The 59069-nt window shown below is 44.6% G+C and overlaps 1 protein-coding gene across 3 annotated transcripts; it reads left to right on the top strand.

The window, feature by feature from the left end:
* The first annotated feature begins 16107 nt into the window (after positions 1-16107).
* On the top strand, positions 16108-28979 carry Arl14ep (ADP ribosylation factor like GTPase 14 effector protein). 3 transcript variants are annotated; one of them, XM_052724330.1, is made up of 5 exons: positions 16108-16198; positions 22022-22503; positions 24111-24238; positions 25819-26043; positions 26560-28979. In XM_052724330.1, exons 2-5 carry the CDS (start codon positions 22078-22080, stop codon positions 26612-26614), a joined length of 834 nt encoding a protein of 277 aa, XP_052580290.1. In that variant the 5' UTR covers positions 16108-16198; positions 22022-22077; the 3' UTR covers positions 26615-28979. The 3 variants fall into 3 exon arrangements, with proteins under 3 accessions (XP_052580290.1, XP_052580288.1, XP_052580289.1); XM_052724328.1 differs by lacking the exon at positions 16108-16198 and adding an exon at positions 16299-16642; XM_052724329.1 differs by lacking the exon at positions 16108-16198 and adding an exon at positions 16300-16626.
* The last annotated feature ends 30090 nt before the right edge of the window (positions 28980-59069 follow it).

Genomic DNA, 59069 nt, shown 5'->3' with positions numbered 1-59069 from the left:
GGTCTACATAAGTAAGTTACTGACCAGCCAGGGCTCATAGTGAGACCTTATCTCAAAAAAAAGAAAAAAGATTCCTTTGCCAGGAGATTCTAGATTATGTAAAGTTGACAAAACTAAACTAATTATCACAATGCTTTGTGGTTCTATCTAAGAAATGTTTGTCTAGTTCAACACAAAGACCATCTCACATACTTCCTTACATAATTTTTATAGTTTAAATCTTAGGTCACAGTTGACTTTTGCAAATGGACATTTAACTGTTTTGATACCGTTTTGTCAAGGTCTATAATCCATCTTAATGACCAATTCACCTTCATAAGGCCCCAACTCCTAGAGAAAAAATGTGAAGCCTGTGTTTCAATATGTGAATCTGGGGAAGGTTTATTCAGTCTATAGCATTTTGACTCATTAACAATGCTAGAGAGTTATTAAATGACAGTTTCATGATCCAGCCCAGCACTTAACCTTTCAAAGCTTCTCTTCGACCTCTGAAAAATGGGGAAAGATATAACGCATACTCTTACACAAAACAGTATTCAGAAGAAACTTGAAAAGGTCAGTGAAGGTGATACATGCAAAGTACGCATGCTCCTGTATCACGCAAAAGAATTCTCGGAAAACACACCTACTTTACAAAACCCTTCCTTGACTTGAATTTATCTACTGTTTAATCACCACCATGCATTGCTCATTTATTTACTTCACAAATTTCCACTGAGTAACCATGTACTAAGATGGGCGGTGGGAGTTCACTGGTGAAAGTAAATATGGTCCTACTCCAGTGTTCCGTTAAGGTCAGGGAAGGGAAAACTGCTAAGCAGCAATTAAAATGAAAGTAGCTAAAATTCACCACCTTAAACTTTGATCTGGTTAGTGGGAGAATAAATTTTCCATGTCCCATCTGCTTTCTCAGGGTCCACATGATAAACCCAGAGATATGGAAGAGCTGTTAAGGAAATAAATGAGTGTGTCACTGGCTGCGTGAAGGCCCTAGGGATCTGCATTTACTCATGTAAATGGCATCCCCCACTCATCCCTCCACACTCCTTTTTCTCTCTCCATTCACGTTTCAACAGAATTGAACAGGTTGGATTTGTCTATGCATGCCATGTTTTTCCTGTCTAGGTGCCTTTTCTCATGCAGCCCATGAAATGTCCTCTGCACTCCCTGTGTTTGAAGCTCTTCCCATCAGCTACAATTCTTATGCCTGAGAAGGAAAGAAAGCCATTTCAAGCTAGCCTGAGAAAACAAAACAGAAACATTTATTAAAAGAATATCTGTATGTCTCACAAAATAGGACAGAAAAAATGGCTGTGCTTGAATCCGAGATAACAATGGAACTCATTCTCGGGGAAATGGCAGGGGATACATTTTTTTCACAGCTCCCCTCCTCCCTGTGCACATACTCACATTGTTTTTATTTTTGGTTTTCCTCCACCAAATGGCCAAAAACCAAAGCAGCAGGGCAGACTTGTGCTGGAAATTTTCAGAGGGAGAGAGATCTGCCCGGCATATTTCAGGTGCCTAGGTATGGAACAAACGGTTGTAGCCCAGAAATGCAGTGCGTTAGTGTGCTGGAGGGCTGCTCTCCCCATGTTTACAGACCCCCCGGAAGGAAAGACACAAAAAAGCAGAAAGGGCAGAGAGAGCAAAGGAGCACACTGCATAGAAGGTGTTTCTCCTTCCCAACGAGTCCTGCATGTGCTCCGCCTCCTCTTCACTCTGTTGGGTGCCTCTGGAGAAAGCACTTTCACTGCCACGAATTTGGCTAGGCCGGGTAAAAATGTGTAATACTCTGTTTCTGTGCCTGTCCCTTATGAACTCACTGAGGACCAGTGTGAAGCAGGCTCAGTGTTTTTCCTCAACTTCTGGAGATACAAACAGCAGAACAAGCAAAAAAATAACATGAGAATGTATTGAAGACCTGGGAAGAAATGAGTAGGTGATTTGTCAAGAAACTGACGACTGATGGATTGATTTCTATGTGTGTGTGTGAGAGAGAGTGTGTTACGTATGTGCTAGTGTGAAAGTAAGTGTATATATGGGTACATTTGCATATGGAGGTCAAATGTCAATACCCAGTATCTGTCTTGATCACTCTCCACCTTAGTTTTTGAAGCAGGGTCTGGTACTGAACCTGAGGCTCTTTGATTCAGCCAGGCTAGCTGGCCAGTAAGCTCTTTGCCATTGTGCATAGCACGTGGGTGCTGGGGATCCAGACTCAGGTCCTCATGCTTTTGTGGGAGACACTTTACCTACAGAGTCATCTCCACAGCCCCTGCCCTTGAAAACTGTGACAAGAAAAATCTACTCTTTCATACTTTAAATTTTCTTTAGAGTCAGTAAACAAATGACAAAAAAATAAGTAGCAGAAAAAAAAATCAAGAAATCATGTGACTCTAAATCTTATTGCTAGTGTCACATTTTCTTAGAAGTAGTTATTAGAGGTGAGATGATCCACCGAAAAATTTGATCTAATTGTATGTGAGATGCATAGTATTCAGACTCTTTTAACTACTTTTTAAGAGATGCTAGGGATCCAACTTAGGCCGTATCTAGGAAAGGCGAGTGCTGTACCACTCAACTACATCCCCAGGCCTCAAATAATTTAGTTAGCATGACACTTTGGAGAAAAGTGTGTGAAAGCATACAAACTCCCACCATGCAAAAGAGCATTCAAGCCAGCTGATTTAACAGCCTATTGATTAGGAAGTTAAATAAAACTTCTGTGGTAGAAGCATTCCCTGGCTCCCTAAAAGTGCAGGAAAGGATGTTTTCTTCACCATTATCAAGGACTCTATCAAAACCTGGGGAGAAAAGTATGGTGCGACCAGGAGAAACTTGCAGAAAATGAAAAGCAATGTTCTGCTCTCCCTCTGCTGGTTTCCTCACGCTATAGCTCTCCAACATCCTGCAGAGAGGCCCAAATGAAGCTTCTCCTCAGAAGTCCAGCAATGTTCAGAATTCTTCAGTCTTTCAGCCAAACAAGCCAGAGCGCCCCACCAATGCCTCTTGTATCCTCACTCACTATTACTGATTTAATGACTAATGTCATTATCATTGCGTGACTACAGGAGAGAGAACAAGCAGCCACTCGTGGCTCAACTAATTGTCCAAGAAAACCATCCACAGGAATATAAAATGCTGTATACACTATATATATAATGTATAACACGCTATGCTTTCCTAAGAATGCGATCTTATGGTTGAAATGCAATGTGGCAAAGGGGACACAATGCTTTTGGAATTGGATGACTTGAGTACGAGCCTTAACGTTCCCTATTAACTACCAGGTGTGCAACCTTGGCATACCTTGGTTGTCACGTACGTATTGGTTGTATTATGCTGGTGTTCCTAGAATGGAGTTTTATCAACCTCAAGATAAACACTACACAACAGAATTGTTGGATCCATTTCCGTGTCTAATATTTTATAATTCTGAGTGCTGTTGGACGATAACATTTTAATGATTTATTTCTGCTGTTCCCTTACAGCATTTGGGTCACTCTCAGACAGAAGCAAAATGGCTGAAGCCATCACTATAATCGTCCACTTCCTCATTTGATGTAATGCCAGACACATTGTGGATAACCAAATGAATCATAATTGATACAGTAATGATTATGGAGTCATGAAGAGCCTTGGGATTTTAATTTGAGACAAATCCATTTGGTTATAGGGCTAATATTTTGATCAGCAGATGTGAGGAGATACGTATTTCCTTCCCCAGGCCACCCCCACAACAGTCTGAAGTCTTCAAATGAGAAAAATCAAATGCTAAAATGCAGTTCCAGTTTGTCCTACTGTCCAGCCACAGTTAAGTCCCCTTATGTCACAGTGCTTTAAAATCAAGTGACTCTTGCCCATTTTTATTCTCTTCTATGATATTGGGGGTGGAGCCCATGGCCTTGTGCATGCTAAGCAAAGTACTCCAATGAGCTAACGCTGAAAGACTGTGGTTAGAAAGGAAGGAGCAAGGGGCAAGGTCGAGTCAACCTGTTCAAACATCTCTTCCTTTCAGCTTAATGAAATAGCTATGATTGAAAGGTAGCAGGCCACAATTCAAAGAACATGTGTGAGCTGGCTGTCCAGTGTTTCTAGAACCAACCGTAGGCTCACAGTAGAAATAATTACAGCTACCAGTCACTGAGGACTTACTGAGGGCCAGATACTAAGCCAAACCATTCATAAAACCCTTTGTAAAGGGGTCACACATGCATAGATGAAACACATGCACTCATTTATTCCCCACAACTATCTTATAAGTATTCTCATTTTTACAGGAAAGTATTTGGAACTTAAAGAATGACATTAAATTCCTTTGGTTATCCACCTACCTCATAGCCAAGTCAGGAATGGAATCAGGCTATCTCATTCTAGTTTTGTTTTGTGTCATAATTTGGACATTGTAGCAACTTCCCCTTAGAAAACAATTGCTTGCACACCTTTAAGAATAACTACATTTGGGTCAACAAAATGGCTCAGTGGTTTACACCACTTGCTACCGAGTCCGATGACCTGAGTTTCGATTCCTGGTGCACATATCACAGAAGGAGATAACTGACTCCCAAAAGTTGTGCTCTGGTCTCCACACATAAATACACATGCTAACTAAGTATAATAATAGATGAAATTTAATTTCCCAAAGAATACCTATGATAGGGCTAGCAAGATGGCTCAGTGGTTTAAGGAGCTTTGCCATGCAATCCTGATGACCTGAGATCAATCCCTTGAATGCGTGTAAAGCTATATATATATACAAAGTTGACCTCTGTTCCCCATATACATGCCATGGTACACATGTTCACACACATCATGCACAGGCTCACGTGCATACACACACACACACAGGCGGGGTACTGAGAGACTGAGGACTGAGACAAAAAGATTAATAATAAAATAATACAATTTGAAAAATTAAAATACCTACAGTGTAAATAAACAATAACTGATAACGTTAGGTTCATCATTAACACTTGAGTGTTGGTGAACATGTTTCAGAGAACAAATTCATTTTGGAAAGCGTGTGAATTGATTTAACCACTTTGGAAAACTCTGCCAGAATTTACTCCAGTTGAACACACACATTGTCTATAACCCAACAATCCCACTCCCCACTACATCTCTGAGCAAAGGGTGAATGGATGTGAACTAGAAAGACACTGTATGAATGGGCTATGGACACACCCTTACAGTCAGGAGGCTGAAGCAGGAGGATTGCGAGCTTGAGGCCAACCTGGCTGGGCTACATAGTGACTTTAAGGTTAGTCTGGGCTACACAGCAAAATCCTGTCTCCAAAGAAAATGGCTGGGGACAGGGTGGGGTGGGGGTGAGGGTGCGGGTGCGGTAGAATTTCACAGCAGCTGTACTTATAAGAGCTGCAAATAGAATGAACCAAATTTTGTATCATTAGTGAAATCTTTAGAATACAATTTTAGCAAGAAATACTTTGGCAGTGACAAGGACCTGTCAGCACATATAACATGAATGAATTTCAGAGATAAGGGTTGTTGCTTGAGTTTTCCTGCCTGGCCCAGAGTCTGGGCAAATCTCTCTCACCCGCCAGTCCCAAGCCGCTCAAACCCGATCAAGTAAACACAGAGACTTATATTGGTTACAAACTGTATGGCCATGGCAGGCTTCTTGCTAACTGTTCTTACAGCTTAAATTAATCCATTTCTATTAATCTATACCTTGCCACATGGCTCGTGGCTTACCGGTACTTTACATCTTCCTTGTCCTGATGGCGGCTGGCAGTGCCTCTCTGACTCAGCCTTCCACTTCCCAGTTCTATTCTCCTCCTTGTCCCGCCTACACTTCCTGCCTGGCCACGGGCCAATCAGTGATTTATTCATTGACCAATCAGCAACACATTTGACATACAGACCATCCCACAGCACCTCCCCTTTTCTTTTCTTAAAAAAGAAGGTTTTAACCTTTACATATCTCCAAAGTCAGCTTGGTATATTTGGGAATTTGGGCGTAGCTTCTTACTACTTCCTGCTGGAGGGGGGCGCTGTATCTTCTGGGGAAACAAAGAAAATTTTAGGATCATGGAGTAGTCCGTGAGGCTGTATCATCTGAGCCAGTTGCCTTGAAACGGTTCTGGATGTTGGATCATCTGGGCCATGGTGTCATCGGAGACCTTTCAGGTGGTCTTGGCTGGTCAAACCTGATGTATCTTACTCTGGAACAAATCCATAGCCTCTTGCTTTCTGTGGAAACAAAAGAGACTCTTTTCCAAAGCAACATATCCTTACATCCAAATTTTGAAGTCAAAGTATCTTTAAAATATACGTACTGGTTTAACTCAGCTTCTTTTACAATCAAACATCTCTCTGTAGTTAAGAATCCCAAAGACAACACAATCCAGACTCTCTGTGTAATAGTCATCTCTACGTGGCTTATTTTTTATATTAATTTTACTGTCTCTTTAAAGACTTTATTTTTTAAAGCCATGTATTTGTTTCTATACTGTATATATCACCTTTTTTTGTCTCTTTCAAGCCTACATATATTTTATACACATTTTAAACTATTACATCTGAATCTGTCTTATTATGAATCTGTTGCTTTAAGCTGCAGCAGCTGTGGCTGCTGGCTCCGCCCACCTCAGCTTCCCAACATGGCGGCGGTATGCTTACCACCAGCTCTGGGAGCCATTGTGGGTCTATGCTTTTAGCCAAGCAGCGTGTAGCCCAGAAACCTCTTTTTTTGTTTTGTACTAGCAAAGGCTAAATCCACAATGCAGCTTAATGTGCCACTTGCAGAGGCCTCATTCCCGCCATATGGCGGCAGGTCGAGCGCACACGCTAGGAACCCGCCAGTAGCTCAAACTGGCAGCTGCCGCTCATTTGAGAGAGACAATTAGGAACTGTTTTTAGCTCCGTTTTAGAATCCTTTTTCTCAGTTTTTAGGTGGAAACTCTTGCCACCACGTTGGACGCCAAAGGGTAATCACAAGAAGCCAAATCTGAAGGACTACATCTGATCTAGTTGCAAAGTTTAAACAACTGCCAAATTAGTCTATGGCAAATGACTTTAGAATGGTGGTTACCTGGGCAACAAGGGATCATAACTGGGGTGCAGAACAATGTAGGCTTCGGGGACACTGATGATTTCCGAACCTGGGAAATATAGAACCAAAAATTCATAAAGCCATAGATGGGCAGGTCTCAAACACTTTTCTTCGATGAATTAAAATTCAAAAGGAAAGTTTATAAAATGAAAACCAGGCTGGGCAGTAGTGGCGCACGCCTTTAATCCCAGCACTCGGGAGACAGAGACAGGCGGATCTCTGTGGGTTTGAGGCCAGCCTGGTCTACAGAACGAGTTCCAGGACAGGCTTCAAAGGTACACAGAGAAACCCTGTCTCAAAAATAAATAAATAAATAAAATGAAAACCAATTACCTGAGAATTTACCATCTTCAATTGTCCATGGTGCCTGCCAAATGTCATGCCATCTCTCTGTAAGCCACTGCATATGTCCACATCCTTCCTGAGCCTCAATTCCTTTCCACATCCTTAAGTGTCTATGAACTGCTCTACCAGCCAACATCTTAAACCCTGGCTGTGCTCTGAACACAGGTACATGCCCCTACAGCGCGATCCTGAAGTTTACCTTCTTACTTTCCATTTTGATTTTGAGAACCCTGATCTTCCCATTCTCACAATCGTAGGCTTTTCCCATCTAGCTGTTTGTTTTTGTTTGTAAAATGTATCTCTTCAGCCATCCTACTCAATCAACGAATAGAGCTTAGGCTCTGGGAATGGCATTATAAAGCCTAGCATCTGCATTCATGATTCTTACCATCTAGACACTTGTAGGACAAAACTGTCCCATGTCCTTCTTATGCATCTACCAATCCCTCTATGTTGATTTAACCTAGGTGTCTATCTTCACTGGTCCCACACATCCTGTGACAAAATGCTTCCTGGGAGAAGCAACACACATGTCTACTCAGCCCAGATAGGGATCCCAGAACAGACAGAAGTGTGGACATCACCGAAGTCCAATTTGGTGAACCAATGAGTTTTATTGGCGTTACTTATAAGAATATGGGTGAGAGGTTACTTACAGGAGCAGAAATGATTCAAAGACAGCTGCATCACCAAAGCCACCCCAGCATGGGTGACAGCTCACCATGCTAGAAAATCTGGAGCACGATGCACAGCCTGCAGGCAGCTCAGCAGGTTGGAGAGTGCTCTTTCCAAGTGACTGTGGTCTAAACTTCTTACAGGCAGCTCTGCTGGTTTCTGCTTCTTCCAGGCAGCTGGCCTGGTCTCAGAGTCTTTGCAGCTTAGCTTCTCTGAAACTATCCTTTGTAGCTTGGCTTTGTTCCCCTGAGAAGGAATTCAGACTTTTTTTTTTTTTTTTTTTTTTCTTACTTTGACAAGAAGGGGCCCAGAGAATCTGATAAGTTTCAGGGACTTCCTGAGGCTGTTTTGAGTTGTTTATCATCCTATTGAAAGAACTGTCCTACAGGATAGATATTTCAATCCTAGAGGAAACTTACACAACACCACCCAGGGATGCCGATTTACTAGAAGAGAAACTGAAATTTTCACATCTGGGTTTATGTCTTCACACATGTGTAGTCTCTAAATTCAAAGAGGCCCTAAAGGTTAATCTCACACTATGATAGTTGGCCAGTTCTTTATTTCTCCTAATCTTAGGCTGAAATTTTGCATTTCATTGGCTCATAACACAATCAAAATATTCAGGACTGGGAATGTAGCCCAGTGATGTGGCACTTGCCTGTGCAAGGTAGTAGGTTCAATGCCCAACACCTCTAAATATGTAAGTTAAACAATAAGTAAATAAATAAGGTATCGAGCAATGTCTGTTAATAGTACTATGGAAAACTTTGTTCTTTAGTGCCTTTAACTTTGTCACCAATAAAAATTACAAATTTTTGTAACATATGGCATTTGCTCCTTGAATCTCTAAAAATCATTTATAGCCACTACTATTTTGAAAATACTGTATTTATTAGATTTGCTATAGACCATGCTGTTTTGTGCATCAATACAAGAACAAAGCAATTTTTAAAACAATCTATGAATTTTCCTGATAGTCCCTCATTATACCCGTCTGATACAGGACAAGCAGAATGGTTCTCACATACAACCAACAGAATGAAAAGCAACATGACATGACAAAGGTTGGGTCAGAGCAGCTTTTACATGGCTTGATAAACACCAGCCCTGAGAGTGTGGGGCCACTGCATAAGGCTTCCCAGAAACTTCCCTGCTGTGATAACTAGCTAGTCTAGACAGACAGACCACGGAGAGACACAGGCAGCCATCACACCAGGCCACAACAGTCGTTTTGATGGGTAGGAATTCGTTAAATGCTTATTTGAAGATCTCCTCTCTCTCTCTCTCTCTCTCTCTCTCTAAGATTCATTATGCATACAGTATTCTGCTTGCACGTACGCCTGCAGGCCAGAAGAGGGCATCAGATCTCATTACAGATGGTTGTGAGCCACCACGTGGTTGCTAGGAATTGAACTCAGGACCTCTGGAAGAGCAGTCAATGCTCTTATCCTCTGAGCCTTCTCTCCAGCCCAAAGATCTCCCTTCTCTAGGGCTCTTAACCTCTGAGCTTTCTCTCCAGCCCGAAGATCTTCTTTCTCTAGCTGATGAGAACACTATTTCCAGCCATGTGTACATGCAGGGACCTGCTTGGTCAAACTGCGTTCACCGCCATGTAACACAGTGTGTACCCACAGCCTCATTTTGTTTCAGCTTTCTGTTGCACGGAACAGTAGTACCCAACCAGCCCAAGGTACAAAGGAACACTTCTGCACATGCTAAGATGTTCTCAGGGCAGCTCCCTCCTTCATAATATGATTCCCACCTGCCCCCATTACTTCTGTTGTACCCAGAGTCCCCCAAACACCACCATGAGACTGAATCCGATGCAAAAGCAAAGAGTCTTTGTATTGTTACGAGTTAAAGCAGGGCTCTGTCAGTCTGATGCAGCAGCAGAGCAGGAGAGACCCCGAGTAGCAAAGGGGCAGGGTTTTTAAAGAGGGCTTGGGGTCTATAGACTTCATAGGAACAGACTCAGGATTGGTTTACGTGAGTGGTAATCTTGTTAGTAACTTTTAATTGGCTAGGGTTAGTTGGGGGTTACAGTTATCCAATTTTGGGCAGGCCTGGACAAGTCCCACGTCTGTCCTTGAGCTGCCATGGAGGCTGGCTGGCCTAGCACATTCACTTTGACCCATGCACGTAGCTCTAAGTCATGTCCTGTGTGTTTTCCAACAATTATTTCATCTATCTTGCTCAGTTTTCTAGCTAATATCTAGCACCTACATAAGCAAAGTCCAAACATTATTCTAATAATCTAAGTTAAAAAGCTGAACTGGATGGTCTGGTTTTAAATCATACTTAATGATAACTGACAAATGCTTAATACTTAACATGGCAACGGGCCTGAAAGTGTTCTGTGTGGTTGTCATCTCTGTGTTGTTGGTTTTTTCTTGTCTTCCATTCCCATCACTTCCCTGAAAAGGGTCTTGTCACACCCGCTATGAGCACCTTATCACTACAGTCAAGGTGGTTACTTTGTCCTTTGAATTTTTTACTTTCTTTGTCGTTTTCTTTCATTCTTTCTCAGATATACTTCTGCAGCTGTGCTAATATGTGTGGCTACTGAATATCTGAAATGTGTCTAGTGAAAACTGAGAAGATATAAAAGATTCGATTTCCACGTCTCAATACTAAAAAAAAAAGTGTAGCACATCTCACACACTTTTATGCTAATTATATCTCAAAATGTTTCAGAAAGATTGGGTTAAACAACATATTTCTTTTTCTTTGAGCTTTTTGTTTGGTTTGGCTTGGTTTGTTTTGGGGGTGTTTTGCTTTTCACATATAGTCTCTCATATTGTAGCATAGGCTATCCTAAAATATGCAACAATCTTTCTTCTGCCTCTGCCTCCCAGTTGCTGGGATCACAGATGAGACCCCACCATGGCTGGAAACAATGAAGTTCTAAAATTAACTTTTGCCAGCTTCCTTTCATCCTTTTCATATCCCTAATAGAAAACTTACAACTTTACATTGATTCTCATTATACTTGTGAGTCTAAGGAACTGGCCAGTTCTGCCCCCAGCAGCCATTTCTACCCAGAGCCTTGATTTCAGCGCTCTTTTCCTGGATTGTGGGATTCTGCTTTCCTAGCTTTCCCGATGCCTTATTGCCTGCTCCTTCTCAGACAGCTCTTCTGAAACCTACAGCTATCATTCTCAAACTTCATTATGCTTCAAAAATGCCTAAAATAGTTTGCAGCACCTCACATTCCTGGTCCTTCTGTGTAGAGGTTCCGGTCTGGTTGATAGGCTTGGGGACAGAGATTCTGATGGAGGAAACAGAATGAGGAACCAGAATTCTGAACACATTTTCAGCCCCATTTCTCATTTCACCCCGGGCATTCATTGGCTAGCTCATTGTTCTCTTTACTTACGTTGTCTCCAAGGATGTAGCTGTCATTATAGACTGACATTTCCCAATCCTCTCCCGGCTTAGATTCCTCTCATCCCAACCCTTTCTTTCACCTGCACATCCTCACTTGCTCTGTGAAACACAGCTCCTGCAACACCCAAGGCCTTGTCTCCTTCTCCCGGCCTCATGCTTCCCTCTGTGTTCCAGCTCTGCAAGCCCACACCCTCCTCTCTTTCCTATGTCGAATCAGCCCAACAGCCCAATGCTTCTTCCTCATGAACCCTTATCCTCACTGTGGCTTCCTCAGTCCTTCAGTTCAGGGTTTCTCAGGCTTGGAAGACTTGAAATATTGAGCCAGCTAGCATTTGCAGGGACCGTCCTGTACATTTTAGGATGCTCAGCTATTTCCCACCCCTACTCCGTTAAGGACCAGTTGGCACCCCCTAGTGGATAGAACCCAAAATGCCTCATGATGTTGCGGTTGGGGAACCGAAGAGGGAGGGAATGCTCTCTTGCATTATCACCATAGAGACAAAACCTTATTTGAGGCATTTCACCAGCATAAGAGATTCCGGGTCACGGCTTCTCCCTTTATTCCACACTCTTTTTAAAATAGTTTTACAGTTTTCATCAGGATAAAACACAGCCTCTAATGCAGCATAAAAGGGACACCATTTGTCTTCTACTTGCCTCCTCCAGCTTTCCACTGCAACGATGCTGAGTGCCTTTGCAGCCTAATTAAGGATGGATGAAATTCATAAGAAGTGGTAACTGTAGCCAGTAAGTATGCGCGTAGCTGAGGAGATAAATGCAAAGCTCGTAGGGTGTTTTAAATTTAGGGTATGAGTAAGCGTGCACTTTGTGAAACATAGGCAGACTTGTGTTAAATATATGTAGTAAGTTAGTAAACTATACGGCATGCCAAAGTTAAAATAAATAGAAAATATGATGGAACAGAGGGTCACTTGCAGTCAAAAAACGGGATAGAAAAACTGTTAGGAAAAAATCATGGTGTGTCTAAACCGACAATTTTGTCAGACCCAATTCAGTCACATTTAGGTGGAGACACCCAAAATAGTCTCATATGTTGTCTACCCACTGCCAGGTGTGGGTTACCCCTTTCAAGTTGTTGGCAGAGAGTCTCATAGACTTCCAAAACAACACAGCCATTTGGAATGGAGGGTTCACTGAGACCACCGAATTGGACCACTCCGTGGATAGAAGGGTTAATTGATGATCAAATTGTCAAGGCTATGTGTGAGCAGGGGAGGGGGATAAGAAAAACAGAAATAGCAGAAAAGCAGTCAGAGCTTTTCTTTGAGCTGATACACGCTGATTGGCTGGGAACAAGACACCCTTGCCCAAGGTAGTTGACCTTTAGGACAGGGCTAAGGGAGGCTCCCGAAGGATTAGGGAGGTTCCTTGTTAAACAGAAACCTGCCATTAGGCTTCTGTTTACCTGGCCAGATCCTTTCTGTTTAGGGCACCAGCACTGCCTTTGGGGGGTCGCTTTGGACTGAACAGGGAGGATCCCATGAAGTCCCACTGTCAGCTGAGGCCTCTTGGCAGTTGATGGGTATTGGGGAAGAGTCAGTTTTCTTTGGGGCTGCAACTCCTGATATTCTTCCATAAATGGCCCTACACAGAAAATACTGGGCATTGAATGAACTCTCTTTGTCTCACTTTGGGAGTGAGAAATGGTGGGAGGATTTGGGAGGAGTTGGAGGAAAGGGAATGGAATCACGTCTAGATGTAGGCATGCCCTTGTCTCTTCCCTTGGGGGCTAATCCAATGGGGCAGGGAACCCGCTAGGTGACCTCTACAGTTTAAGATAATGTACTTTCCCTTCCCGGAATTCCAAGCCCTTTGTACAACCCCTAAGAGCAGGGCCTTGGTTAGGTTTGGCTGATCTGGCTGGGTCTGCCTTACTTTCTGAGGCTTGACTCAAAACTGTGTAACTGTATTTTTCTTTGCTTCCAAGTTTTTGCTTCAGATGCTGGTGAGAGTTTAAGCATGCTTTGTAAACTTAGCTTGGACTTCCTCTTTTTCTGAAGCTCTACCCTTCTGCCCTGAGGCGGCCTGCTCATGGCCTGTATCTGCCCTGCAAGATTATCTTCTCCATATTCATCGTTGGGGCAATTTAGAGATTAACAACTTGCCTGCCCTGGGTTTTTCTATTTAAACTCTAATAAATTATCCTTGAGTTTCTGTTTGAGTCTATTCTTGACTCTTTTATTAATAAAACAAAGACCCCCAGGAAGGGACCTAACTTCCCAGGTATCCTATGTTGAGTCTGCAGGGACGCCCCAAGATTTCTGGTAATGCTTTCCTCCTTTTTAATTCTTTAACTGGCAGAGAATGAACCCATTCCTGCACCTCTAGGTGGCATCAGTGGGGGTGTTGATCCAAACAAGTCATATGCATGTATGAAATTCTCAAAATAAATCACTGTATTCACAGACGCATGGAAACAGAGTTCTGGGCTCCAGCTTCAATAACGTGTCTGAAATCCTGTCTCAAAAGCAAAACAAAAACCACACCTCAAAACTTCAATAACGTGTCTGAAATCCTGTCTCAAAAGCAAAACAAAAACCACACCTCAAAACAGCAACCATAGTTTTAGTCTCTTCCCTCGGCCCCAAAATGTAAAGGTACCTTTTACTCAATGCAATACCTATTTTCACAGTGTATAATAAAAGAGAGGGCCAGGCGGTGGTGGCGCATGCCTTTAATCCCAGCACTCGGGAGGCAGAGCCAGGCGGATCTCTGTGAGTTCGAGGCCAGCCTGGGCTACCAAGTGAGTTCCAGGAGAGGCGCAAAGCTACACAGAGAAACCCTGTCTCGAAAAACCAAAAAAAAAAAAAATAAAATAAAATAAAAATAAAAGAGAGGATTTCAGAATGTATTTCAGTTGGAAGGAAGCAACATTAAAATGTGAGACTTTAAAGTGTCCGTACCTGAGTTGCTTTTAACTCACTCTGCCCAGAATAGATTTGCAAACGAAGTTAAGGAAGCTCCTAAAACCTAAGGGCCTCCCAACACCCGAACCTCGGGGGAGGTGCAAGCACCCCAGGGCGAGCATCTGAAGCAACTCTTTGCTGTGGGATGTTCTGTATGTCAAATGTGTTGCTGATTAGTCAATAATTAAAACACTGATTGGCCATTGGCTAGGCAGGAAGTGTAGGCGGGACAAGGAGGAGAATAAAGCTGGGAAGTGGAAGGCTGAGTCAGAGAGACACTGCCAGCCGCCACGATGAGAAACAGCATGTGAAGATGCCGGAAAGCCACGAGCCATGTGGCAAGGTATAGATTTATAAAAATGGATTAATTTAAGCTGAAAGAACAGTTAGCAAGAAGCCTGCCATGGCCATACAGTTTGAAACCAATACAAGTCTCTGTGTTTACTTGGTCGGGTCTGACGGCTGTGGGACTGGCAGGTGAGAGAGATTTGCCCTGACTGTGGGCCAGGCAGGAAAACTCAAGCAACAAATGGCGTCCAACGTGGTGGCAAGAGTTTCCACCTAAAAACCTGAGAAAAGATTCTAAAACGGAGCTAAAAACAGTTCCGAATTGTCTCTCTCAAATGAGCGGCAACTGCTGGTTTGAGCTACTGGTGGGTTCCTAGCGTGCGTGCTCGACCTGCCTATGGCGGGAATGAGGCCTTTGCAAGTGGCACTTTGAGCTGCATAGTAGATTTAGCCTTTGCTGGTGCAGAGCAAAAGGGGAGGTTTCTGGGCTACACGCTGCTTGGCTAAAAGCATAGACCCCCGATAGCTCCCAGAGCTGGCGGTAAACCATGGCCATGTTGGGAAGCTGAGGTGGGTGGATCCAGCAGCCACAGCTGCTGCAGTTTAAGGCAATAGATTCACAATAAGACAGATTCAGATGTAATAGTTTACAATGTGTGTAAAAGATACGTAGGCTTGAAAGAGACAGAAAAGATGATATATAGAGTTATAGAAATAAATACATAGTTTTAAAAAATAAAGTCTTTAAAGAGACAGTAAAGGTAGTATAAAAAATAAGCCACGTAAAAATGGATATTACACAGAGAATCTGCATTGTCTTGTCTTTGGGACTTTTAACTGCAGAAAAACATTTCATTATAAAAGCTGTTGAGTTACGCCAAAATGTATATTTTAAAGGTATCTTGACTTCAAAATTTGAATATAAGGATATGTTACTTTGGAAAGGAGACTCTGCTTTTGTTCCCACAGAAAGCCAGAGGCTATGGATTTGTTCCAGATTAAGATACATCAGGTTTGACCAGCCAAGACCCCCTGAAAGGTCTCCGATGACACCATGGCCCAGATGATCCAACATCCAGAATGGTTTGAAGGCAACTGACTCAGACGATACACCCTCATGGACTTTTCCATGATCCTAAAATTTTCTTTGTATCCCCATAAGATACAGCGCCCCCCTCCAGCAGGAAGTAGTAAGAGAAACTACGCCCAAATTCCCAAATTATATGTAATTTTACTTTGTTAAGGTTAAAACCTTCCTTTTTTTTTTTTTTAAAAAAAAGGGGGGAAGTGCTGTGGGATGTTCTGTATGTCAAATGTGTTGCTGATTAGTCAATAATTAAAACACTGATTGGCCATTGGCTAGGCAGGAAGTGTAGGCGGGACAAGGAGGAGAATAAAGCTGGGAAGTGGAAGGCTGAGTCAGAGAGACACTGCCAGCCGCCACGATGAGAAACAGCATGTGAAGATGCCGGAAAGCCACGAGCCATGTGGCAAGGTATAGATTTATAAAAATGGATTAATTTAAGCTGAAAGAACAGTTAGCAAGAAGCCTGCCATGGCCATACAGTTTGAAACCAATACAAGTCTCTGTGTTTACTTGGTCGGGTCTGACGGCTGTGGGACTGGCAGGTGAGAGAGATTTGCCCTGACTGTGGGCCAGGCAGGAAAACTCAAGCAACAACTCTTGCTTTGGATTGAATCATCCCCCTCCTCCCTGAACCCAACCCTTCCGCCTCCGGAGGAGGCCGAATTGGCTTCCGCTCTAGGCAGCTCCCGGCTCGTTTTCATGGTGCACGCGGCCTCTCTAGCCGCACTCGCCGTCCTCTCGGTGTCAGCGCGGGGAAGGCGGGAGTGTGGCGCGCCGAGTCTGGCCTGTGCAGATACGGTGCTTCCGGAGATCGGCCGAGACCCGTGGCAGCTCAGGTAGACCCGGCCGCACGTGAGTGGAACGTAGGGGGCCGCGGGGTACACGGAGGAGGGTTGGGAGGGGAGGCCTGCAGGGCGGAGGGGGCTTGCGGCTTGCAGCTGCAGCCTGGCACCCTGCGGTGCCCGGACTACAGTCGGTCCGCCACCGCTTCTGGGCCACAGCCTGCAGTTTTGTAGTTTGCACTTGGAGTTGAATCCGGGGCCTCGCTCAAGCTGTAGGGCTCCGGGGCAGAGCTGCACCCCCTGCCTCATCAGTTTGGGGATTCGCTCTTGCTGAACTGCCTCCAACCCGACCAGCCACCTGAGTAGTTCAGATTACAGATGAGAGTAACCAGGCCTGGCTCTTTAAAGTTTTGTTGGTTTGGTTTGTTTTTCCAGACAGTTTATCTGTGTAGCCTTGGCTATCCCGGAAGTCTCAATGTAGACCAGGCTGGCCTGGAACTCACAGAAATCCGCCTGCCTCTACCTCCCAAGGGCTGATTAAAGGCGTGCACCACCTCGCCCGACTTTAAAAAACAATTTTTAAAACTACTTGATATGTGTGGGTGTTTTGCCTGCATGTGGGTCTGTGCTCCAGCGCATGCCTGGTACCCAGGGAGGTCAAACAGAGAGCCTGATTCCCTTGGAACTGGAGTTACAGAGGTTGTGAGCCACCGTGTGGGTGCTGAGAATTGAACCCAGGTTTTCTAGAAGAGCAGCCGGTGCTCTTAACTGCTGACTCATCTCTCCAGCCCCCTCTTTTAAGTTTTTAATTCACAGTCTTCTCAGCCCTAGCCATGTGATTTGGTTAAGCATTTTAGTGGGTTGGGTTTTTGTTGTTTTTAAATTCCTACCCTAGTATCGTGTACATGATAGATGTTTGTTGGACCTGTTTGATGGTTTGAACCATTTTGATGTGGTTATGAGATAGAGGCATTAATGCGTGCATCCCATACAGGGTTGGGGTGGAACTTACAAGTAACGAGGTGTGATGTTTCTAGAAAGCAGAAAGACTTGAAATATTCTTTTACATGGGTTGGTGGAAAGCACACTGTGTAGTGCGTGCCTTCACGCTATGAGGTGATAGTGGGAAGATCTGCTTTGAGCAAGTGGGACCATACAGGCAGCCTGATGTGGTGGTAGTAGTTGGAGAATATGAAACCCCAGAGCCAGCATATGAGGAGGTTTTGGCCAGTGAGTGATTGGCCGAACTTGATGAACCTAGAGACAGTGCAACCTGAAGTTGGGTTAAGAAGTATTTTTTCGGCCGGGCGGTGGTGCCGCAAGCATTTAATCCCAGCACTTGGGAGGCAGAGGCAGGTGGATCTCTGTGAGTTTGGGGCCAGCCTGGACTACAGAGTGAGTTCCAGGAAAAGGCGCAAAGCTCCACAGAGAAACCCTGTCTCAAAAAACCAAAAAAAAAAAAGAAAAAAAAAAAAAAGTATTTTTTCCAGTGGGGATAAGCAGTTCATTAAATTATTCATAAATGAATAAACAAAGCAGATGCTGGAAATCCCGAGGTTCCTGTTATATAAAATCCCCAGGAATTCAGTTAATGCTATTAAAAAAAAAAATAATAAGGTTGAGCTGTGGTGGTGCACATCCTTAATCCCAGGACTCAGCAAGCAGAGGCAGGCAGATCTCTGTGAGTTCCAGGCCAGCCTGGTCTACAGAGTGAGATCCAGAACAGGCTCCAAAGCTACACGGGAGGCAGAGCCAGGCGGACCTCTGTGAGTTCAAGGCCAGCCTGGGCTACCAAGTGAATTCCAGGAGAGGCGCAAAACTACACAGAGAAACCCTGTCTCAAAAAATCAAAAAAAAAAAAAATTCATAGTAACAAGTCCATAACAAACACTACCCCCACTAAAACATTTTGCTAATTTGGATCTCATGAATTTGAACTATCACTCCCTAAAGTTAAGGAAGTTTTCCAATAGTTCTAATAAAACCCAAGTGTTCAAATACTTTCAAAATTATACCTAGACATTCTTACGGACAAATGCTAACATCGACTAAATGGATCAGTGTTTCTGCAGGCCCTTCTTGGATACATGTGGTACTGTGTATGTATCTATTTTGTTTAAATGAAAAGATGTTTTATTGGTAAGATGTTCGTGGTGAACTAAAGGTATAGACTGACATAGTCCACAGTGAGTTAGGAAGTCCATGGACCCTCACTACCTGTTTACGGCGGATTTCATCAGAGGGTGTGATTCTGGTTTCTGCTGGGTCTGAGAGTAATTCACAAGCAGTAAACAATAGTATTTCTGAGCTGACATAGTGACACTCACCTGTAATCAAGAAGCAGTTGCTGGGAAAACAGATCCAAAGGGCTATGTGGCAGAACTATAACCTGTAAGAGCATAGAAAGAGCTGGAATGAGGGATGGAGGGGTGGAGCAGAGAAGAAACAACCCATGTGTGAGCTTTAGAAGGCCGAATGTGACGGCTCAAGATGGATGGCTGCCTAAAGGTCCATGCTAACCTGACTCTTGACCAGGTTAATCAGGACTGCTTAATCAGGAAGCTAATGACACTTCCCAGGGCCAACTGCCTTGACTCAAGCGTGTGCACTTTTACGCTGATGGTTCACCCAAGTAAATGGTATTTACTATTTACAGTAGGCCACTGTAACTTTCATTTTTATTGCATCAGTTTGCGTGTGATCAGGTTATATGTGTGATGGGGGAAGAGGGCGCTGGTGTACGTGAAGACCAGAGGTTGATGGTGAGTGTCCTCCTCAATCGATCTCTACTGTGTGTTTCGAGACTGGGTCTCTTTGCTCTGCCTGGAGTGCCCTCATTCAGTGAAATTCCCTAGCAACAAGCCCCAGGGATCCTCCTGTCTCCAGGATTACAGATGTGCGCCAAAGCACTGAACTTCTCTGCTTTTGTGGGCCCTAGGGCTAATGCCTGGGTCCCTAGGCTTACATGACTAACACTGGGCCATCTGTCTGTTACCAACAGCCTTGTCTGAGAAAGAAACACCAACCCTCAGATACGGCATTTAAACTGTGCAGTTCCTGTAAATGATTCTTCAGGAAATCAATTTTAGCAAAGCTCTGTGCTTACTAGAAGGTTCTGAAAATGGGGTTGCCAAATTTAGCAGATAAAGGTACAGGATTGCCCCATTAGATATTTATTCAGACAGATGGGATTAACTTGTTAGCAATATGTGGGACATAATTAAAATAAATCTTTTAATCCGTTATCAGAAGCTCAGATTGACAAACTTGGCTGATAATTCTGAATCTGCTAATAGCTATAGACACTGCTTAAACAGTGACACCAGAGAGATCCTTACTTTAAAACAATACAGTGGCAGGGACTGGAGAGATGGCTTAGCAGTTAGAGCACCGGCAGCTCTTCCAGAAGATTTCCAGCACCCAACAGCAGCTCACAACTATAACTCCAGTTCACTTTCTTTTTTTCTTTTTTGGTTTTTCAAGACAGGGTTTTTCTGTGTAGCTTTGCACCTTTCCTGGAACTTGCTTTGGAGACCAGGCTGGCCTCGAACTCACAGAGATCCGCCTGCCTCTGCCTCCCGAGTGCTGGGATTAAAGGCATGCGCCACCACAGCCCGGCTCCCAGTTCACTTTCTAGCATTGCATTCATGTAGTACACAGACATCCATGCAGGCAAACACCTATATACATTAAAAATGCAGTAATTCGACAGGCAGTTTTACAGTTGACCCATCAAAAATTATAGTTCTCTAGAAGCTGGGATTTCTAAAACTGAACTTCCTGAGTTCCGAGATAACATTTTTCCTCTATCTTCAGTGTAAGAGTGTGCCATCACTCCTGTTGATACAGTGCTGGGAATTGAACCCAGGGCCTTATGTCTAATTCAAGGAGTTCAGGGCAGAATACTCTTGAGTTTCCTGTTCCGGGCCATTGTTAAGGATTCCATCTACACACTGAATTGTGAATTTTCCTTCTTCTGTATCTAAGATCATTTCTACCTTGTTCTCCCCTTCACTACTCTCTCCTTGGGTTCCAAGTTTTTGGGTCCCTGTAAGAAGTGGCAGCCAGCACTTCCATCTCGTTCTCTCTTTCATCCAGATCACTCCCCAAGATGGGTGTCTTATTGTACATAGCAACAGCCATGCAACTGCCATTGTGAATCACTGGCAGTCTCAGCCCACACATGCATGTAGTACTTTCTCAAGGACTACAGTGCATTCTCTGCTCGTTCAGCTGACTTCAGGCCATCGTAATACTTGCACAGCAGATCCCGCAGTTTGTTTCATTAACTTTCTTTCCCTGGGGAGACCTGATCAAACATCTGCTTAGCACAGGTGGGACACCACCCACAAACCTCTAACGATCCACCAAAGTACCGGCTGGTGAGCCAGGGAGTTTGTTTGGCTTATGTTATAGAGTATTGATGAGAGTAACCCTGAAACAGCTACAGGGGCTCACCCCATAATGCATGACAACAGCTTGGAGGCTAGATCCTTGAGTCCTTCCTTCAGTTAACCTATCTTCCTGTAAAGGGTTTCCCTCATCATTGTAGTGTCACTGTGTCAGTTCGTTGCTGCTATGGGTACCAGACCAAAGACATCACCACTCCAAGATGGTCGTGGGGGATTATGCTGTGCCCAGAGAGAAGCCATCGTGCAATGAACTCACGGCCCTCTATATTTTCTTGTAAAGATTTTAATGTTTAAGCTTTGTGTGTGTGGTTCTTCATCTATAGTTGGTGTTTGTTCATCCAGAAGAAATCTAGTTTTGTTTTTTTTTTTCCACGTTAGCCAATAATCCTTTTCATTTGGATTTTTTAATGCCCATCTATTTTTAGTACCACGTCATACACCAACCCCAATCTGTTCTCGTGTGTTTGTCTATACTACAGCCATACCATACTGTCTTTAATCATCTTTCTAGTAAATCAGCTGTTTCTTTCTTTCACGTTTTCTTGGACCTTTACTCTTTCATGCAAACCAGCTTTCAAACTCCAACAAGATGGAATAGAATTCCCGATTGCCTTTTGATTGAAACGGTATTGAATTTGTAAAATTCCATAAGGTCTCCTGTGTCTTTTGCAACATTTGTGTATTGTGTAAACCAAACAGTGTTTTGGTTCCTGGCATCCTCATTAAATCCCCTATTAGTTCTGAGCAGTTTGTCTGTTGAACCTCTTTTCTCACATGGATATGTCGTGTTTCTTCTTTCTCTCCTTAAATCGTGGAGCTGTGATAGGAAGTATTCTGGTGTAGTTCTGACCTGGCAAGGACTCTTTCTCACATTCCATGATTAAATGCATTCTTACTTGCTGTAGGCTTTGCTCTTTCCTACTCCTTATTTGCTCTGTTTTGCTTTTGTTTTCTAAAGAAGTGCTGCATTTGACTGCTTTTTGCAGTTTTCCAAATCAGAGTGTTCAGCGTAAATCTGTCTTTAATGTTTTCTCTAGGTTGACCTGCCAAAGAGATTTCTAGACAAAACAGGGGAAACGTGCTAGACTCAAGGATGATGGATCCGTGTTCAGTTGGAGTCCAGCTTCGGACCACACATGACTGCCATAAAACCTTCTACACTCGGCACACAGGTTTCAAGACTTTGCAAGAATTGTCATCAAATGACATGCTTTTGCTTCAGCTTAGGACTGGAATGACACTTTCTGGGAATAATACAATTTGTTTGCATCATGTGAAAATTTATATTGACAGATTTGAGGAGTTACAGAAGTCCTGTTGTGACCCATTTAACATACACAAAAAGCTAGCCAAAAAGAACCTGCATGTAATTGACTTAGATGATGCCACGTTTCTCAGTGCAAAGTTTGGAAGACAGCTGGTACCTGGTTGGAAGCTTTGCCCCAAGTGTACCCAGATCATCAATGGGAGTGTGGACGTTGATTCAGATGACCGCCAGAGAAGGAAACCCGAATCAGATGTATGTATACATGCAATTGTAAATGCTTTCTACAGTTTGGGACTTAAGCTAGACAGAGTAACTGTGAGGAATCATGTTTACATTCTTACCACATTCATTAGCATACAACAGATTTAGAGTTGAGGTGAAAGAAAATTATGTGTCAAATGTTTCCATACACTCAAGGTCCAGAATGAGCAGTAAACAAGGGCTTAGAAAGAGCATAATGTGCCCAAGACTCCATGGCTGCAGCTTCTGTTCTTAGACCTTAGGAAGAAGCCGTTAGGAATGGCCTTCAGAACGCTGGCGCAGACCGACTTGGGGAACTTAGATCCTTTTCTGGTACTAAGTAGCTAATGGATGTGTCACCTGCTGGACACTACACACCAGGAGGAATGTCCCTTTTTGTGCAGGACTGCTTTAAAAAAAAAAGTGTCAAAGACCTGGCTTAGAATTGATTTTTGTTTTGTTTGATATAGTGGCTTACTCTAGCTGACTGGAACTCTCCATGTAGTCAAGACAGCCTCAGTCTTGGGGCAGGGATCTTCTGTCAACCTCCCCAGAACTAGGATTCCCAGGCATGAGTCACAGTGCCCAGGAGTCATTGAGTTTAATGTCGGTTTTTCTCCTTTGAAATTATCCTGTTCGTCTTTAAGAGTTTGAAATATTTCTGACTTTTCATAATGCTTCTGCCTCTAAATTCTGGGTATAGCTAAGGTTAAACTTAGGGTTCCCTGTGCTCAAAGAGCACACAGTTTTACATTGTAAATTGTGAAGCACTGTATGCCTCTTCCCTAGTCACGTGCCCATATGGGGGTCATTTCCCTCTCCTGTTAAGAAGCTGAGACTCCTGCAGCTGGCTGTACTGTCAGGAGCACTTGTCAGTTTCTCTGTAAGCATTGTACAATTCTTGCTGCTAGCCTGTTTCCTCACTTTTCTCCTGTTTGCTGTATTACTAAGCCAAATTAAAATGTTCAGTTGTGTGTACTGTGTTCTTCTCAGGCCTGTCTCCAGGACCCCGCACTACTGGAATGTCGTCATAGATACCTGCTGATTCTATCATATCAGCATCCTCGCCCCGTGTCCATTGTTCTTACATGACCGATTTCCCATCATCTCGTCTTGGCTTGGGGTGTACGAAAGCCTGTCGAAAAACCACTTACTTTTACATCCTCAGACAGCAAACTTAAACCCTGAAGCCCCAGGGTTTTGTTTTGCCAAAGCCTTAAAAAAACGTTGCAGTGCAGTCCAAAACATGCAGCCTCGTTGCTTCTCTCCTCTTAACGTCCGAGGTTCTGAAGGACCAGGGAATTGTTATTTGGAACCTTGGTTCTGTGCTGTTGGGATGGTTTGGGCTGTCTTCCCTCTGGTGGCAGCAGCCATGTCTGTCTTTAGTGTGCCAGTCTCCGGCACCTGCTGTCCAAGAGACTGAAGGGACAGGAACAGTGCCGATAATTGACTACTACAGTAAAGGTGGAATAGAGACTGCCAGGGTGGATTTACCCACCGTCCTTTTCCTGTGTGTCCCAAACCGCCTTCCCGAGTCGGGATGCACCGGCTAATGCTGAGTAAAGTACTACTGTGTGGTGTCGAGATTGAAATGTACAGTTTTCCTTACTTTCTTTCAGGGAAGAACTGCTAAGGCGCTGAGGTCGCTGCAGTTCACAAACCCGGGAAAGCAAACTGAATTTGCTCCAGAAAGCGGAAAACGGGAGAAAAGGAAGCTGACCAAGAACTCGAGCGCTGGCTCTGACAGGTAGGCTGCTGGCCCCGTCTGCAGATTGTCTGGTAGCTTGCTGGTTCCCGTCGGCTTTGCCTCCACGGTTTTCCGTAACCTTCAATTTCCTGACCAGTCATTTTAAATTGCATTCTGAGTTTGTGAAACCTTCCGAAAGCCTTGGCTATTACTCATAGGAAAGTAAGGTGTCCCTTGGAATTCTAGAAGCTTCTTTCTGAGACGGTAGCTTGAGGTGAACGAGGTAATGTTTTGGAATGAGAATTAAAATGGTGTTTGGCCAAGTTACTGTTTGCAAAATGTGATACTGATGATCTCTTCTTCATATGTTAGCTTCCTGGGAGACAGCTGACCCAAAAGTCATTGCATTTATGAGTACCCTAGTACTTTGGATTTTGTACAGGTCTGAAGTAGACACACGGTTCTAGGGCAGTCAACAGAATGAACAAGAACTAAGTCATTTAAAATACGTCCTTAAATTGAGAGTCAAAAAATACTGACATTTATTATAACAGGTCAGGCTATTTCCTAACTGGAATCGACATTTTTACCTTTATTCCATCTGTTAAGTTTTTCCGTTGAGTGATTTAAAATATTTTCAGACCATATTTGCCAGAAGTCATTAAGAAACATGAAACAGATTGATTAGAGTGTAAGACCTCTCGGGGAGGCTGTGTCCTGTATCATTTGGTAACTAGAGAAACAAGTCTCTACCAACTACTCATTCCTGTGTCGGCTTGTGTAAAGCCGCTTGAGGGGACATTTCCTTACAGAGTTCTTTTTCTTCTTCTGATTATACTGTGTACACATCCGAGTGTGTATGCGTGCGAATGCATGCATGTACCATGGTGTGTGTGTGAAAGTCTGATATGGGATGTCGTTCTGTATGCTGTGAATATGTGTTGCTCTGATTGGTTGATAAATAAAACACTGATTGGCCAGTAGCCAGGCAGGAAGTATAGGCAGGGTAGGCAGACAAGGAGGATTCTGGGAAGAGGAAGGCTGAGTCAGGAGTCACCAGCCAAACACAGAGGAAGCAAGATGACGAGGCAGAACTGAGAAAAGGTACCAAGCCATGTGGCTAAACATAGATAAGAATTATGGGTTAATTTAAGTATAAGAGTTAATCAGTAATAAGCCTGAGCTAATGGCTGAGCAGTTATAAATAATATTAAGCCACTGTGTGATTATTTTATAAAAGGCTATGGGACTGTGGTTGAGAGATTTGTCCCGACTGCGGGGACCTGGCGGGACCAGAGGAGAAACTTTCAGGCTACAGAAGTCAGAGGAAAGCTGGCATATGTTTCTGCCTCCTGTCTTGGGTTCAGGGGTCACCCTAGTTATCAAGCTGGCATGCCCGCCGAGCATGTTTGCCATCTGAGCCTCTTTCAGCACGGAGAGTCTGGTCCCCTCTGCCCGTCTGAAATTTCTTCTGCGGAGTATAGATTAGGCCCTGAGCCTGGTAGATGATGCGCTGGCTTAGAGGGCTTCGTTCCTCCAGAAAAATATTGTATCTCCTTAATTGTTTCAGTATCTTATTTCAAGTCAATATTTAAAAATAGTATCATGTATGAAGTGCAGCTCACTGTTTTGTTTTGCAGACAAATTATTCCAGCAAAGAGTAAAGTCTACGACAGCCAGGGTCTGCTGATTTTCAGTGGCATGGACCTCTGTGACTGCCTTGACGAGGACTGCTTGGGGTGCTTCTACGCCTGCCCCACCTGTGGGTCTACCAAATGCGGGGCTGAGTGCCGCTGTGACCGCAAGTGGCTCTATGAGCAGATAGAGATTGAAGGAGGAGAGATAATCCATAACAAACATGCTGGGTAATTTATAGTGTCAAACTCGGGGCTCTTTAAAACTCCTCTCTCTCCCCCTCTCTCTCCCCCTCCCTCCCCCCCCCCCAAATTCTGTCGCTTTGAAATGCAGTTATAGCCTAGTTGTTGGAAAATAAATCTGAAACACTCCAGTATGAACTTGGTTGCATTTGGGGTGCTTTACAGTTGTTTATTTGATGGAAATTTAGATGGGGTCTTTCTCCAGAGCCAGCTTGAAGCCTGTCTTGGCCAGTCTAACAAATGTAGGTAGTTTGCCCCGTTTAGGGTTCCCATATGCATATATTTCAGTAGTAATGATTTAGTTGCATCCCGCCCATCTCAGAGCAGCCTATGCAGATTTGAGTTTACCTCAGTATGCTGTTAGCTGCATGGAGTCCTAACTGAGCAGTGCAGAAGTCAGGATGTGCTTAGCAGCTGTGCTTCGTGCTCTGTGCCAATCGTGAGCTTCTTTTCCGTTCTGCCAGTGGTTGCTGTCTGTACAACTGTTATTTAATTCACTTACAGCAAAGCATGTGGTCTCTTATCTCCCTGTCACCCATATGATATTTTACAAAAGTGATCACCCAAATAACTGGCCAGCAAAGACGAAAGTGCAGCGAAGAAGTGAGCAGTCACCGTTCTGGAAGTAAATTCGGATCAGTCGTAAATGGAATTGTCGTAAATAGAAGGCGTCGCTGGTAACAGGAGTATTGATACCATTGCTGTTCTGGGGACAGATGTGCATCAGAGGAACCTGGTGATGGAAAGTTACCCACTCCTCTGGGGAAAGTGGCTCTGATGAGCAGGAAGATTGTGCCAGGAAAGCGATGGTGAAAACTTCACATTCAAGGCTGTTTATTGTAAATAGATATTTCACAACATTGAATGATCAGAAAGGTTTCTATTTAATGTTAACAAAACAGGCAATCACTGTTCAGACTAATTTTGGGCAATAAAATAAAACTCCAGTTCTTAATACGTAAACTTTACTTTTCTTGTCCATTTATAGCTACAAATTTTTAATATTTTGATGGATATTTAAAGGGTCGTATAGGAATCCTCATTCCCCTTGGTTATTAGCATTTCTTTGGTGGTGTGACCCCACACTGTTGTGCAGATAGGTCCAGCACTTAGCTGGGAACAGGACCTATGACACAAAATTGTTCCATGCAACAGAGTAGTTGAATGTTAGGCTGTTTTGAAAATAACCTAGATACCTAAGTGCTAAAATACAGTTCTTTTTCTTCCAACTAGAGATGAACACAAATGGTTATTACACTCTCTGTTTTTCACTTTTTAATCTATGCATTCTTGATGAAAATCTGTTCCTGGGGAAAAATTCTTTCCTCTTTTTCCATGTAAAGCATGCGTACAGTCCATAAATGACTGCACATTTGTCATGGTAGCTGTCCCATTACTGTGAAGAGACACCATGACCAAGACAACTCCTGTAACAGAAAGCAGTTTCAGAGGCTTTTAGCCCGTTATCATTATGGCAGAGTGTGGTGGTATGCAGACAGATACTGGAGCAGCAGCTGAGACTTTTATATCCTTATCCACAGGCAGAGAAAGAGTGGGCCTGGCCTACTCTTACAAGAAAGCAGTTTCAGAGGCTTAATCCATTATCATGGCAGAGAGTGGAGGTATGCAGACAGATGTTGGAACAGCATCTCAGACCTTTGCATCCTTATCCACAGGCAGAGAAAGAGATAGACTAGGCCTGGCCTGGGCTTTTGAAATCTCAAAGTTCATCCCCAGTGACACACTTACCTCCAACAAGACCACACCTCCTAATCCTTAGCAAATAGTGCCACTCCCTGGTGATTAAGCGTTCAAAGGGGCTGTGGGGGGTGTTTTTTTATTCAGAACATCACTTTATATAAAATGGCTCTATTTCAGCATTCCTGAACAGATCTTTTTGTAAATAGTAATAACTTTTTCCAAGGGGAAACTTGAACAGTTTTGCTGTTTCTGTGCTGTTAGAACTGATACCCATACAGTGAGGTTTGAGAGTTCTAAAAATGTCCCTTCAGGGGGTAATGAAAAAAATGGAGAAACGAGAACTCGTGGGATAGAAAGAAATAAAGTTTTTGGATATTGATTAAATCTCGGGGAGAAATCTGTATGGGTGTTTGTGGGGCAAAGGGAGTGTCTCCAGACTTCTTAATAACTAAAGCCTTTTGTAAGCTCCTGTCACTTAGGACATGGCCACTAAACCAAGGGTCTGTTGTTTCTGAATACAGTATCTTAATCAGACTTTTAGTAGTTTGGAATAGTGTGCAGCTTTGAAGCTAAATTTATGTAGTCAGTTTGAGTTGACCATTAGAATACTGTTTTTGTTCATTTTGTTATCTCTACACTCACTGGTTTTCCTTTGATTTTAACGTTAAAAGGCAGAATTGTTTATTTTTTCTGGATTAAGGAAATATTTTGTAGGGATATAGGGAGACTCCAGTTTTATCTGAATCCTTAAGATCATTTGGTTTTAGTGATTTTTTTTTCTTGTTCCTGCTTTGACTCCTAAATGTGAGTTAGGACTGTACATTGCTTATACTCTTCAGAGAGAGTCTAGTGTGTGTTTATTTCCCTTTCCTTACTACATCGCACAGGCTGGCCTTGGAGTTCTGCAGTCTTATTACCTCAGCCCTCGTGGGGTGACATGCATGTGTCACCCACATATCATGCGAGGTTGTTGTAGGGGTTTATTTTTGCTTACAGGGGGACTCTATTTCTGATGGAGAAAAGACTTTATATAAAATGGCTCTATTTCAGCATTCCTGAACAGATCTTTTTGTAAACAGTAATAACTTTTTCCAAGGGGAAACTTGAACAGTTTTGCTGTTTGTTCTTTGTCCGTTTGGGGACCAATGAGCATATTGCAGTGTTTATAGGCAAATGTATATCTGCTCTTGAGTAAACTAATAAAGACTGTATTTTAGAAATAACACGGGCTTGCTGTTCATTATTTTTAGGTATGTGTGTGAGCAGTGTGCATGTGTATGTGTGCTCATGGATGTTCAGGCCCAACATTGACTTGGATGTCTCCTCAGTCACTTGCCACGTTCTTTACTGAGGCTGGGTGACTCACTGGCCCTGGAACTTGCTGATTGGACTGTTCTAGCTAGTCAGTTTACACAGGGGGTGTCACCCCAGCTCTGTGATTACAGGTGGGCCACTGCACCCACAAACTTGTAGTGGGTACTGGGGATCCAGACCCATCCTCACTTGAGCACAAACACTTTGTCCACTGAGCTATCTGCCACTGAAAAGAATCCCTTTCTGTTATTTGGTGTAGATTCTTGTTGGTTGGTTGTTTAACAAGAGTATTTGAGTCTTTGGGAAAGTGTTACTGCCCAGAAATCCATAGTCCTGTCTTTCTGCTCACACTCCTCTAAAAGGTAATGAAAAGTTGGTTGACAGTGCAGAACAAGGGAGTGTGTCCCAGCTGGAGTGACCTTCCATGTTAAACTTCCCACTAAATCATGGTCACCGGGTGAAAAAGCTTACAGTGCTTACTGAAAACTCTTGTGACACCTTAGTTTTTGCTGACATCTGCTGGTATCTCTTTGAAATAAGCATCATAGACCCAAGAGCTTATGAACCCAGGAGCCAAATGACCCTTTGGCTTTGTAAGTTGATTGTATTAAGTGTTGTCAAAGGTGGAAAGCACACTAGTTTTTAGAAATTAAAGAACATATTTAGTGTGTGAGTGCCATGGAATGGGGGGAGTCGGCTGACACCTGGATTCATTTCTCTCCTTCCACCTTTCCATGGATCCTGGGGATCCAACTTAGTTCACCAGGCTTTTGCCAGATCCTCTGCCCCCTGGTTTTCTGGTTGGTAAATGTTGCAGAAATCTTTCTGGAATAAGCACTCTGATACCAATGGGAGGGGAAGAGGGGCGATGTCACGGTGGCTGGAAGCCAGAATTGCTTGCTCCTCAAAGGCCTTGGGATTGGTCCCGTTCCAATTCCTCCAAAACCGCAGCTAGAGCAGGCAAGCAAGCAAGATGAAGTGTCGCAGCAGTCAGCAGGTGACTAAGGACGACAGCCTTGGGGTCAGCTCTTTCTCCGGGTGGTTCTGTTTTAGGTCGCAAGTGAAGTCATGCTCAGCAAATAGGCAGTAGAAACAATGCTCTACATTACTAAGTAGATCAGTAAATCAGCGTCTAATAATTGGTCTTTGCTGCCATATTCTACTTCGGTAAGTGTTCTGACATTTACATGGAGATACCTAGTTGAGTGGATTCTATAACACATACCGGACTGAGTCCGTTTCTCTGGAGAACAGTAACTGATAGAGTAACCCAGTTAACTTCTGTTCCAGAATACTTCCCAGAAAGACCCTGCCTTTAAATCTGAGAAAAATCCATCACTAGATTTTCTCTTACACAACTACGTAGGGAGGGCAGCCTAGAGTAAGCATTGGAGGAACCGGAACTGTTAGGCACACGGGCCTGCTTGCTTCCACGGAAGGAGAGTGACAGAAGGGGAGTGGTGCCTGGTCCCCGGGAACGCTGCAGTGAGATCGGCCAGCCAGCCGGCTGGTCTGACCTGCATCTGAATTTCCCACAAATCCTGGCCGTGTTTCTCAGTAAACAGAACTTCTTCATGAGAGAAGCCCCATGTGCTCTGCATCCTCCATTAACAGAATCCATCCTTAATACAAATCCTTCCCCTAGGCCCTAGACCTGAGCAGTTTCCCAGTCAATAGAGCTCATTCTTACGATAAAGGCCTCTCAGGTACTGTGCTGTAGAGGGTATTTTGCAAGGGAGTTTCCATGAAGCCACCCTTGAAGCTTTGTTATGAGAATTGTCACGGCGACTCTCTTCCCCCCAACCTCCACACCTCCACCCCACCCCCACCCCCTGCAAAATTTTACTGTGTAAGAAAATAAAGCCACAGGATCAGACTCTAGAGCCGTGGTTCTCAGCCTTCGTGACTCGGCAACCTTTCTATACAGTTCCTCATGTTGTGGTGACCCCTAGCCAGAAAATTATTTTGTTGCTACTTCACAACTGTAATTCTGCTACTGTTGTGAATTGTAATTATCTGCTATCCAGGATACCTGATGTGACCCCCAAATGGGTCACGACCCACAGGTTGAGAATCACTGCCTTAGACATTTTGATCCAGTTGGACTGACCAAGTGTGGCTGTTCACATTCTCACCTCCTTGAGATTCATTTATACCTAAGGGCTGTTATACCTGCAGGGACACCACCACCACCACCTGTGGTGGTATTGTGTTCCCCAAAATATTGTGCACCCTAATAAACTTATCTGGGGTCAGAGAACAGAAAAGCCACTAAATACTTAGGCTAGAAAATAGTGGCACTCACACTTCGGACCTGGGTTACTTCAGACCTGGGTTGTGTTTTCAGCACTCACATGGCAGCTTGTAACTGTCTGTAACTCAGGTTTCAGGGGTCCGAAAGAGAGCATCAGATCCCCCAGGAACTGGAGTTACAGGTAGTGAGCTGCCAGGTGGGTGTTAGAAACCGAACCCCAGTCCCCTGGAAGAGCAGCAAACGATCTTAACCACTGATCCATCTCTCCAGCCGAGCAGCAAATGATCTTAACCACTGATCCATCTCTCCAGCCCACCCCCACCCCCACCCCCCTTTTTTTTTCTTTTTAACTTGGGTTCTAGGGATTGAATGCGGGTCTCCCTGGCCCCTTTTTTGTTTATTTTGGGCATATCAGCTGAAGGTCAGTGGTCGTTTCCAGGCCCAGTGTCGATGCCCTCTTCTCGAGTTAGCACTCTTCCTTCTGTCCTTGAGAAGCCACGGTTCCACTCTCAGCCCGCAAGGTTCAGATAGGTTCACTAGGATGCATTGCAGGGCCTGGCCTCGGAGAGTTCAACGCCGCCGCGGCCGCCACCACCATCAACACCGCCACCGCCATTGCCACAACCGCTGCCATCGCCATTGCTGTCACCACCATCACCACCCTTGAAGCCATCGTGAACTTTCTAAATGTGAACACATGACTAGCCAGATCACTCGGCCAGTGACTTAGCAATCTTTTGGCTGAGGCCAGAGTAAGACAGGTGCTCTTTTTCCGGGGGTGGGGGTTGGGGGTTGGGGTGGGGTGGGTGTCTAGCACTGGCTAAGACTCAGTTCTACGTTTGATGAGCAGAAATGTTTTAACAGCTCAGGCTGCATAATTAACCCCTCAGGCAATTCAAACTGTATCATTTACTCCAGTTGGTGAGTTACAACCCAGTGCTAGAGAATTACATCTAAGCATCAACAGCTCCTGTTTGTGGTGGTATTGTGTTCCCCAAAATATTGTGCACCCTAATAAACTTATCTGGGGTCAGAGAACAGGACAGTCACAATATTAAACATAGAGGATAGGCAGTGGTAGCACATACTTTTAGTGGTAGCATTCCAGAGGCAGAGATCCATCTGGATCTCTGTGAGTTCAAGGACACATTGGAAACAGCCAGGCATGGTGACACGCCTTTAATCCCAGAAAGTGAGCCTTTAATACCAGGGAGTGATGACAGAAAGCAAAAAGGTATAAAAGGCGTGAAGACCAGAAACTAGAAGCTTTTGGCTGGTTAAGCATTCAGGCTTTGGAGCAGTAGTTCAGCTGAGATTCATTCTGGATGAGGACTCAGAGGCTTCCAGGCTGAGGAAACAGGATCAGCTGAGGAACTGGCGAGGTGAGGTAGCTGTGGCTTGTTCTGCTTCTCTGATTTTCCAGCATTCACCCCAATAACTGGCCTCAGGTTTGATTTTATTAATAAGTACCTTTAAGATTCATGCTACACCCGTTCTTTGCTCTGTCCTTGCTGTGTCTCCTTGAAATACAGACGAAAGCAGTGGACACAGACCACGATAGACAGAGGTTGAGTGTCTGGATCCAGTTGTCTGACGTAAAACCTGGCATTGTTGTGTGGCTCGTTCATTGACCCCTCTTGTCCATTCAGCATTTTGAAGAATGCAAGGTACTAATGGAAAGTCAATTCTGAGAATTCCAACAGAGCTCCAGTGTGGAGTGAGTGGCCTGTTTAGAACCCACGCCCTTGGGAGTGTTCATATATTTTAGGAATGGGAAGCAAGCAGCTGTGACCCACACCCAAGCCTTCAGTCCTCCCCTGAATCTTAGCCAAATCTCTAGTTGATGTGAATCTTAGTTGGATGTAGCATGGCCTGGAGTCATTTGCCCTGAATGACTAAAATGCTACAACAATATCCAGACACCTGCAGTAAAGCTATCCATTTTCAGTATTTTTGTTGGCTTTGCTTCTAAAGCACTGGGCATACTTGACATTGTTCGAATGCATTCTCTACGTCACCCTGTGCTTCCCAGCTAAAGCTCGGTCCAAAGCCAAATGAGCAGGAACACTTAATGGCTCAGTCTGAATTCATTAACTCCTCAGGGAATTAGATGTCTATCATTGACTCAAGTTCGTGATTTGTAATCCAAGGGGAGCAAAATTAATCTCAGCACCATCCGCTCACACTCTTCTTGCCTCCGTCCCTACAGGTGCTTAGGTCTGTGACATTGACAAAGGGGATGTGAAGATGTGGGTGCCACCAAACAAAAGGAACCCTGCGAAGCACAATGTTTTGTATGTCATTTCCGGTAACAATGGTGCCCAAGTGTCAACTGCATAGTTGATGATGTCTTATAAAGCAGCCCATGCTTAACATGGTAGAGATGTTTATATGTTTTAAACCCCTTTTTCTGTTTCGAAATTAAATCATCACCTTAAAAAACACAATTCTCGTCTCAAAGGGAGTAAGAGATGGTTTATTCTAGAGCCAAGAATGATCATGACCCAGGAACTCAGATTACCTCAAATATCAGGTTCAAATGTAACAGTTTGCATGAAGTTTTTACAGGTACAAAGACACTCATAAATCAAGCTGCTTTTCAAATACATTGGTAGAAACATCAGTCAGTTACAACGAGGTAGGGGGGCCTCTCCAGGGTTCGGATGCTAGTCGATGACATTCCTAGCCTCTAGGTTGGGTTGATGGTAGTGAGGGACCTGTTTGTACATTCCAGCAGGACTTACCTCATATTTACAAGGATGTTAGGTCACACACACATAGGTAGGCAATCAATCACTAAGGGGCTAAGAGAGCCCAAGACAGTTGGGCTCTGGTCCAGCAGCATTCCAGCCTTCCCCACCCCCAGGCGGTCCCGGAAGCTCTGGTCAGTCAGTCTGCCTTGTAGAATATTTAAGGTGAGCAAGGCTCTTCAGGAACTTCAGTTAACAGGGTAGGTTACCTTCAGCATGAACCTCACAACTGTTTCTGTTCCAAAATACCTTTGCAGAGTCACACTGATTTCCTTCAAAACAAAAACAAAACACATTGCTTTAAAATCTGGATGAACTTAAAGAATCTTCCCATTTGTTATAACTTTGCAATCATGGAAAACTTAGGGGAAAATGAAGGGGGGTTGAGAAAAACAGTGTCTTAGCCTATCCAGGCTGCTGTAACAAAGTGTCTTGGACCAAGAAGCATATAAACAGGATAATAAGTTCATTTCCCAAAGTTCTGGAGTCTGGTGAAGCCAAGACTAAGGTGCTGGCGGGGTCCGTGAAGACACTCCCCTGAGGTCTGCGCAGCTAGCTCGATTTTTGCTATAGTATTGCAGAATAGAAGGGGTGGGAAATCCCTAGAAAGATATTTTAAAAGGTCACTAATCCCATTGGAGAGGGCACCACCTTCTGATGCCATGATAGGAGATGAGGCTTCACCACGTGAGTTATGGGGGGACATAAGCATTCCACCCATGGTACTTCAAGATTTGATTAGTTTTGGCAGACCCAATAGTGAAGTACCATTCCATATAGAGAGTCTATTTTAGCCATATACTACCTTTAATAAACCTCCTCTTAATTTACTCAGATTGCTATAGGAAAATACCATAGGCTGAGCTGCTTGTAAAGAACTGAAATTATTTCTCACTGCTCTGGAGACTGGGATGTCCAAGATCAAGATGCCAGCAGATGCTGGGTCTGAAGGAGGACCACTTTCCTGTGTCAGTTATTTTCTTCTTACTGCATATAGGAGTGGAGGTGAGGGGTCCCTCTGTGGCCTCGTGTACAAAGAGACGATTCCATTCATGAGTGAGGGTTTCCTCAGTAATATCCAAGGAAGGCACAGAGACATAAACCACAACAGCAGACTCTCTCCCTCATTCCCCCACCCGCCTACTTGGTGCCTACTTTCACAGTGGCCCGTCTCTTATAGAATTTAGAGAGGGTCGCAGAGTGGATAAAAGTGCTTGCTATGTGAACATGAGGACCTGAATTTGATTGAGGACCTGAATTTGATACCCAGAACCCACGTTTAAAAAAAAAAAAAAAAAAAGCCCAGTGTCGTATTGTCCTCCAGCCTGTTTGGTGAGTCTCCATGTGTGAAAAACCAAAACGGATGACATCTGAGGAACAAGAGCTGAGGTTGGTCTCTGGCCCCATGTTCACTTACACACACACACACACACACACACACACACACACACACACACACACACGGGGGCGGGGATTAGATCACTCGCCAAGGGCCACCTGACTTACAATAGAAAGAAAAAGCAATCCAATAAGGTTTACTTTACTCCAGAGCACATTGTTCAGAAGCACAGGCTGTGTCCTTTCTTCATTTTGCTCCTCTACGTGTGAAGCTTCTTCATATTTGTTGGAGCTATTTCATCCTGATAGACTTAGGTATTCCCACGATACGATTACTTCCGGAGTGCCCTGTAGTTAACACGGTGCTTATTCCATCCTCTTCATTCAGGATGGAATGTCATCAGCTTCTCTGCTACTCTTCCAAGGAGTCACGCTGGAGGATGCATGATGGCAGTTATTCACGATGGGACGGGACAGCTAATAGAATTTACTTTTGCTCTGCTTTGAATCTATCACCGTTGCAGAATGCCAGTCTGGCCGCTAGAGGGCGACGTTTCGCTACAAACCTACACTGCTTTGGCAAAGAAGAGATTTAGATGATTTGTTTCTTACTGTGAATTGGAGTGTCATTTCCTTGAAATGCTTCAGAGGAAAAGGTGTTCCTTCTAAATATTATGTGGAAAAGGAGACGAGGCCTCTTTCTCACCTACATCATTTCTACATGCATTGTTCTTTCAACTGGAAAAGCCAAATATTCAATTGATGCCAGAACCAATCCATTGTTTAAATACTGACCATCTAGACCAGCAGTTCTCAACCTGTGGGTCTCGACCCCTTTGGCAACCCTCTATCTCCAAAGGTATTTACATTACAATTCATAACAGTAGCAAAATTACAGTTATGAAGCAGCAATGAAAATAATTTTATGCTTGGGGGCGGGGTCACCACAATGTGAGGACTGTATTAAAAGGTCGTGACATTAGGAAGGTTGAGAACCACTGCTCTAGAGGGCAAAGCCTCAGCATCGGGGATGAGCCAGAATTTGAATACTGCATCTACAACTCCGGCTTTGACTTCAGACAAGTTGCTTGGTCTCCAGAGGTCTCAAACTACTCTGCTGGCAAATGTAACTAGCAACAACTTCACTGCAGAAAGTGCATGGGGAAACTGTGTCCCATTAGGGAACAAAAGCAGATACTTGTAAACTGGTAATTTTTGTTAGGTAAAAATAGAATTGCCAGGTAAACTTCAGGACACTCAGTTAAATGTGAATTTCAGCTAAATAACCAAGAATTTCTTAGTATGTCTCAAGCAATATTTAGATTCACATACAATAACAAAAAGGTATGTTTATCTGAAATGCAAAGTTAAATGGATGTGGTGTTTTCTAAATTGACAACCATATGCAGAGAACTTAGGCACAAAGGGGGAAAATCATCTAACATCTTTTACACCTAGAGACTTCACTCTGAGCATTTTAGAATGCCATTAGCTGAGGATTTGGTGTTTCTATTATCTAGGAAAATTAGTACAAGCGATATTCTAAAGTTTTGAAAATGCAGCCATCATCCTAGGCAAAGTTAAATAAAATTGCCCTTTAAAGCGAGTCTTGGTCATTTTCACTGCCCAGTACAGTGAACATAATGTTGGCCATGTACTTATGTATTTAATACATTTTGTTGAGTGAAAATTTTCTACAGTGCTAAGCTAAACTAAGTCAGATTTAGGAGAGAGAGAAAAAACATGACGCCAGGGATGAAACTAGACAGACACGCTCCTATACTTCCCTCTGTCCTTTCTCCCTCACCCTCGTAAAAAGAAGCCGGCCCCTTCCTTTGAGTAGGAAAAGTGGGTTTGACCAAACGTGAATGAGGTTTGAGGAAACAAAGAAAATAAAAGGAAGTGTCTCCGGCGCTCCTTTTGTTTCCCCAGCGGGTGGGAAGTCTGCGGCTGTAGCGAGCTGCAGCCCGCAAGGGTTGCGTCCCCGCGCCCGGGCCCGGCGGGGGTGCTCGGAGAAGGGGGAGCGGGTGCACCTGTGCGGCCAAGGCGGGTCTCTTAGAAGTGGGGTGCAGCGTACGCCTGCTTCCTGCTGCCCTGCTGCCTGAAAGGCAGAGGAGACCCAGCTGTGTAGGGGGGCCAGTCCTCTCTGAAGGCGGACAGCCGCCGCTCCACCTCTCACTTCCTCTGGCTTTTACCTTCCTTCTGACACCCAAAAGGCCAGGCCCAGCTGACACGGCCCGAGGAACCAGATGCTATTTATCAGATTTGTTGGGTACCCTCAAGAATTGTGTGAGAAACATTTTCGGCAACAGGCAAAATATGAACAAATGAATAAGTCTAGGGTTTACCTTAAATCTAAAATTGAGAGTACAAACACACATTTCCGACAGTAACTATGTGTGAAATAGTCATCTCTGCGTTGCGGGGGAGTCATCCGCCTCTTTGCTGACAGAATCTCCATGAATTAGTCCGGTTCGGTTCCCTCCTTTGTCTTCAGTATTTGCCACACTCTTGCTGGCAATTAGTGGGGCTTGGTAACTATCTGTTGAGTTGAGGGGATGACGTTGGGCAGTATGCACAGACACACCCGGGCTTTCGCACACGCACACACATGTGCCCAGACTTAGACAGGAATATGCAGGCGCCATCCAGGCCAGCTTGTTTCCTCTGCCTGAGTTCTCTACCTCCAGTCACCCGCTTGCCACGTGCTGGTAGAGGTGCTGCCCTGTGTGACACTCGGATGGCATGTCCTTGGAAATAATGACAGGGAATGATGTCCCAGGGCCAACGTTAAACAGCATCCACACTCCAAAGATCCGCTGGTGTAGGAACCGGGTTACTTAGCTGTTAAAGCTGAAGATGTCTCCGTAATTCCCTGGGTTTCTGTCCTATAGAGAGAGAAACTGGCGTCTGCTTCCCCCAAATTCCTAGATACAGGTGAGTGTATTCCTAGCAGTGGTCCAAGGACAGCAACAGTCTCTGAAAGAGAGGAACCTGAAGAGGCTCCCTCTAAGAAACTATCAAGATTACGTCTTGAGAAGTTAAATGCAGTGTCTGCCTGTCTCGCTCGGTCTTGAAGGAAAACAGGTGCCGCCGATTCTCTGTGTGATTGACAGCAAGCGCACTGGGTTTTGGGGGGAAGGCTCACCAGCTGGAGGACTTGGAAGGCATGATGGACACCTTCGGCGTGGGCAGCTGCAGGGTGTGCTGGAGATTCTGCTCTCCCCGTAGCGGTCTGCGTGGGGGGAGGGGACAGAAGGAGTGGGAGGCTCTCAGAGCATGGGAGTTAAACTCTGAGTGGGGTCCTGATCCTGTCACTCAATGGGCAGGCGACCCACAGCAAAGGGCAAGCACTCAGTCAGTCTGAGTTTGTCATCTGCAAGACGACAGGAGTCATGCCTGACTTTCCGAAGGTTGTCGGAACGATCCCGGGAGGCAGAGAACATTATCTGGTTATGGCCTCCACCACGCAAGGGTTCGACTGAGTAGCAGCAATGGCCCTGTGACCATCAGTACTGAACAAGCATGAAGACTCGTGGGTGAGCAAGGACTACCGGAAGTTACCATGCTTTATCGAAGCCTCTTGAAGAATAAAATGGACAAGTCGGTAAAGTGTTGTTTTAAAAAGAGCTTCGCGATAAATGTCCCTCTGCTTCCGTGACAAGAAGTCTAACCAAAGTTGAGAGCATGGACTACCTTCAGAGAGACCCTAACTCCCTGTGGTAACTTTGGCTAAGGGACTGCATCTATGCTCTGGCTTGTCGTTTGTGAAAAGTATTTCTGTGCACATCCTGCGGCAATGTTGGGCATAGTCGGGCACACAGGTTTGCCATCCCCGCCATGCACATCCTGGGCAGTGCAGGCAGTCGGGCACACGGGTTTGTCATCCCCGCCATGCACATCCTGGGCAGTGCAGGCAGTTGGGCACACGGGTTTGCCATGCCACCTCTGCACATCCTGGGCAGTGCAGACAGTCAGACACACGGGTTTGCCATGCCCGCCCATGCACATCCTGGGCAGTGCAGGCAGTCGGGCACACGGGTTTGCCATCCCCGCCATGCACATCCTGGGCAGTGCAAGCAGTTGGGCACACGGGTTTGCCATGCCTGCCCATGCACATCCTGGGCAGTGCAGACAGTCGGGCACACGGGTTTGCCATCCCCGCCATGCACATCCTGGGCAGTGCAGGCAGTCGGGCACACAGGTTTGCCATCTCCGACTTTCCCCGATTCTCAAGGACCTTTTTGTCTGGAAGGGATGGAATACAACAATTAGGAACAGAACTCAGGACAGGATGTAGTTGAGTGTTACAGGAAATGAAGAGTTTGTTCTGGGGATCAAAGGGGAGGCTAGTCGTGTTTTCTTGGGTCACTAGGAAAGCTTCACAATAGACAGGCAGCACGGTGTTCAAAAGACAACACATTCTAGGTAGAAAAAAAAGATTATGAGGAATAAGTTTGGAAGTGAGACTTGGTTGGAATTATGCAACAAAAATCTGCACTTACAGACTGAAGGGAGAACAGATGCATCCAGAAAGGCAGGTGGGGGTCACGATGTGATCGGCCTGGGATGCCCAGATGAGGACTTGACAGGCCACGGGCAGAAGACACAGAAGGATTTAGGAAGTTCCGAGGCCGGAGGATAACATGAGGCTGGAGGAAACACAACCAGACGCACTAAGGAAGTGGGTGGGTTTGGTCCCACTTGGTCCTCCTGATCCCCTGCACCTCACTGGCCCACACTGTTCAGATGCTGCTGCCAGCAACATTGGGATGGGCATAACTTTTCCGAGTCTGAAGAGGGAATTGTTAGCTTGTAGCATCCCTTTCTTTTTTTAAATTTACTCTTCTTTCATATATTACATCCTGACTGCAGTTTCCTCCCTCCTCTCTGCCCAACCTCTCCCCTCCCTCCCAGATGCATTCTTCCTCCATTTCCCTTCAGAAAAGGGCAGGCCTCCCAGGGATATCAACCAAACACGGCATAACAAGTCACAGTAAGACTAGGGATAAGGCCCTCATATCAAGGATGGGCGAGGCAACCCAGCAGGAGGGAAAGGGTCCCAAAAGCAGGCGAACGAGTCAGAGACAGACCCTGCTCCCACTGTGAGAAGTTCCACAAGAGGACCAAGCTACACAACCATAACATGTATGCAGAGGACCTTGGTCAGTCCCACACAGGCTCCCCGATTGTCAGCTCAGTCTCCGTGAGCCCCTATGAGCCCAGGTTAGTTGATTCTGTGGATTTTCTTGTGGTGTTCTTGACCCCTCTGGCTCCTGCAATCCTTCCTCCCCCTCTTCTGCAGGAGTCCCCTAGCTCCATCTAATGTTTGACTGTGGGTCTCTGCACCTGTTCCCATCAGTTGCTGGGTGAAGCCTCTCTGATGATGATTATGTTGGGCTCCTGTCTACTATAGCAAAGTATCATTAGCACACACACACCCCCACCCCACCCCACCCCACCCCCACCCCCCGTCCATGTCAGCGGCTGATGGCACTTCCACTCCATTCTGTCATACAGCACTAGCTCCCCTCCCTGGTCCCTCCTCTGATCTCCTATCTCAGCAAAGGGAGGAGAAGGGCCTTGCTAGCACATCCTTTTTCCCCGGATCTTCTCATGGGAACTGATAGGCTATAAGACTTCCCTTTTGGCCACCTTCTGAGGTGTGCTTTTTTCAAGGCACACTGTGTTTTCATACTTAATCTGGCACTGTAGTTTTATCCCCAGTCAGGGAAAAACTACCTTGGTAACAAGGAAATTGCACAACCTAGTTAGGGCGTGACTACAGATGTTGTTGGGAACAGGCAAAAAGCACCTTGTCTTAAGTACTGGCATTTTGACTTCAGACTCCATTTTACCTGTAGGGTAAAACAAAGTTCAGGTTTCCAGGCCCTAGGGGAGGTGGGAACCTTCCAATAACTGACCCACCTCCTCCTTAAATCATAGAAATAGTTGTTACGTATTTTTGGTTCTCTAGAAACAATATGACTGTTCCCAACAACAGAAAGAACAAATGAATCTGATTGGCTGAACTGAAAAGCTTGCATTGTATATCGGTTGACAATGATGGAACACACAAGGAAACCCCTAATCTCTAAATCTTGATTGGTGAAAATTGTAACTGTAACTTGGCAACAAACGTCTATGATTGTTCTGCTTAAGTACTTGCTTCAACTGGCATTCAGGGTTACAATTCAGCTCCTGAGTCTGCTCTACGGCCCTGATCGATCATCCCCACATCCCCTCTTCTTTTGTGCGGCCCTGCATTAAATCTTGCCATGTGGTAACCTCATGTCTGCTTGGGTTGCCTATCGTAACAAGAGAACAATTTTGAGGGCTCTCTGGAAAGGCAGTTGCCATGTCCCCAGAGGGATCCTGGCTTCAGCTGTTCTATGAACTAGCATCTAAGCTAAGCTAGACCACTTAGCATTCTCCTTGGAACATTCATATCTGAAACTGAGCTGAGGACCAAGCTCTACTGGTTGGTAGGAGTGACAAATCCCCACACTGGGATCACACAGAAGCCAGGTCCCCTGCATGAAGAGGAAGGCGATCTCCAGGTGAAGAAACATGTGTTAGTTACTTTCCTCATTGTGGTGATAAAACAGTGGACACAGACAACTTAATGGAGTCAGTCTTCCTTGGGCTCAGTGTCAGAGGGAAGAGTCCTACGGCAGGGTTTCTATTGCTGTGAAGAGACACCATGACCACAGCAACTCTTATAATGGAAAACATTTAATTGGGGTGGCTTGCTTACAGTTTCAGAGGTTTAGTTCGTTATTTCAATGGCAGGAAGCAAGGCAGCATGCAGGCAGACATGGTGCTGGAGAAGGAGCTGAGAGTTCTTACATCTTGACTCACAGGCAGCAGGAAGTGGTCTGTCTCACTGGGTGTGGCTTGAGCATAGGAGACCTCAAAGCCTGCCCCTACAATGACAGACTTCCTCCAACAAGGCCACACCTTCCATTAGTGCCACTCCCTTTCGAACCACCACAGAAGACATAAAGATGGGGGTTGTAAGGCAAGAACTTGGCAGAAGTGTGTGGCAGAGCTCTTGCCATCATGGGGCATCAGGAAGCAGACCCCCGGAGTCAGAAACAGAAGATAACAGCTTTAAACCCTGCTTCCATGTTCCACCGCTACTGGTATGCCACAGTTCCAAGGTTTACACAATCTCCGAAAATATGGCCACTAGCTGGGGACTAAGTGTTCAGACACATGAGCCCCTGTGGACGTTGTGCACCCCAGCTATGACAGAAGTCGTGGTTTCCTCTGACTCCCTGCTCTTTCTCTGAAAACTGGCACCACAGATGCTCCGGTTGAGGTCGTGTGACACACTCTCGTATTCCCTTTGCTTTCTCCCTGAGCCATTTCATGCTGAATTTCTGTCCATGTGCTGCCTTGGACTCACCAATTAAACTTCTTCAATCTGCCCCGCTTCTCCTCAATGTCTTGGGTTTGAACAGTTAACCTCATCCCTGCTCACTGCTGCTGCCAGCACGTACAGAGTCTGCTGATCCGTTTTCAACATGTTTCTTGATCACCATTTTGAAGGATTCATGTCAAAAGGCAGATAGTCAGGCACATATAACCTTTCTATTTAAAGAATAGAAAACTTGATCCAGATAACTAACTTGACCAAATACCTCCAGCTATTTTCTGCCAAAGTCTGGATTTCATCTGACACCATTTTTTTTCTGAATTCTGTGTTCTTTTTTTCAGATGCCTTCTCACATTGGGGAGAAACCCAATGTTTACCTTTGGGTTACTGAAAAAGACCGTAAGGAAGATGATGTAGTCAAGGGTCCTTCACAGGGTTCTCAGAACTCTGGTCAAGCAGTTGCCTCCCTCCTGGGCTGAGGATAGCATGGGCCAAAGCTAGAGGGAGCAGTTGAGGTGCTAAGGGTTGAACAAGTCAAGGAGACACTTCCGTTCAAGACAGGATAAGGCTAGTATAAAGCCCTGTAATCTGGTCGTAGCTGGAAGATTCACCCTCCAGGAGTGTGAGGCACATCAGGAAGTTTAGACACCTCTTCTGGGCTATGTTGGGTAAGAAGTCTGAGGTAAACAGGTCCACATAGTCCATTCTGTAGGACCTGGCATCTAGTCCTCATTGCTCCCACACCTCTGCTCAGTGTCTTCATGTATAATTGATTTCATTGACTAACCACGCTTTCAAGAAATTTTTTTTCTTTCATTCAGACACAAAAATCTCCTTAAAAGTAGACTCAGGTGAAAGAAAATTTCTGTTGGAAACCTAATCAAAGCTTATCTCATATAAATAATAAATAAATAAATGAAAACCAATGTTTTGAAACTAAAAGCAGCCCCTAGAGATGATCCATTTCACGTTGGATTTCTGTCACTTTTGACCAAAGGTCCCAATTCCTGTACCTTCGCTCCTAGGCTGCTCTCATCAATCAAAACATATTCACCCCATTTCCGTTCCCTTTGGTGGCAAAGGCTTATTGGATCAGAAAATAGAAACTGATAGAAAAATAGAAACTCAAGGAGCTTTCTCAAGGTCATACAGCTCACAGATAAAGATCCCAGGTCAGAACGCAGGTTTTACAGATGATCATTGTATCATTGTCTATTCCTCCTCACACACAGACCTACACCAAAATGAAAATGTTTCTGTCCAAGCTGTGAAGAATTCTTTTTTTTTCTTTTTTCCTGAGACAGGGTTTCTTTGTGAAACAGTCCTGGCTGTCCTGGATCTCTCTCTGTAGACCAGGCTGGCCTTGAACTCACAGAGATCCACCTGCCTCTGCCTCCAGAGTGCTGGGATTAAAGGTGTGCACCATCACCACCTGGCACTATGAAGAATTAACACTAATTATTTCATAGATGTATGGAACTTTGTGAGTACTTTTGCATCTATTACATTAATATTCACTCAAAAATGTCATGAGTAGATAGATATATCATCAAGATAGAAAAATTGAAGCATAGAAAATTGAGTAAATTGTTCCTATAGTCAAGATAAGAAACTTAAGGCCTAGAAAAGCTGTCTTACACAAGGAAACACACTAAGGGTGATGGCATTATTTTCCATAGCCACTCTCATGAGAATGCCCTCTAGACCAGTGGTTCTCAACTTGTGGGTCGTGACTCCTTTGGGGTTGACCCGTTGCCTTTTCATAGGGCTTGCCTAAGACCATTGGAAAAAAATACAATATTTACATTATGATTCATAACAGTAGCAAAATTACAGTTCTGAAGTAGCAATGAAAATAATTTTATGGTTAAGGGTCACCACAGCATGAAGAACTATATTAAAGGGTCACAGCGTGAGGAAGGTTGAGAACCACAATTCTAGATCATAATACTCACATTTAAAGGAACACCTATAAAGGTAACAGCGGTAGCCCAAAGCTTCCTGCTGAACACACCACATGGGATACAGCACTGATAAAAAGATAAGCAATAAATGAAAGTTTGACTAAATCATACTATTAAGGACTGGTAAATTTGATGTCAACCACTGGGATCAAATGATAAATCCAAATTTATAAAGACCTGGAATTAGGTATATTAAAGAATAAATTAAAAAAAAAAGACATTGCTCTACTGTTCCTGTTTTCCCCTACCAAACAGCAGGACAAGACAAATACATCTCGACTTGTCTCTCTGTTCTTGTATTATTTATCTATTGCTCTTAACAAGTCACCTCAAGACTTAGTAGCTCTAAGCAGCATTCGTCTCCTTGGCATCTGCATTCCACAAATCCAGGTGCTCCTTGGCTGGGTGCCACTGGATTAAGGGTTCTCATGCAGTTCTAGTCAGAGATTCACTGAGCCCGTGGGATCATCTGAAGAGCCAGCTAAGGGATGGTTGCTAGTTCGAGGCCAGCCTGGTCTGTGGAGTGAGATCCAGGAAAGGCGCAAAGCTACATAGAGAAACCCTGTCTCGGAAAAAAACAAAAAACAAACAACAAAAAAAAAAGATTGTGAGTTAGTATAGTGAGAGCCTTCCTTGTTCCTTGGCTATTGGAGAGAAACCTCCTTCAGTTACCATGTGGTCTCACCATAGACTATCTCCCAACATGGCAGCTGGCTTCCCGAAGAGCAAGTCTGTGGGAGAGAGAGGTAGACAGGGAAGCGGGCAGCAGAAGCCACGGTACTTTGTGTAACCTAATCTTCGAAGTGACACGCCATTACTTTTGCCATGTTCTATTCATTAGAAGCGAGTCAAAAGGTCCAGTTCACAATCAAAGGGAAGCGATTGCAGAAGTGTGTAGCATAAGTCGGGAATCAGAGGCGCCACTTTCAGGGCTGCCTAATACATGCTCCAGTTTAAACTCACACCTTCCAGATGCCGACGGTGAAAGAGAGCTAAGTTTGTGATCCTTCCCTTTGGAAGGAAAAACATTTTTATTGCAAGCGCAAAGAGACGTTCATCCAAAAATTAGAGCTGGCAGCTGACGTGATACTTTGAAACCATTGTGCAAAGTGGACACGTATCCCAAAGGGATAGATCTGTGATGCTGCCATCCATCTCTCCCTGCACTCAGAGCATGCTAATTTCATAGTTTGATTTTTTTTTCTTTCTATCTGAACTGAAGGTCTTGGCTTCCAGACAACGCTAGTGAATGACGCTGCCTGCATGTCAGAAATTGCTACTGACATTTCAATTTTGCTTAATTTTTTTCTTTCTTTGATAGTATTATGGAGAAAATTTACATTTGAATAAAAAGCAAATAGTGCATGTCAGAGTAAGCATCAGGGAATGTCAAATTGTTTTTTTCCAATTACAACTCTATTTCAAATAGGGTAATGCAATTAAAGGATAATTACTAGAAGCACAAAGCCAAGGTTACGATCAGAAATGGTTACCCTTTCGCTTTAAGTCCTGTCTTGCTAAATAAAATATTCCTGAGGGGCAAGTTAGTGTTTGGAAATAGAATACATTCATCCAGGAACAACCAAACACTTGGCAGTGTTGACCATAACAACTACTGTGCATAAATACAAGTGCTTAAATGAGCTGCAGAGACACGAAAGGTGAGCTGCATTCTCCGTAGCTTTATCACTCTGATTAATCATGTGATAAATTAGCTGTAGGATGCACTATTAATTAACAGTATATTAGTTGCATTTTCTTGCCAATAACATAACAAGGCCTGAAATAGGAGTTGGACGAATCTGCTGACTTGCGCTTTTCTGCAAACTGAGCTGTTCTTTGATTTCTCAGTTGTCCAAGCGAAGCATCAGCAACTGAGTAAAACCAATTACCTCAAAGCCCACCAAGCCCTCGGCAGCAACTAAGTACAGCCGAGCTTTGCCCAAATGTTATTACTTTCAAATTAGAGCTTGGTCTGAGATGTAGCATTAAAGAATTTCTACCGTTGAAAATAATTCAACATGGCAGTCCAGTGGTGTAACATTTTTTCAGGGCCAAAGAAACAGCAAAGCCTCTGTCGGACTCTGAGATACCTCTCATGGCTATCCACTCCAGGATGGTAAGACTGGGCATGCAGGAGTGAGGTGTGAGAAGGGGTCGTTGGACTCCTTTAAGTCAAAATGTTACGTGATTTCCAGGAGGTTGTGTTTACTCCTGAGATGAAGTCCTTGGTTTCAGATGGACGGCATGCTTCGGAAAAAGAACACGACGTCAAACAGGAAAGGGACGAAAGACTCACCTATCGGAAACTGTGTTACTTTGTTGTGTGGTGAGAAACTCCCTAGCATGAGTATTTGGTATGCTTCACTCACATTATAGTTTTGAATGAAAGTGCCTTCCTGTGATCCAGTACTATGCATATCAGTTTGGGGAGGAGGGAAAATCATCTGAAAAAAGAATAAACCATAGGTGTCTTCTAGAAAAATAAGTAAACACAGAAAAACTTTCAGTAATTGTAGTTTGGGGGGGGGTGTTGAATAATCACATGGCTGGAAGAATTAAAACAAAGCAGGTGTGATGGATATGTGCATAGATATTGGGTTAATCCCTGGATTAACACTAATACACTGCTGGTATAAATACCGGGCAAAGGCAGCATCAAGAAGACTCACGGTTTAAGGGGACAGTGGTCCATCACGGCCGGGAAGTCGTGATGATGGAGGCATGAGGCAGCTGTTCACATCACATTAACATGGAGAGACGAGAATGCTTCCTTTCTCCATTTTGCTTGCTCTGAGATCCGAGCCTGTAGTTTGCTGCTGCCCACATTAAAAGCGGGTCTTCTCCCCTCAATGAACCTAATCAAGACAATCCCTCACAGACAGGCCCATGTATTTGTCCCCACGTGATTCTAAACGCCATCAAGGTGACAATCAAAATTAAACATCATCATCTCCATTCATATTTATTCATTTACTTGTCTCTGTTTCTTCCTCTTTCTCCCACCTCTCTCTGCCCTGTCCACCAGCATTTCCTGCTATACAAAAATCATATTTTAGAAAGTTTCCTCATCTCTTCACAAATATGTGCTCTGTTAGTTATTCCCACTCAGTTATAAACTGCAATGTCAGGGCTGTGTTGTGCATGGCGGAAGAGTTTCTGGCATACGCTAGACAAAACACCAGTAAAGGCAAAGAGCAAATCCATTCACAGACCTTGCTTTTACCAAGTGCAATGAATTCAGAGATGAAGCTGATCACAACTATCATTCATTGAGGGGACCCTCAAAAGCTAAAAGGCTTGCATATAGTAAGCCTTTAAAAAATTAAAAAAAAAATAAAATAAACTTTTTTTATTTCGATCTCTCAACTCACAGCCCTGAGAGACATTTTTTCTCTTTCTCTTTTTCCTTCTTTGCCTCTCTCTCTCTCTCTCTCTCTCTCTCTCTCTCTCTCTCTCTCTCTTTCTTTCTTTCTTTTGACATTTAAGGTTAAATATTCAGAGATTGAGAAGATGTGTGACTAACTATAACTTTATGCAAAGTCACGGTCACAGATGAATGAGACACACACACCTTCCCACAGACCCTCAATGCCCACAGTGTAGACACAAAGCTGCTTTGCCCCAAAGAGACCTCTTCGTCCTCCAAGCCCAGTGGAAGAATCTGGCACTCAACCCTGGACAGATGGACATGGGATGTTTGCCTTTGTGGGAAGTGCAGGAATGTGAAGGGGAGGACTGGGTGTCCCCACTGTGGGCCTTCAACTGAGGTCAGGTTCTTCTGTAGAGTTTTGCTAGAGCAGCACAGAGTCTCGCATCTCCAGTTCCAGGTCCACCCGGGAGCCTAGCAGCTGTCAGGGATCCTATTTACTTTTAATAAATCTAACAAATGAACAATAAATAAGTGATGAGTCTTCTGCCCCAGAGGTCCAGCCCTCGAGGGCAGGACCAAGCCAGGTACGTGAGAAGCTGAACTCTCAGCATCATAAATGAATTCTAAACAGTTGGCATCAAACTCCACGTTCTTCGAGACCATGAAGTTTTAATATATTTTACACATTATAAAACTATCCTCTCTCTAGTTTTCTAGAGTAAAAGAAAATCCCTCTGCCTACCCATTCCATGAATAATAATTAAAAAATGTTTCCAAAGGTCTTGTCATTTACAATGCTATTCGTGTCCTTTGACCAGGAAGACTTAGAGAAAAACTTGAGGATTGATCTGAGGGCCACAGAGCCCAGGTTCCATTAAAGTGTATTAATGCCAAGGTCTGTGCAATTAGTGAAAAGTCAATTCCCATTACTAGTTAACACTATTGAATATCTGCTTTCTTTAATAAAAAGCCATGTCCAGTACAAAGAGAATAAATCAATAGGTTGGCTGCATTTAGATCTAGTCTTTCTACCTTCTGCTAAAATGTACAGAGAGCTCCCTGTCAGGACTGCCCTGTCTGTCTGCCAAGCTCAGACTGTGAACTGGCAGCCTGCCCTGACTTCTTTGCCTGGAATCTTCCATTAGTGTTCAAGCTAGCTCTCAGTCCTCGCATCCAGAAAGTTAACTTCAATCTCGGTCCTAAAATTCCTCTACCTAAGATTAACCCTGATTTGCTTCTGTCTTGTTCAGCAAATTATCATCAAAAGTACTGCAGCCATACTTCTGCTCCCCAGGGTGTGCCCAGTATCAGGCCTCCCTTGGAGACAGAACGTCAGGGACGGAATTACCACTGACACAGGGCCAATCGCTGAAATACTCTTTACACTTTTGTAGCTGGTTACTCTACTTGATACTGGTTTTGGAAGCACCTGGACTATTACAGACTCTTGAAAATCCACAATACACCCGAGCAGTGAAGTCTTCAAGGCTCTAGTTCCCAGCATGAGAAGAACACGGTCCCCTCCCTGTCATGGAGGCTGCATCTACGCTGAGCTACTGTCTTCCACAAGAGGGGATGCACTCTTAGGCAGTATCCTTATCACACTGCTTGGCTGATTCAGGAGTGAAAGGCGATTTAGAATCCACTTTCTCATATGGACACTTGCTTCTCTGGAATTGGAAAATGGTATTTCTATTCAAGTAAGTTACTGTTCTCAAATCGTTGTATTTACAAGAGTGTTCCATCTTTCACAGAGGAAAAAAAGGACATTAATGTAATTTGAAAAAAAATTAATGTAATTTTACTTTAACTTTACCGTTCAGAATTAGTTGATGTTCTTATGTACTCCTTTGGCCTATCTGTTGTTTATATTCTGGACTACCTCCCTTCCCTGAGAGTATACCTGGTGGTCTGGGTCATAGAATCTATGGAGTGGGGGTGGAGGTGGGGGTGGGGTTGAATTGTGTTCCTGTTTGAATTTAGTAAATTGGTATAGCTTTTTCTAGTTTTTTTTTCAATCACTTTAAGTCCAATATTTTTCCTCCAAAGCAAGTAGATATATCTAAGCAAACAATGCTAAACCCATTTCTACTTATGACTGTTTCTAGATCCTTCCATGTCACTTTCCGTGACTGTGTGCCTAGTTTGTAATTGGACATTATCACAAAGCAGATCCTGCACTGTGAAGCCAGTGCAGGGGCCCCGTTCTGTTATGGATGTTTCCCCAAAGCGTCAAGATCATCAAGATCCTCTGCTGTGTCCAGAGAACAGAGAAAGGAGGAGGGGGAGGGGGAGAGTCTGTTAGCCCCAATATATGAAGCTCCTCCCCAATTGGTCAATGACAGCGACTAAATCCCTGTTTAGAAATAGGGCTCACAAGGCAAAGGGTTCCCACATTCAAGAAGTGAGCCCAAGTGCAGTGAAGAATCCTAAGAAATAAATAAACACAGCCTCAAGCAATCTGCCTGTGGGATGTTTACATAGAGAAACCGCCTTTGAGGAGGTTGATGGTTGCCTGTGGTCTCCTAACAAATCCTGCTGTGTAATTCTGAAATGAATAGCAGGAGGCAGAAATGGATGAATCATATTTTCAAAACATAAAGAGGTGTTTTGAAACCTTGAAATTTGAAAAATCGTTCCAAAAGCCGCAAATCTTTAAACACCACGCGGCAGCCACTCCCTCTCACCTTTCATGATTGTGCTGGGATGTGTTCCACGGCAGGAGCTCCAGGGAGACCAAGCTTTGCAGAAGAGTCCAGATGCCAAACAGGAGCTGGCACAACAGAATGCATTACACCCTCATCTTTGAGTTCAAGTGCATGTTGAGATTTTTATACAAAATTGGATTTGATCATCAAGTTGGACTGAGGGAGGAAAACACTCAAGTGTATGTTTATACTTGTTGACATGCTTACCAGACCCACCTGAAAGCTGCATTGTCAACTGTTATAAAAGACTATTAAGAAACAGCTGCCACTGATGGAGCCTCATCAAAGACAGTCAACTTTGTGATTTCCCACAAGAAAGAGAAACTTGGTTCAGTGACTTCTCTAATCTCTCTCTCTCCACTGGAGCAAGCTCTAGGAGAAATCACTTGAGCCTGCTGGTACTTCTGTTCTTTTTAGTAATCATGTAAATTTATCTCCCTCCAATACTTCATTTTTCCAGTCAAAGGAGAAAAAGTAAAGGTCACACCTTGCATGGGTGCTTTATAAGCATGCTGCTGGCCCAGAGAAAAGAAAAGAGAGGAGCTTGATTTCCATTCAACAAGTGTGGTGGTTTAAATAGGAACGGTTCCCATAGGCTCATAGATTTGGATGCTTGGTCATTAGGGAGTGGTGCTACTTGACAGGAATTAGGAGATGTAGCCTTGTTGGAGTAGGTGTGGCTTTGTCGGAGCAATTGCATCACTGGGTGTGAGCTTTGGGGTTTCAAATATTCAAGCCAGGCCCAGTGTTTCTTTCTTCCTGCTACCTGTGGATTCAGATGTAGAACTTTCAGCTCCTTCACCAGCACCATGCTTGCCTGTGTGCCACCACACATCCTGTCATGCTGATAATATACTAAACCTCTGAAACTGTAAGCAAGCCCCAATTAAATGCTTTCCTTTATGAGAGTTTCTGTGGTCATGGTGTCTCTTCACAGCAATAGAACATTGGCTAAGACAGAAGTTAGTACCAGGAGTGGGGTCTTGCTGTGCATGCCTGACTATACTTCTTGTTGTCAGAATGTGCATTAGGAAAGCAGCTGAACAATTTAATGGGTCATACTAGTAGGAGCAGGGAAGACAATGGTGCAGAGAGCAATGTAGATTATGACAGCCCTGCTTAAGAGGTTTCAAAGGAAAGGCATATTAGTAAGTGACTTAGAGATTGTTCTTGTGATATTTTGGCCAAGAATGTGGCTGCTTTTTGCCCTTGTCCAACAAGTCTTCCTGAGGCTAAATTTAATAGTTTTGGATTAACAACTTTGGCAAAGAGATTTCAAAACAGCCTAATATAGACTGTCACATAGTTATTAGTGGTTGGTCTTATGCAGACCTATAATGAAAAGGAACAAGCTGAGCAAGGAAAAATACAAAATGTACAGTTTGAGGAGAAAAGGGGTATTGAGGAAGTGTAATAGAGCTAAGTCCCATGCTCAAGTAGATTAAAGACAAGTAGACAAACAGATTAAAGAAAAGTCTGGTGGTAAATGGAATAAAGGGAGTGGTGACCTCAGGGCAAGACCCATACAGCTAAAATTCTAATTTATGAGAAGAAATTGAAGACAAGCTTAGGCAGTAAAGGAAACCACTGAAAACAGAAAGCTGATAAAGATGTAATTGAATGAGAGGGCAATGTTCCAGCTCTAGCAAGCAGCAGGACTTGGTAGCTTCAGCCACATGGTTCTGGCTTTAGAGTCAAGGATACAAGAAAGGGGTTATAGAAACTCCTTCCTTGACCAAGGAAAGCCTCTGAGTCCAGGCATGTGTCAAGGGTGTCCCTGAACAAAGACCAAAAGAGGTAATTGTGTGAAGCTGTGAAGGTGAAGCCTACATTGCCTTGGAGACCCCATGGTGTTGGAGATGCCAGAATCATGGGATACCTGCTGAGGAAAGTGGCAGATTGGGTGTGGAACCGGCCCAAGAGAGAGAAGTGTGTTGCAGTGTAGCTGAAAGTTTTCCCGCGTCCCACCCATCAACAAAGCTGAAAGGAACTGGAGATCTGAAGAGCACTTTGGTGTCAAACATGGAGATGCAGAATTTGGATTGCCCTGCTTGTTTTGGTCAGTATTTCTTCACTATGCTCCCTTTCCTACCTCTTGGAATAGTAATGTATATTCTGTGCCATTATATGTTGGAAGTGTGATCTGCTTTTTGATTTTGATCTTTATAGGTGATTACAGTTAGAAGATTGCATGAATCTCAGAAGAGACTTTGAATTTGGACTTTTAAGCAGTGTTGAGACTGTGATAGACTATGGGGACTTTTGAAGTTGGACTCAATGCATTTTTGCACTATGGTACAGCCACAGGGCTATGGGAGCCAGGGAGTGGAATGTGGTGGTTTGAATAAAAATGGCCCCCATAGACTCATATATTTGAATACTTGGTCATTAGGGAATAGTGCTACTTGACAGGGATTAGGAGATGTGACCTTGTTGGAGGAAGTGTGGCCTTGTTGGAGGAAGTGTGTCACTGGGGTGGGTTTGGGGGTTTCAAATGCTCAAGCTAGGTTTGGTGTCTCTCTCTTTCTGCTGTCTGTGGATCCAGATGTAGAATTCTCAGCTTCTTCTCCAGCACCATGTCTGCCTGTGTGCCACCGTGCTTCCTGCCATGATGATAGCGGACTAAACCTCTGAAACTGTAAACAAGCCCAATTAAATACTTTCCTTTATAAGAGTTGCTGTAGCCATGGTGTCTCTTCACAGCAACAGAACATTGACTAAAACAACAGGTTATATTTAGGAATATATATGTATATGCAAATACATATTTGCATGCAGTAACAATTGCTAAGAACAGGGGCTGTGAATTTGAAGGAGAGTTGGGAGGGGTATAAGGGAAGCTTTGGGAGGAGGAAAGGGAAGAGAGAAATGTAATTAAAATACAATTTCAAAAAAGAAACAAATACCACAAATAGAAAAACAAAATGATGTAAAGGGGGCAATGGGTAGCACATATGCAAAGAAGAGAGTGAATTCACCCCTTCTTCTTAGGCTGCGCTGATTCACACCCCTATCATCATCATTCTCTCTCTCTCTCTCTCTGTCTCTCTCTCTCTGTCTCTCTCTCTCTCTCTCTCTCTCTCTCTCTCTCTCTCTCTCTCTCTCTGCCTTTATTAGGCATGCACCTTTACCCTCTGCTGTATCAGATTTCTCATTGGAAACATAATAGAATTTTCAAATGAGAATGATTCAGAGCTAGACTAGATGTGACATAGTGTGATATGAAGGTACAGTCATAGGCAGTGACTAGAAACTCTAAGATAGACACTGTCTTTTTTACATTTTTATTGCTATGGTAAGTCATCATGACCAAGGCAACTCATAAAAGAAAGCATTTAATTTGGTACTCATAGTTTAAGAGGGTTAGAGTCACCGACCATCATAGCAGGAAGGATGGTAGCAGGCAGCAGGCAGCAGGCAGGCAGCAGTAAGGCAGGCAGGCAGGCAGGCAGACAGCAGGCAGCAGGCAGGCAGCAGGCAGCAGGCAGCAGGCAGCAGGCAGGCAGCAGGCAGCAGGCAGCAGGCAGCAGGCAAGCAGCAGACAGGCAGCAGGCAGCAGGCAGCAGGCAGCAGGCAGCAGACAGCAGGCAGGCAGGCAGCAGGCAGGCAGGCAGGCAGGCAGCAGGCAGGCAGGCAGGCAGCAGACAGGCAGCAGGCAGCAGGCAGGCAGGCAGGCAGCAGGCAGGCAGCAGGCAGGCAGGCAGCAGGCAGGCAGGCAGGCAGCAGGCAGCAGCCAGACAGGAGGCAGCAGGCAGGCAGCAGGCAGGCAGCAGCCAGACAGCAGGCAGCAGGCCGACAGCAGACAGCATGCAGGCAGGCAGGCAGCAGACAGCAGGCAGGCAGGCAGCAGGCAGCAAGCAGACAGGCAGGCAGCAGGCAGGCAGCAGGCAGCAGGCAGGCAGGCAGCAGGCAGCAAGCAGACAGGCAGGCAGCAGGCAGGCAGCAGGCAGCAGGCAGGCAGGCAGCAGGCAGCAGGCAGGCAAGCAGGCAGCATGCAGCAGGCAGCAGGCAGCAGGCAGGCAAGCAGGCAGGCAGCAGGCAGGCAGCAGGTGGCAGGCAGCAGGCAGGCAGCAGGTGGCAGGCAGCAGGCAGGCATAGCACCAGAGCAGGAGCTGAGAGCTTACCTGCTGATCCACAAACATGAGGCAGAGGCAGGGAAAGAGAGAGAGAGAAGGAGAGCTAACTGGGGATGGCATGGGCTTTTGAAAGTTCAAAGATAGTCCTCAGTGACACACAAGGTCATACCTCTTAACTCTTCTCAAACAGTTCCACCAACTGGGGACCAAGTATTCAAACATAGAAGCCTATTGGGACCATTCTCATTCAAACTACCACATCCCCTGTCATGTGTCCTATCACTAAAAATCCATTTAAAATGAGAAGAACAATTATGCCTGATGCCTTCCCATCTTTTTTTAATTCCTCGTGTCTTTCACATCATACCTCTCAATCCTACCTGTCCTCCAACCCCCTAATAAAACAAAATAAATTTTAAGAGAAAAAAAAAAGAAAAAGGGGAAAATCTCTTTGTGGACACAGTGAGTAACTCAGCAAACTATTTTATCCATATATTTTTATATTCAGGTGTTTATTGAAAAGAATCATTGGTCTGGTTCAAGCCCCCCTGGTCTCCACTGCACCTCACTGGGACTCTTCCTGGGCATCCCATTGCTGCCCTGTGTCGTGGAGATCATACAGTCCTGGGTCCACAGGACTGACCGCCCCAACATCGCCCCCCACCACCAGATCACAGATAGGGTGGGGGTTGGGGTGGGCCAACAGATAACCCTGGTTCTGAGCCTGGCTAATTGCAGGGTTGGTCAGCCCACCAGCTCTCCGCTATGTTTGTCACCCTGGTGCTCTCCAGCACTGCCCTGGCTAGTTCACCCCTTGCAGTGATGAGCAAGGGGCAGGGCCAGTTCTCCTGCTTCCAAGTCCTCAGGCTCGACTCTCACACACCTACACCTTCAGGGCCAGCTCTACTGTGTTGTCCAGGCGAGGTGTAGGCCACTCTCCCGAGCGCTGCAGCTGATGAGAGGCAGAGACAGCTCTCCCACACGGATGACCTCAGGGCCGGCTCTTCCACCTGCCTCAGGCATTGATGCTAGGGGGGAGGGGAGCGGGGAGATCGCTCTCCCACCCATGCCACCAGAAGACAAATGAGTAGTGGGGACAGCTCTCCCATGCTCAGAACTTCAGGGCTGACTCGCCCACACCTCCACCAACAGGATTGGCTCTACCGTGCTGCCCAGGTGAGGTGCTGGGCCTGCTCTCCCAAGTGCTGCAGATGATGAAGGGCTGGGTCAGGTCCCCACCTGCTGTAAGTGGCAAAGGGAGGAGGGACTTCCCACACCCACGCCACTACATAATGCCTTCCCAACCTTATTCAAAGTAAAAGCAGTCTCTATGAGGCTCTTCTCACTAAGAACGCAGCCAAGTCCCCATCCACTGCTTCGTTCTTCACCAGCTTCGTCCAGGTACACTGGCTTCCTGCTCATTCCTCCACCACTCAGGTGCACTCTTTTCCCAAGACCTTTGCCCCCTGGGTTGCTGTTATTGTGGTACCCATATGGCAATATTGCATCTTGACATCACTTTCACCATAGATGTCCTGAGCCAGCCTACTAAAGTTTAGCCTCCACCACTCTTCTAACTCCCCTTTGCTAACACATAATTCACTGTGCACATCCAGTTCACCATGTCTTCCCATTCAGATGTAAACTTCCCAAGGATGGTCTTCTACCCAGTGACATTCCTAAGGTGCCTAGGAGAATGCAGTTACGATTCCATAAATACTAACCATACAAATGGATGATGACTATGGTTTACAAGGTCTGTGCCTTCCTCATTCATATACAAAGGCCAGGGTGCCCTGAGGTTGCTAGAAGCATTGCCACCAATATCTTCATTGCAAAAAGAACAACCTTTCCCCACATGCCACCTTCTTCTCTACATCTCATTTGATTGTCACAACCAACCCCGAGTGACGTGTGACCAGTTTACAATTATTAAATTATGAGTTAGAATTTCTATTGCTGTAATAAAATGCCTTGACTAAAAGGGACTGAGGGAGGAAAGGGTCTATTGCATTTGTTACTTCCACACCACAGTCCATCACTGAGAGAAGTCAGGACAGGAACCTGGAGGCAGGACCTCAAGCAGAAGCCTTGGAGGAATGCTGCTCAGGCTGCTCTCTTACACAACTCAGGTCCACCTGCCCAGGCACTGCACCACTCACAGTGGGCTGGGCCCTCCCACATGGAGCATTAATCAAGAAAACGCCCCATAGCTTTGGCTGCAGGCTGATCTGATGGAGGCAGTTTCTCAGTTGAGGTTCCCTTTTCTCAGATGACTCTAGCTCATGTTGAGTTGAGAAGAAACCAAAAACAATAAACAAAACCTAGCCAGCACAGGCAGGGAGATGAAGGCAGCTGCCCACCATGGTACACCATGGTGTACTGATAGGTGGCAGAACTCAGAGATACGTTGAAAGTCCTCTGACGTAGTAAATCTCTGTTGGCTGTCACAGTATCTGGAAACAGGTGCCCTTGTCCCATCTGTGGCTGGGATGGGATTCTGGAGGGCAAACTAGGGCTGTCACTAAACATCCTAGTAAAGAATGAAGCGGCCCACCAGGCAGATCGCGCTGAGTCTGGCAAACCTGGATTGCACTCTACAGATGCTCTCAGTTACTACAGCTCTGCTCCACCAGTCACCAGCGGCAAGGCAGACATCATCCACCCCCTTGGAGAGCAGCATGGCCGTAGGATGGCAGGGTCAAAACGTTCAGTGTTTTCATACCTTTTGACCCTGCCATCCTACTACTAAGGAAATAAACAAAAATGCCACCTAATTCTGGTCATTCATTATTTGTAATAATAAAAATCCTAAAATCCAGCTGATGTCCAATAACAGAGGAATTGCTAGGTAAACACTGGAGTGCCTACTTGTTGGTACATTAAGCAGCCATTAAAATTACATTTATTGTGAGTTTATAACGACATAGGGAAGTGCTAACATAAAATGTCAAGTTTTAAAAATGAGGTTTCAAAATAATGTGTGACAGATTGCTGTTAAGCAACTGACAAAGTCCCGCACTCGGACGACAGGAAGCAGACACGCTGAAATACGGGCAACTGGAGAGAACTGGAGGGAACCATTCCTTTCTTGGATTTTTCAGTAGCTCCAAATTGCACTGTAACAATGATGTGCTCATTTTACGGTGAAGAAACTATTTAATTAATCGGGTTTTTCTCTTATGAAAAGAAAGAAGGCAAACTTAAGCAAGGCCCTGATTTTCATCCCCAGCACTGTAGAAAGAAAGAAAGAAAGTAGAAGAGGAAGAGAGGGAGGGAAGGAAAAAGGGAAGGAGGGAGGAAAAATTCAGAGGAGTAAAAGTCCTTAAAGTGAGCCTCAGATACGTAGTGGAACATTTGTGGTGATGCATATGTGGGCTTATTAACTGAGTTTAATTAGTGTATATCCTGCATCTTGGTCACCCAAACCTGTTAGTTACACAAGTAGCTGGAGCTAGCCCCAGCTTCGCCAATTTACAATAATTATGAACAACATTTTATATATTCACCTTAACCATTTTTTTCTAAAGCTTTATAACCTTTGGTTTCATTAGCGGTGGTTCTCAACCTTCCTAATGCTGAGACCCTTCAATACAGTTCCTCATGTTGTGGTGACACTTCCCCAACCATAAAATCATTTTCATTGCTACTTCATAACTGTGATTTTGCTACAGTTATGAACCAGAATGTAAGTATCTGTTTTCTGATGGTCTTAGGCGACCCTGCAGAAGGGCTGTTCGACCCCAAGCGGGTCTTGATCCACAGGTGGAGAGCTACTGAACTAGAGCAAAGCAGTCCCCTGCTGAGAACAAGACTGGCCACCATGGTCGGAGGGTATGCTGTGATTAGCCTTGCTGTGGCAATCCTATGCTGGGTCCCATGTGTCTAGTGACTGAGACTGTGGGCTATGAACTCACACAGTGCTTGGTTCACACCATGGCTCCACACCTGTAAGCATCCTTGAGGGACTCTTCAGCCCCTTGCTTGAGTCACAAGCCCAAGTTAAAAATCATCACAAAATGCTGTCAATGCCTACGGGACACCAAGAATTATGGTGTCCTGTCACGAGAACAGGCTAACTAAGAAAACCAATCTACCCCCAAACCATACTTCACCCCACTTCCCTGTTCTCTATTTCAAACAAATGAAGTCTGG

The sequence above is a fragment of the Peromyscus californicus genome, unplaced genomic scaffold (assembly GCF_007827085.1).
Source record: "Peromyscus californicus insignis strain IS unplaced genomic scaffold, ASM782708v3 Scaffold_7__1_contigs__length_154581171, whole genome shotgun sequence".
Taxonomy (NCBI): Eukaryota; Metazoa; Chordata; class Mammalia; order Rodentia; family Cricetidae; genus Peromyscus; species Peromyscus californicus.
This window is presented reverse-complemented; position numbering and strand designations above follow the sequence as displayed.

Coding starts and splice junctions, on each gene's coding strand:
- Arl14ep (XM_052724330.1), top strand. CDS start 22,078: ATGATGGATCCGTGTTCAGTTGGAGTCCAGCTTCGGACCACACATGAC. Junction 22,504..24,110: donor GAAGGAAACCCGAATCAGAT/GTATGTATACAT, acceptor ACTTTCTTTCAG/GGAAGAACTGCTAAGGCGCT. Junction 26,044..26,559: donor ATCCATAACAAACATGCTGG/GTAATTTATAGT, acceptor ATTCACTTACAG/CAAAGCATGTGGTCTCTTAT.